Genomic DNA, 61,322 nt, shown 5'->3' with positions numbered 1-61,322 from the left:
ACACGCGGCATTTTGTCATTGATTTTTTTCTGTTTTTTTTTCGATTTTCATCTGATTTTTTTTCTAAATGGTTTTCCCAATTCATTCATAGTCCGTTGTAGTTCTAGTTTTTTTTAGTCAATAAAAATTCTCTGTATTTTTCGCCAGGACTTGTCCTGCTAGGTTGTTTTTCGTTTTACGTAAGTCACGATTTTCACGCTTGACTTCTGACTTACCTCAGTGACTCTTTCAACTGAATGGATTTTGAATTACGTAATGTAGTGAATACGGTCATTGTCAAACGTGGAAAGTAAAAAGAAATGGATAAACCGATAAAGCCCGGTCATTATTTCATAGTGCATAAGGCTTTGCATTAGGTTATCAAAGTTCATCAAAGCATTGATAGCTGACTTAATAGCCTTCAATTTGGAAGCTGAATTATGTGTAATTTTGGAATCTAACCGAATATGCAGAATTTACACACCATATAAGAACACTTTGACACTTATAAAAATTCTGGCAATTTATCTCTTTATTCTTTTTCTGTTTCAATCCCAATGTGCGTCAAGCGGGTCAGCGGCAGCTATTTTCCGGCAATTTGCCGGCTATGTTTAATTATGCTCTTCAAAAACAGGCTGCTAGCTAAATAATTTAGCTAGATAAGCGTTTAATTAACGGGCGTATTAGCTGTGGTTAGTTAATCACTAAAGCAGCAGTGACTCATCCATGTGATAATTTAGCTAGATAAGCGTTTAATTAACGGGCGTATTAGCGATGGTTATTTAATCACTAAAGCAGCAGTGACTCAATGACGGTTTGTGGACGTTTTGGAAGGAACGTGTTTTTTTGTTGTTTGTTGCTTTGTTGTTCGTTGCAACAAAACTGTGGTGAATTGATAAGTACCCAAGTAATCGTCAAAACAATAACGAAAACGGTCCTCGTAAATTGACTTGAGACTTTTATTCAACTTAAATCTTGCACCATGGACCGGCCGAGTAATCGATCTCTTTTTATTGCAGCCCAGGTGATGGTGTTCATAAGTTTTTTCTTTGCTTCGTTTGCCCATGCAAACTACGGGTGGGTAGAAGAATCAGCGCATGGTGGCATCTGGCAAGCGTGCTTTCAATACTTCGGGTGTGTTTCTGTCGGTAAGTTCTTTTCATATTCATCATTATTAATCAGATGAAACTTGGGGAAAGTAAAGCTGCTGGCAAGGAGCAAGTAAGAGAAAGAGTAACTCTTATATAGTACCATTAAATCAGAGATACTGAATCCAAGGGCGGTATTGTACGTGTGTAATTGTCACTTTTTGTTTTATCAATGATGAGCTGTAGCGGAGGTCCAATGGTCGTCGTTTTGGTAACCAAAAACTCGGATGAAAACGTCATTGAAGATTTGTAGTATTGATTAAACTTAACTTAGCACCCCCCCCTGAAATCACTAGCCGAGAAAGAAACCCCCGCCTGTTCTGAACAATTTTAATGTTAGACGCGTCTGTCCATAAAAGCCATAGGGAAATGCAGTTCAGTAGTTTTTCATTACAGTTAGCAACGTAACATAAACGTACAGTTTCTAGGTTCCATTAAATTTTTGTTGGTTATTTGGCAGCTGCTGGTCCATATTTCTACAATCTTTTTTGGTCCATAATTTTTTTTAAAAAAATTGTGTGATTATTAGAAAAGAACATAACAGTGCGCGCCTATGTTCACCTGCTGGCTGCTGAAGCCTCTGAGGAATGCAAGTTTTCCAAAACAAACAAGGATACTTGTCTACTTAAAAAAACATTTTAGAGAGACAAACAAGGAGGTTCAGTATTGTGAGTTCACACAATGTTCCAACCCCGTCCATCCACATTTTGACTTAATTATGTATTAAATGAAGAGATTAGAAATACATAAGCTGTTTGCGTAAAAAAAATTAAACGCAAACTAAATGAATTATATATTATCATGCCGCGTTAGAAAGCTCATGATACCTGCTATTAACATGAGAACGAGACAATGCATTGGTCAAATAAAACAAAAAAAAACACTTTAAAGGCATAAACTCAATATCTAATTTTAAAGCACAATAACGGAATCAAAATACCATCAGATGAAACCTAAAATACACAAATTCACCTGTCCTCAACTACAAAGTATATGTAACGTGTCCATAACAAGACTTGAGAACCAGTGGACATAAAAACGATAAAGGGCAAAAAGTTCTCAAATTCCTTGAGTTTTAAACGAAAAAAAACTTCAAAAACAGCCAACAACCTTAGTTCTTATTTAACTTTTGATAGATTTATATATTAGTCATCAAGGATACGTATGAGACGAAGCCACGAGACACGACTGAGAAAAGGATACCGAAAGACACAGGACACATCTGAGAAAAATTGTTATTACGCAAATGTGTTAAAGGTCAACAAGACGAAACACGATTTTATCAAAACTTTCAAGATGACGCATTATGCCAACGTAAATAAAAACAAAAAGAGTTAAGAGTTTTGAAAGCAAATAAAATCAAAACTGTCGCAACCCTTAGCTATCAACTGACTCTGATAGCTTTCCATGTGTTTAAATTAATCTTCTATAAAGAAAACCGAAAAACTATAAAGAAATTAAAAAGTGCGCCCAAATCGGAATCAAAACTTTTAGATTGTAAACTTCCCAATGAGGCCAAAAATAGCCCTCATCGCTGCTCCCCTGTGAAAAAAAAAATAAAATTGTTCCTTTTTCGGCGTAAAAAATTGAAAACGTGACGCTAAAAGTGAAGAAAACACCCAAATATCAAATGTTCTTAAAATTTTACACCTCTAATTTTCCTCAAAAAGAAATTCAATTCTTTTTTTTTTCAAAATCTACGCTTAAAGAGCTTTCTAATGATACCACCAGCGATTCGCTACGATGAATATATCAGGCTGCCAAATGTTGAAAAGCCATTAGTTACAGTATAATATGACTTTTTTCCTGGATGTCTTAAATGATCTATTAAGATTTTATTTGTTCAATAAGTTACTCCACGATCAGTTTACTTTCTAATGATAAAAGAAACAAGTATGTCCCGTAAATATATTGATTGTCTTAACTTTAATGAAGAAAAAAAGGGCATACAATATCGCCTCAATTCACTGAGTTTGTACGAAAAAAAATGTTTCAATTGTTTTTATATGTATATAATTTCCGATATCTTTTACTGTGTAATATATGTTGGTTTTTTGGATATATTCTGTTTCAGTCCTAGCTTATTGGTCATATAACTTCTACACCCCTTTCGCATGTGCTTTTTACATTGCAATGTGCTTTATAACAACATAGGGATCTTTTCATTTTGTCCCAACCCCCCACTACGTTATGCTCCCTCCAATTAGAGAGCACGTGTCATTACATAGTAGATCATTATGTAGAAATATGACACGTGCGTTTGGGGGTGCAATTAATATGCTACCACTAAGCTGGGGGGGAGCACAAACGGAAAAGATCCCAACATATTTTTTGTAAGGGAGAAGACACTGATTGGGGTGGGGGGGGGGGAATAAAATAGATCCGCTTTTTGATTAAAGATGACAGCAATCTATGTTTGTAATGTTGTTTTGTTGTTAACTACTCTGATTGTAAACAGCGCTCAAACAACCTAGTTTTTTATTGTTTCTGATTTTAAATCTGTTTTATGAAGAAAAAATAATTCAAATGGTACATGTTGTTTTAATTTCAGAGAGCAGCAAATTGAAAGTGGCACGAGCCTTTTTCATCCTGGACCTTTTTGTTGTGATTCTGCTGGGTTCAGTCCTGGGATCCTTGGTGAGAAAAGTGGAAATGCTGTTATTTGTGAAGAAAGAATGGCTTCTACCTGGGGCTGCAATCATCAGCATAGTGCACCGTTAGTTCGAATAGAACTAGGGATCTTTTCCGTTTGTTCCCGGGTCGAGGTTTTGTCAAAAAATAATATAAGATTAGCGGTGAATAGTGGTGAAAAAAACTTTATTCACCGCAAAGTGCCCGCATTTTTTAGCGTTGAATGCGGTGAAAGCGGTGAATTTTTGTAAGAATTGCGTTGAATTTTGCGGTGAAAAATTTTTTCACCGCATTCACCGGATTTACAAAAGAGAATCTGGCGTACACGGGTTTGAACCACTTATCCCCCGCATGACAACAACTTCTTATTCGACTGCGCCATCTGTCACTTACTTACATGACATTTCCTGTGAATTTAAGATAAGCGTTGAATTTAGTGATGAATATTTGTAAGATTTGCAATTTTAGCGGTGAAAAATTTTTTTCACCGCATTCTGCTGGTAGCGGTAAAATTTTTTTCACCGCAATCTACTGGTAGCGGCGAATAATTTTTTTTTTCACCGCATTTTGCTGGTAGCGGTAAAAAATTTTCTTTCACCGCTTAAGCGATAAAAAAAAATTTCAACGCTTAATTAATTTTTTTTCACAGCATTCATCGCATTGAGCGCAAATCTTACACTTTTACTCAAATTCACCGCAAATCTTACATCTTTTAGCGATTTTTAGCGGTGACACCTCGACCCGGGTTACCTACATTAATAACAGTATTAGTAGTACATTAATAACAGTATTTTTAACAGTACTAGAATATCTTAATTCTTGAAAGATTCTTTTAACGCCCGTGTTGAGGACGGGCGTTAAAATAATTAAGAGTTATAAGAATTACCACCTGTCAGTGCCAATTCAGCTTTGAACAGGGGAGATTATTCTGCTTTTACTGAAGGAACAATAAAAAGTGCGTATCAATACCCAGTTTGAGGTGCCAGACCGAAAGTCGATATGTCCAGACCGAAATGAACGCACAAGGTGGCGTCGTGCGTTCAAAATTACAAGGTCTGGGAAAAAAATGAACGCACGATAGTCTGGACATATGCAATTTTGAACGCACGATAGTCTGGACATATGCGATTTTGAACGCACGATAGTCTGGACATAAGCAATTTTGAACGCACGATAGTCTGGACATATGTAACTTTGAACGCACGATAGTCTGGACATATGCAACTTTGAACGCACGATAGTCTGATCATAGGTAACTTTGAACGCACGACAGTCTGGACATAGGCCGTTTTGAACGCACGATAGTCTGATCATGAACGCACGAAAAATTTTCGTGCGGTCAGGATCAGACTATTGTTCGTTCAAAAAGGCCTGTGTCCAGACTTTCGTGCGTTCAAAGTTGCATATGTCCAGACTAAAAAACTAACCTAAGTGCTTGTAGATGCCCATTGAAGATGAAGACGCCAGAGGGTTCCATGAGTCCACAATTCCACATATAGTCTTTTTTTACGTGAGGTACATGAACATCTTTATACTAATAGGAGACAATGCCTTTTTTTTCTATTGTGAGCAAAATTCAAGGTGTCCTCTCTATCAGCATTAAGAATAAAATGAACCTCTAACAAGACTTTTTAATAAGACTTTTTTTGACAATCATTCAAGAAAGCTGAAATCAACATCAACATATATCTTACATCATAAACACACATGATAGACTCAAACCAAAAGACCGAAGCGAGAGACGAGCGAGACAACGCGAGAACGCGAGACGAGCGAGAGAAGGCGAGACACGAGCGAGAGACGAAAACACGGGCGAAAGAACGAGGGGAGGGGGAGAGCACCGAAAAATCTTGACGCCCGAAAGGCGTCCCACCCATTTTTAAGTCTATATTTTTGATTTTTTTTAAAAAAAACCAAGCAACACTTAAAACGCATAACTTCTGCACCAATACCAGCTACGTCAAAAATTCTTCTCGCCTTACACTCTAGGTACACTGGGAATACTCCATACGGGTTTGATTTGACTTGAACAACTCTATGACCTAATCAAAATAACCAATTTTTGAAAATTATTTAAAATTAATTATTCGAATTAATCGGAAATTAACGTACGAAAAACTAACTTTTTCCCTACACAAGCTATAGCAAAAATTGTTTTTGTTGTACACTTTAGACACACATGAGATACTCCATACCAAGTTTGGTTCACTTTGGACATCTCATTGACCCGACGAAAAAGACCTATTTTTAAAATTATTTATTTGAAATAATAGAAAATTTCCGTATGAAAAACTATTTTTTTCCTAGGCAAGCTACAGCAAAAATTCTTTTTGTTTTACACTCTAGATACACATGGGATACTCTATACCGAGTTTCGTTCAATTTCAAGAAGTTTTTGACCATACGAAAAAGACCTAATTTTAAAATTACTTATTTGAAATAATAGCAAAACTCCGAAAGAAAAACTAACTTTTTTCCGAGGCAAGCTATACCAAAAGCTCTTTTTGTCTTGAAATCTACCTGCCATGGGGATACTCCATACCGAGTTTGGATCGATTTGAACAATTCCTTGACCCGATGAAAAATAACTATAGTTAAAATTCGCGAAATTCGCAAATTTCCGTATGAAAACCTAACTTTTTTCCTAGGCAAGCAACAGCAGAAACTCTTTTCGTTATAAACTCTAATTACACTGGTGATACTCCATACCGAGTATGGTTTGATTTGGACAACTCCTTGACCCGATGAAATAGACTTATTTAAAAAATTACTTATTCAAAATTATTCGGAAATAATAGCAAAATTCCGTATGAAAAACTAACTTTTTTCTTAGGCAAGCTCTAGCAAAAATTCTCTTTGCTTTAGACTCTAGATATAATGGAGATACTATATACAGAGGTTGGTCCACTTTGAAGAAGTTTAGGGACCATACGAAAAAGACCTATTTTTAAAATTACTTATTTGAAATAATAGCAAATTTCCGTATGAAAAACTAACTTTCTTCCTAGGCAAGCTATACCAAACATTCTTTCTGTTTTAGACTATAGGCACTCATGGTATATTCCATACCCAGTTTGGTTCACTTTGGACAACTCCTTGACCCGACGAAAAAGACCTATTTTTAAAATTATTTATTTCAATTAAAAGCAAATTTCCGTATGAAAAACTAACTTTTTCCTAGACAAGCTATACCAAAAATTCTTTCTGTTTTAGACTATAGGCACTCATGGTATACTCCATACCCAGTTTGGTTCACTTTGGACAACTCCTTGACCCGACGAAAAAGACCTATTTTTAAAATTTTTTATTTCAAATAAAAGCAAATTTCCGTATGAAAAACTAACTTTTTTTCCTAGGCAAGCTATACCAAACATTCTTTCTGTTTTAGACTATAGGCACTCATGGTATACTCCATACCCAGTTTGGTTCACTTTGGACAACTCCTTGACCCGACGAAACAGACCTATTTTTAAAATTATTTTTTTTCAAATAAAAGCAAATTTCCGTATGAAAAACTAACTTTTTTCCAACGCAAGCTATAGCAAAAATTCTTTTTGTTTTACACTCTAGAGACACATGGGATACTCTATACCGGGTTTCGCTAAATTTCAAGAAGTTTTCGACCATACGAAAAAGACCTATTTTTAAAATTACTTATTTGAAATAATAGCAAATTTCCGTATGAAAAACTAACTTTTTTCCTAGGCAAGCTATACCAGAAATTTTTTTGTTTTAGACTCAAGGTACCCATGGTAGACTCCATATCCAGTTTGGTTTGATTTGAACAACTCCTTGACCGGATCAAAAAGACCTAATTTTAAAATTATTTTGAAATAATCGCAAATTTCCGTATGAAAAACCCAACTTTTTCCAAGGCAAGCTATAGCGAATACTCTTTTTGTTTTTTAATCTAGGTACACAGGGGATACTCCTTGCCGAGTTTGGTTTGATTTGAACGACTCCTTGACCCGATGAAAAAGACCTATTTTTAAAATTCGTTATTTGAAATAAAAGCAAATTTCCGTATGAAAAACTAACTTTTTTCCTAGCCAAGCTATACCAGAAACTCTTTTTGTTTTAAACTCTAATTACACTGGTGATACTACATACCGAGTATGGTTTGATTTGGACAACTCCTTGACCCGATGAAATAGACCTATTTTTAAAATTATATATTTGAAATAATAGCAAATTTCCGTATGAAAAACTATCTTTTTTCCTAGGCAAGCTATACCAAACATTCTTTCTGTTTTAGACTATAGGAACTCATGGTATACTCCATACCCAGTTTGGTTCACTTTGAACAACTCCTTGACTCGACGAAAAAGACCTTTTTTTAAAATTATATATTTGAAATAATAGCAAATTTCCGTATGAAAAGCTAACTTTTTTCCTAGGCCAGCTATACCAAAATTTCTTTTTGTTTTAGACTTTAGCTACACAGGGGATAGTCCATGCCAAGTTTGGTTCGATTTGAACTCCTTGACCCGATGAAAAAGACTTATTTAAAAAATTTTTTATTCAAAATTATTCGGAAATAATAGGAAATTTCCGTATGACAAACTAACTTTTTTCCTGCGCAAGCTATAGCAAAAATTCTTTTTGTTCTACACTCTAGGCACCCATGGTATACTCAATGCCCAGTTTGGTTCACTTTGGACAAATCCTTGACCCGATGAAAAAGGCCAATTTTTAAAATTTTTGATCAGAAATTATAGCAAATTTCCGTATGAAAAGCTTACTTTTTTCCTAGGCAATCTATAGGAAAAAATTCTTTTTGTTTTAGACCCTAGATAGAAATTGGATACTCTGTACCGAGTTTGGTTCAATTTCAAGAAGTTTTGACCATACGAAAAAGACCTATTTTTAAAAAGTATTTAAAGTTAATTTTTCGAATTAATCGGAAATTAACGCACAAAAATCTAACTTTTTTCCTAGGCAAGCTATAGCAAAAATTCTTTTTGCTTTACACTCAAGGCAACCATTGTATACTCCATAACCAGTTTGGTTCACTTTGGACAACTCCTTGACCCAACGAAAAAGACAAAAGACCTATTTTTAAAATTATTTATTTGAAATAATAGCAAATTTCCGTATGATAAACTAACTTTTTTTCTAGGCAAGCTACAGCAAAAATTCTTTTTGTTTTTCACTCTAGGCACCCATGGTATACTCCATACCCAGTTTGGTTTACTTTGGACAACTCCTTGACTCGACGAAAAAGACCTATTTTTAAAATTATTTATTTCAAATAATAGCAAATTTCCGTATGAAACACTAACTTTTTTCCTTCGCAAGCTTTAGCAAAAACTCTTTTTGTTTTCCACTCTAGATACACATGGAATACTCCATGCAAAGTTTAGTTCGATTTGAACAGCTCCTTGACCCGATAAAAAATACTCGCAAATTTCCGCATGAAAAGCTTACTTTTTTTCTAGGCAAGCTATACCAAAAATTGTTTTTGTTTTAGACTCTTGGCACCCATGGTATACTCCATACCCAGTTTGGTTCACTTTGGACAACTCCTTGACACGACGAAAAAGACCTATTTTCAAAATTATATATTTGAAATAATAGAAATTTTCCGTATGAAAAGCTAACTTTTTTCCTAGGCAAGCTATAGCAAAAAACTTTTGTTTTAGACCCTAGATAGAAATGGCATACTCTGTACCGAAATTGGTTCAATTTTATGAAGTTTTTGACCATGCGAAAAAGACCTATTTTTAAAAATTATTTAAAATTAATTATTCGAATTAATCGGATATTAACGTACAAAAAACTAACTTTTTTCCTAAGCATGCTATAGCAAAAATTTTTTTTGTTTTACACACTAGGCAACCATGGTATACTCCTTACCCAGTTTGGTTCACTTTGGAAAACTCCTTGACCCGACGAAAAAGACCTATTTTCAAAATTATATATTTGAAATAATAGCAAATTTCCGTATGAGAAGCTAACTTTTTTCCTAGGCCAGCTATAGCAAAAATTCTTTTTGTTTTACACTCTAGGCACCCATGGTGCACTCAATACCCAGTTTGGTTCGCTTTGGACAAACCCTTGACCCGACGAAAAAGACCTATTTTCAAAATTATATATTTGAAATAATAGCAAATTTCCGTATGAAAAACTAACTTTTTTCCTTCGCAAGCTTTAGCAAAAACTCTTTTTGTTTTCCACTCTAGATACAAATGGAATACTCCTTGCAAAGTTTAGTTCGATTTGAACAGCTCCTTGACCCGATAAAAAATACTCGCAAATTTCCGCATGAAAAGCTTACTTTTTTTCTAGGCAAGCTATACCAAAAATTGTTTTTGTTTTAGACTCTTGGCACCCATGGTATACTCCATACCCAGTTTGGTTCACTTTGGACAACTTGACACGACGAAAAAGACCTATTTTCAAAATTATATATTTGAAATAATAGAAATTTTCCGTATGAAAAGCTAACTTTTTTCCTAGGCAAGCTATAGCAAAAAACTTTTGTTTTAGACCCTAGATAGAAATGGGATACTCTGTACCGAAATTGGTTCAATTTTATGAAGTTTTTGACCATGCGAAAAAGACCTATTTTTAAAAATTATTTAAAATTAATTATTCGAATTAATCGGATATTAACGTACAAAAAACTAACTTTTTTCCTAAGCATGCTATAGCAAAAATTTTTTTTGTTTTACACACTAGGCAACCATGGTATACTCCTTACCCAGTTTGGTTCACTTTGGACAACTCCTTGACCCGACGAAAAAGACCTATTTTCAAAATTATATATTTGAAATAATAGCAAATTTCCGTATGAGAAGCTAACTTTTTTCCTAGGCCAGCTATAGCAAAAATTCTTTTTGTTTTACACTCTAGGCACCCATGGTGCACTCAATACCCAGTTTGGTTCACTTTGGACAAACCCTTGACCCGACGAAAAAGACCTATTTTTAAAATTATATATTTGAAATAATAGCAATTTTCCGTATGAAAAGCTAACTTTTTTCCTAGGCAAGCTATAGCAAAAAACTTTTTGCTTTAGACCCTAGATAGAAATGGGATACTCTGTACCGAAATTGGTTCAATTTTATGAAGTTTTTGACCATACGAAAAAGACCTATTTTTAAAAATCATTTAAAATTAATTATTCGAATTAATCGGATATTAACGTACAAAAAACTAACTTTTTTCCTAGGCATGCTATAGCAAAAATTTTTTTTGTTTTACACACTAGGCAACCATGGTATACTCCATACCCAGTTTGGTTCACTTTGGACAACTCCTTGACCCAACGAAAAAGACCTATTTTTAAAATTATTTATTTGAAATAATAGCAAATTTCCGTATGAAAAACTAACTTTTTTCCTAGGCAAGCTATAGCAAAAATTCTTTTTGTTTTACACTCTAAGCACCCATGGTATACTCCATACCCAGTTTGGTTCACTTTTGACAACTCCTTGACCCGACGAAAAAGACCTATTTTTAAAAGTCGTTATTTGAAATAATAACAAATTTCCGTATGAAAAACTAATTTTTTTCCTAGCCAAGCTATACCAGAAATTCTTTGTTTTAGACTCTAGGCACCCATGGTATACCTCATACCCAATTTGATTCACTTTGGACAACTCCTTGACCCGACGAAAAAGACCTATTTTTAAAATTATTTATTTGAAATAATAGCAAAATTCCGTATGGTAAACTAACTTTTTTCCCAGGCAAACTATAGCAAATTTTTTTTGTTTTTCACTCTAGGCACCCATGGTATACTCCATACCCAGTTTGGTTTACTTTGGACAACTCCTTGACTCGACGAAAAAGACCTATTTTTAAAATTATTTATTTCAAATAATAGCAAATTTCCGTATGCAACACTAACTTTTTTCCTTCGCAAGCTATAGCAAAAACTCTTTTTGTTTTCCACTCTAGATACACATGGAATACTCTATGCAAAGTTTGGTTCGATTTGAACAACTCCTTGACCCGATAAAAAATACTCGCAAATTTCCGTATGAAAAGCTTACTTTTTTCCTAGGCAAGCTATACCAAAATTTCTTTTTGTTTTAGACTTTAGCTACACAGGGGATAGTCCATGCCAAGTTTGGTTCGATTTGAACTCCTTGACCCGATGAAAAAGACTTATTTAAAAAATTTTTTATTCAAAATTATTCGGAAATAATAGGAAATTTCCGTATGACAAACTAACTTTTTTCCTGCGCAAGCTATAGCAAAAATTCTTTTTGTTTTACACTCTAGGCACCCATGGCATACTCCATTCCCAGCTTGGTTCAGTTTGGACAACGCCTTGACCCGACGAAAAAGACCTATTTTTAAAATTATTTATTTGAAATAATAGCAAATTTCCGTACGAAAAACTAACTTTTCTTCTAGGCAAGCTATAGCAAAAATTCCTTTTGTTTTAGACTCTAGGCACAATGGAAATACTATATACCGAGGTTGGTCCACTTTGAAGAAGTTTTTGACCATACGAAAAAGATCTATTTTTAAAATTACTTATTTGAAATAATCGCAAATTGCCGTACGAAAACCTTACTTTTTTCTAGACAAGCTATATCAAAAATTTCTTATGTTTTAGACTATAGGTACTCATGGAACACTCCATACCGAGTTTGGTTTACTTTGGACAACTCTATGGCCGAATCAAAAACAGCTTATGTTTAAAATTCGTTTTTCGATTAAATGGGAAATTTAGGTATGAAAACCAATTCCTTTCGTTTTACATTCCCCACTAAACACTCCGCATGGAATGGACAATTATACTCCATACCGAGATTGCTTTAAATTCAACAACTGTTTCACCTGATAAAACTTCTAATAATTAAGTTCTTTTCGTATAATAAAAATTTTTATGAAGCACGCAAAAATAGTTTTTGCTGGTACGCTCAACTACAAAATTGGTTCTGTTAGAATTTAATTACAGTTTACATTTGATAAATCCAAACAAAAATAAAAATTGTTGAACTATGCTCATAATGACACAGCGTGGCAATCAGATATGACAATTCTTTGAACTGAAAATAGAAGAGTTTATGTTTGATTTGCATTTTCTCTTCTGTATCCTGGACAATAAATCCGAATGTGAAAACATTTTGGGCCTGAGATTTTTTCAATGTCAACTTTCTTACAATTTTGAATTTTCGGAGCACACAATTGTGAGCAATTCCACGAAAAAAGAACAGTATTTCTCCGGCAATCATTTCACCATCAATAAAGGCAGCAACATATCAGCAGTACATCCCCGTCCATATGCAGCCGATGATAGGAAGCAAAAATCAAGATTCCGACAGAACAACTTTAAATTCGGATGCTCTTGGTGAAATTTTCTTGTTTCTGAACTTTCCACGAAACCATAATTTTCATCTAATTTTCTTTTCTCGTGAAAATTTGTCAGCATTTCTGTGAGACAGTGGTCCATAATGCTCATCTTTGCTATCATTTTGCCCTTACAAATCGCCAAACCATTAATTGACACTGATTGACGGTTCCAGTGAGTGGTGCAATAAGCAATCTGTTAGCAGACTCAAACATAGCAGCAGATGTCGTAAACAGTGGTCCAATACTTTTTGCTTGCCAACCTAGACGTCTCAAAAGATGGAAATTCATTGACTCCATTTTATTAGTTTTGTCCGCCATGCTCAGACAGAACTCATTTAGAAGCTGATCACATAAATTTGCGTTGTTGGATGACTCAAAAAGTTCTCGAATCGAAAAAACTAGCTTCTTTGTCAGACTCGTCACTTTTTCTCTCTTCGGCATACAAAAATGGAGGTAAAATTATGGGCCACAAGTACAGTAGCATGGTTTTCAATTCCTTTGATTTGAAGTTTGGCAACGAATCAAGTTTCCGGAGTGAGTTTTTGAACTCTTTTGGTAAATCAAGGAACTCAAAAAAAATTTATTTCAGTTTTATGCTCAGGCCTCATCCTCTCATAATGATGCAATAGAATATCTTTTGCAACACCAAGGAACAACTGATGCATCGGGTCAATTGGAGATGAGATTAGTTGATTTGAAATCAGATCGAAAACTTTGCTTCTCCCTTTAACACCGAGAGTTTTAATTTCACAATCCGCCTTGCGACCGAGTTCAACTCTTAATTCATCCACACTTCCCCTTTCCAGCTCTTGGATATTTTGCATATGGGCATCAAACGAAAGCATCTGGAAGCTTTCATCGTGAGGATATCGATGGGAACCCGCTACATGAATTCCAAAATAGGTTCAAATGTAACAAGCAAATTGTCTCCATTGAAAATGATTTTTCTCTGTAACTGACAATTCTCGTTTTATATGTTCAAAGACAATATCAAAATCAGGGTAGCCCGAACCAACAAACAATGCTCCCAGAACAAGGTTTTTGAAGAGTTGGCGAAGCTTAGGAGATAGATCTGCAACTGCCAAGAAAAGAGGCCAAGCTGAAGTTATGGGTGTCTTGCATACATTAGCACCATCGGTGTTGACAATTAATCTGACATTTATTCGCCGTTGTTCAGTTATGGAAAAAGTTGGCATCAAAATATCGCGTGAAGAATCTTGCTCTTCGGCGTACTTTAGCATCTCAGGGAGTGCGTTTTCAACAATGTCAATCAACAAAGGACGAAAATTTAACAGAATGAGCTTGTCGTTGTTCAGGGATTGTTTACTGGATTGGTAAAAAGTACAAAAGTCTTCAAACTCTTTGCTGACGGCCCACGGCGAAACGGTTTGACCACCGAACAGCAACTGATCACGCTTTAAAAGATCGTTCAATAGCGAATCAGAGCCATTATGAACCGACACAATAGCCAAAAGGGAAGCTTTAAGATTTTCTTTTGAGGCACCCGGTACTTCAGTTAACAGCACAGTTTGATCATTATCATCCTTTTCTTCATTTTCTGAATCGGTCTCGGTGGCTGAAAAAATTCCAAACAAATCAACTCCAACAAGAGTTTCAATTTGGTCGCAAGGATACCTGATCTCGGTACTACTAAAACCATCCGAAAAATCAGAGAAATTATCATCCTCTTCAATTTGTTCTGCAGCACTGATTGAATGATCTGGAAAATCGCTATTTGTGAAAGGAATAGAGCTAACTTCTGAAGCTAAACTGACGTTCGAATCCTCGCTGTAGAATTTGATGATGTCAGTGAGTAAGGAACCACCTACGTCAGTAGCTGTTATTTTTATCCGTGGTTTCACATTTCTTTTTCGTTTCGGTGGTTTAACAGGTTCATCACTCTCCTCTTGCGATTCTTCTTATGAGCCATGTTTTGATCTATGTTCACATAGACAGAACTTATTTTCTCTCCGAAAAAATCTACATTAAAAAAGTTGCCAGCTCTTCACCATCCTTTATTTCTCTTAAAGCTCTTAGTCGTACTCATTCTCTCCCTTGTATCCTACGCACATGTAGTAGTCGCAGTTTGGGACACACGAATGATTTGCCCATCTTGCGACGCCTGCCAACAACTTGTCGCTTTCCATTAAAGACCAGTCATCTATCTCACGATCTTTCGGCTTCTTTGCCAACAAGCCAACAGCAATGTTGATTTCGCCACATTTTATTGTTTTCCCGCTGCGGTTGATCCTTTAATAACCGTCAAAATTGTCAGGTTCAATCCTAAATCCCGCATTAAATGAACATTTATAAACTTCTTCCAAATCTTGATGCAATCTTTTGAAATTTTTGTCTGAGTTCATCAAAGCCATGTAGCTGTCTTTAGAAATCAGTTCTGTGAGCAGGTGAACTTCGTGATCAGCTCTTTCAAAGTAATGATCAGCCACGAAGCCTTCAACTTGAGCGAGCTTCTCGCACAGATCCAATTTATCTTAAAATAATTAACTGATCAAAAATCGAATTTGCTTTTCCACCCATTCAAATCATAAGAACTATGATGGCAAACAAGAATTAAAAAGAACTACGAACACGCGTAACTTTCCATTTTCGAAATGGCAAGAAAAATCAGTAACAAAAGTCGAGACAATTTTAAGACTAAAACTGATTACTGCAAAAAATGCTGAGTAAACAAACCGCAGATTAACTCAATCAAAACACAACAAATTTATCAGTAGAAAACAGCAGCAGCAAAGATCACATTCTAATAAGATAAGAATGCCCTAAGTAATGAAACATAAGCCTCAAATTTAACAAATTCACTATTAATCACTACAATTAGACTGTTTTATCAGTTACGTAAACACGAGCACAATAGAGGCACAGAAACATTTACTCAAGCTGATTAGAAGTAGTAGTAGGTGGGGTATAATTTGTTGCTTCGACGCTATGCTCCAGGTTTGCTTGATTTTTCAGTTAACTTCGCCTTTCTCTCCCGGCCTGCATTGCAGAGTCCTTTGCCTTCTTCAATGGCAGGCGGGGTGTAAGTGGGTACTTCTGCTTTGCAACATCTAAAAAATGATGGATATAAAAACAAAAAACACTAAACCTCACATCTCCCACTTCAGCGTTTTGTTTTTTTTTTGAGTTGAATGTTCTGTTTATATTGGACTTAACTATCAAATTAATTTTTAGTAGTTCATGAAAACAGTTACCCTCAAATAACAGAGTTTTTTCCGTTGACGCCTCAGACCGGGTGTACGAGCCTTCACTGTTCATCATCTCGTCAACCAAACCATCGATCCCAAACAGTGTTCTTCGCAAAGTACGCCCAAGTTGAGATGGATAAGAACTGGCTTGGTGAGTTTTCATTAAATCCTCGCCCTCAAACTGAACTTGATGAATGGGATAGGCTTGTAAAAGACTCTTATCCTCATCCACACTTTGAAACCCAAACCGTTAGAGCAACGATATTTCATTGACTTCATCTAGCTGAAGTCAAAACCAGAGTGTTATAGATCATTTCACAAAACTCGAAAATGATTTATCAATTAAGACGTATGAGAAAATTACACAAGGGCATACCGTATCGTTCAATTCTCCTAATAGCCTCTTTCGCTTTTTGTCGTGTTTCGCTTTGATAGCAACTCCAACTTGAGTAGCTGGACACATTCTTTTCTCGTGGCCTTTCAAAAACTCTTTGAATTCGCTACACATAGAAGAGGCATCCTAAATCAAAAAACTCTAATCAAAAAGCAATAAAACCAACTGCTTTTTCAGACCGATTGAGAGTACCTGTACACTGACATTTGCTGTTGATGTTGTTGCACTCTCTTGGAACAGAAGTGGCTGTGTTGTTGCTTTCATTTGGGAAGATGTTTTAGCAACGTTTTTGCTGTTAACAGTCAATTGTTCGCCTGTATTTCTGCTTGGAGTTTCGTTGACCGGTTCAGGAGAAAAGAGCTTATCCGGTGATTCTGGTACAAATACGTTGGCTGGTTGGGTTGCACTGACTGTTGGCTGACTGGTAACAATGGTGGCGTTTTCAGTCCCTGGTCCTTCCCATATATACGGCGGTCGTTGTCCTCTAACATAAACCTCGGATGTCAGCTTCTTGTGCTCTCTTGCCCTCTCAATTGATGCTCTTCACAAATACATCTATGGGGTGCACTATTGTGAGTGATAAACTCATATTGTCCCGGTCTCAGAGCTAGCTTTGCTTCATCACTGTATCCTCGAGGCCAAGCGCGGTTGTTAAGTGTTATCGTAACACACGCTTTTTCATAGAGAAAAACAAAAGCTGGGTTCCTGTGCTCGTAACGAATACTTCTTTCAACTTGAGTTTCAGGATCGTTCTCGAAGCTGGGAACTTTGGATTACCTTTTAGGGCGTTTGTCTTGTTTGGAGTTCTCCATAAATCTTAAAGACAATCGAGAAATTACTACAAAAATTCTTCAGATCATTAAGGGATACAGCGTTTGTTATTAAATACATAACTTGCTTTGTTGTGGTTTACTGTTTCTCTCCTCAATTGAGTTAGAGAGTACAATTAGCTGTTCAAAGTTAATTACAAACAACAAATTTATATCGAGTAAAATGGTGAAAACTTTCATAATAATAATATACGCTATAACTCAAAACATTTATAAAAGAACTCTGCAATTGGAGACTAGAAAATGGGATAAGTGCCTGATAAAATAACAAACTGCAGTACATGTCTAGTTTAAAACAAGCAAATCAGATCTGATTAAGAGCAATTTAATTTCCAGCATTTTTCTTCACATTTTTGGCTTTCTTCAACTCCTTTGCTTGCTCGCTGTATTTTCCCATGCCCTCTATCCGCTGTTTCGCATTTAGTCCAGCCGTGTTTGCTGCTTTTTTTGCTTGTTCTTTAGGATTGGGGAAGGATGAACTCGGAAATTTCCTCTCAATTGATCCTAAAAGTTTATGTTCAAACAAATTTTTACCCAGAGAACAACCTTGAGCGCAGAAAAAAACATTGAAACGCAAAATTAAACAAGTTTCAAGTGATTGTGAAAAATAGTTCATAAACTCACGGAAGAACTTGAGCATTGAATCTTTTGTGGCACATTTACGTCTATCAGTCAAGCTCTTTGACGGCAAAATCTTTTCATAAGACAAACCGTCAATGCCCCAATTCCACTTTCGTAGCGCTAAACCGTAGTCAGTGGGTTTGTGTCCGCTGTAAATGAGGTCTAAATTTTTTCCATTTAGACCTAATTGCACGGGGGGCTATTTCTCAACAAGTCGAAGTATTAAGGCCTCTTTAAGATGTTTGTCTTCCGCTACATCATGGGCCTCCCTGTCCTCTTCTTCTTGAACTTGTTGTCCATCTCCACTATTTTCGACACTATCAATGCCCGCCAGTGCATGGGTTACCTTTGAAAAAAAAATTACATTGGTTGCCAATAAGTAAAAAAACGAATCCAAATTAGAAATACGAACAAATGAATTGAATTTTCGTTTGAGGCTGCTCAAATCGTCCGCTGACTGACTAGTAGAGCCTTGCAGAAGGGTGACCATGTCGTGCATCCTTTTTTCGTTCAATAGCAGCATCTTCGCAATTCCCTTGTGTTCTTCACAGCACTAAACCATAATAAAAATTAGCAAACAAAAAGTTTCACTAAATGTTTTATTTTTCATTTTTAAAAATTTATTCTATTTTCCGGTTTAAACAGGTTTAAACATACCGAGACAATGGTTCCCTGGACGACTTTTGAAGACGATTGCACAACGGAGGAATTTTTCTTTGATGCAGTTGAGGCCGTCTCGTCAACTTCTCTTAATTGTGGCCTGTGATCTGTTTCAGGAACTTTGATTTGTTTTTTCAGTTCCTCAAGATCTTCAGAGAAATCGTCTGCTCCTTGCTTCAAAATCATATACGACCGCAACCTTCTATCCTTTAGGAGCATAGTTTGGATGCCTTCCGTTCTCTTGACCTTGTCAACATAGCTCAAGCGTCTCCACATTTTAGAGTTGATATCAATAATTTGAGCGTCGTCTTTCTCGAGACTCATAATCAACCACTTGAAGCCGGACATTTTCACAACCTGAAGAAGATAAAGTCTTGAATGTAAGTAAAATTATTGATGAATGGAAATAATCACATAATTGAGAAACATTTTAGGCTAAGGGAGGGAAAAGCCGGTTGGGAAAATAATTAAAAACAGCAACAAACATTATACAAGGTAAGAGTATTTCAGACTTTAAACATTAACAAAAAAGCCTCAATTTTGATCTTTCGATGTCTGAACAACTGTTTCAATCAATCAGCTACAACTAATCTAACTCCATTCTTTCAGATGCCATTCGGAACCTCAATTAAGTCTTCTGAGTGTACCGATACCGTAGTGTCAAAGCTATCAATGGTCAGGTCTACCAATTCAATTTTGGGGTTCTCAAGTTCTTCAACTCTCTTGCTCAACTCCTCAACCTTCTTTTTGAGATGATCAATTTCGTTCCGCAATGTATACTCATTTCCATGATTAGATTTGCTAATAATGGCGGTAGACAATCTTCGCTTTTTTGCAAAAAAACACCTTTTTCATTAGCGTAAATTTCTGTTTGGTGCATTACAACAACTGAAAACATTAAGCTTGAAACCTTTACTAGCTGAACAGTTGCTCTTACATACATGGAGAATACCTCATACGAAATTTGGTCCGAATTGGACAACTCAATGACTTGATTAAAATCAACTATACATAGAATTCGTTATAAAAAACCTAATTTTAAAATTACTTATTTGAAATAATAGTAAATTTCCGTATGAAAAACTAACTTTTTTCCTAGGCAAGCTATACCAGAAATTCTTTTTGTTTTAAACTCTAATTACACTGGTGATTTTACATACCAAGTATGGTTTGATTTGGACAACTTCTTGACTCGATGAAATAGACTTATTTAAAAAATTACTTATTCAAATTTATACGGAAATTATAGGAAATTTCCGTATGATAAACTGACTTTTTTCCTACGCAAGCTATAGCAAAATTTCTTTTTGTTTTACACTCTAGATACACATGGGATACCCTGTACCGAGTGTGGTTCACTTTCAAGAAGTTTCTGAGCATACGAAAAAGACCTATTTTTAAAAAATTTTTAAAATTAATTATTCGAATTAATCGGAAATTAACGTACGAAAAACTAACTTTTTTCCTAGGCAAGCTATAGCAAAAATTATTTTTGTTTTACACTCTAGGCACCCATGGTATACTCCATACCCAGTTGGGTTGGATTTGGACAACTCCTTGACCCGATGAAAAAGACCTATTTTAAAAATTATTTATTTGAAATAATAGCAAATTTCCGTATGAAAAGCTAACTTTTTTCCTAGGCCAGCTATAGCAAAAATTCTTTTTGTTTTACACTTTAGATACACTTGGGATACTCTATACCGAGTGTGGTTCACTTTCATGAAGTTTTTGACCATACGAAAAAGACCTATTTTTAAAATTCGTTATTCGCGAAATTCGCAAATTTCCGTACGAAAAACTAACTTTCTTCCTACGCAAGCTATAGGAAGCTATATTCCTTTTGTTTTAGACTCTAGCTACACATGGGATACGCCATACCGAGTTTGGTTCAGTTTCAAGTTTTTGACGATACGAAAAAGACCTATTTTTAAAAGTTTTTTAATATTAATTATTCGAATTAATCGCAAATTAACGTACGAAAAACTAACTTTTTTCCTAGGCAAGCTATTGCAATAATTCTTTTTGTTTTACAATCTAGGCACCCATAGTATACTCCATACCCAGCTTGGTTCACTTTGGACAACTCCTTGACCCGACGAAAAAGACCTATTTTTAATATTACTTATTGAAATTTATTCGGAAATAATATCACATTACCGTATGAAAAACTAACTTTTTTCCTAGGCCAGCTGCAGCAAAAATTTTTTTTGTTTTACACTCTAGGCTCCCTTGGTATACTCCATACCCAGTTTGGTTCACTTTGGACAACTCCTTGACCCGACGAAAAAGACCTATTTTTAGAATTATTTATTTGAAAAAATAGCAAATTTCCGTATGAAAAACTAACTTTTTCCTATGCAAGCTATAGCAAAAATTCCTTGTTTTACACTCTAGGCACCCATGGTATACTCCATACCCAGTTTGGTTTGATTTGGACAACTCCTTGACCCGATGAAAAAGACCTATTTTTAAAATTATTTATTTGAATTAATAGCAAATTTCCGTATGAAAAACTAACTTTTTTTCCTAGGCAAGCTATACAAAAAAATTCTTTCTGTTTTAGACTCTAGGCACCCATGGTTTACTCCATACCCCGTTGGGTTCATTTTGGACAACTCCTTGACCCGACGAAAAAGACCTTTTTTTAAAATTATTTATTTGAAATAATAGCCAATTTCCGTATGAAAAACTAACTTTTTTCTCGGCAAGCTATACCAAAATTTCTTTCTGTTTTAGACTCTAGCTACACAGTGGATGCTCCATACCAAGATTGGTTCGATTTGAACAACTCCTTGACCCGATAAAAAATACTATATTTGAAAATTAAATGTTGGAAATAATCGCAAATTTCCGTATGAAAAACTAACTTTTTTCCTGGGCAAGCTATAGGAAAAATTCCTTGTTTTACACTCTAGGCACCCATGGTATACTCCATTCCCAGTTTGGTTTGATTTGGACAATTCCTTGACCCGATGAAAAAGACCTATTTTTAAAATTATTTATTTGAAATAATAGCAAACTTCCGTACGAAAAACTAACTTTTCTTCTAGGCAAGCTATATCAAAAATTTCTTATGTTTTAGACTCCAGGTACTCATGGAACACTCCATACCGAGTTTGGTTCACTTTGGACAACTCCTTGACCCGACGAAAAAGACCTATTTTTAAAATTATTTATTTGAAATAATAGCAAATTTCCGTATGAAAAGCTAATTTTTTTCCTAGGCAAGCTACTGCAAAAATTCTTTTTGTTTCAAACTCTAGGCACCCATGGTATACTCCATACCCAGCTTGGTTCACTTTGGACAACTCCTTTACCCGACGAAGAAGACCTATTTTTAAAATTATTTATTTGAATTATTAGCAAATTTCCGTATGAAAAACTAATTTTTTTCCTAGGAAAGCTATACCAAAAATTCTTTCTGTTGTAGACTTTAGGCACCCATGGTATACTCCATACCCAGTTTGGTTCACTTTGGACAACTCCTTAACTCGACGAAAAAGACCTATTTTTAAAATTGTTTATTTGAAATAATAGCAAATTTCCGCATGAAAAGCTAATTTTTTTCCTAGGCAAGCTACTGCAAAAATTCTTTCTGTTGTAGACTTTAGGCACCCATGGTATACTCCATTCCCAGTTTGGTTTGATTTGGACAATTCCTTGACCCGATGAAAAAGACCTATTTTTAAAATTATTTATTTGAAATAATAGCAAACTTCCGTACGAAAAACTAACTTTTCTTCTAGGCAAGCTATAGCAAAAATTCCTTTTGTTTTAGACTCTAGGTACAATGGAGATACTATATACCGAGGTTGGTCCACTTTGAAGAAGTTTTTGACCATACGAAAAAGATCTATTTTTGAAATTGCTTATTTGAAATAATCGCAAATTGCCGTACGAAAACCTTATTTTTTTCTAGACAAGCTATATCAAAAATTTCTTATGTTTTAGACTCCAGGTACTCATGGAACACTCCATACCGAGTTTGGTTCACTTTGGACAACTCCTTGACCCGACGAAAAAGACCTATTTTTAAAATTATTTATTTGAAATAATAGCAAATTTCCGTATGAAAAGCTAATTTTTTTCCTAGGCAAGCTACTGCAAAAATTCTTTTTGTTTCAAACTCTAGGCACCCATGGTATACTCCATACCCAGCTTGGTTCACTTTGGACAACTCCTTTACCCGACGAAGAAGACCTATTTTTAAAATTATTTATTTGAATTATTAGCAAATTTCCGTATGAAAAACTAATTTTTTTCCTAGGAAAGCTATACCAAAAATTCTTTCTGTTGTAGACTTTAGGCACCCATGGTATACTCCATACCCAGTTTGGTTCACTTTGGACAACTCCTTAACTCGACGAAAAAGACCTATTTTTAAAATTGTTTATTTGAAATAATAGCAAATTTCCGCATGAAAAGCTAATTTTTTTCCTAGGCAAGCTACTGCAAAAATTCTTTCTGTTGTAGACTTTAGGCACCCATGGTATACTCCATACCCAGTTTGGTTCACTTTGGACAACTCCTTAACTCGACGAAAAAGACCTATTTTTAAAATTGTTTATTTGAAATAATAGCAAATTTCCGTATGAAAAGCTAATTTTTTTCTTAGGCAAGCTCTGCAAAAATTCTTTTTGTTTCAAACTCTAGGCACCCATGGTATACTCCATACCCAGTTTGGTTCACTTTGGACAACTCCTTGACCCGACGGAGAAGACCTATTTTTAAAATTATTTATTTGAATTATTAGCAAATTTCCGTATGAAAAACTAATTTTTTTCCTAGGCAAGCTATACCAAAAATTCTTTCTGTTGTAGACTTTAGGCACCCATGGTATACTCCATAACCAGTTTGGTTCACTTTGGACAACTCCTTGACCCAACGAAAAAGACAAAAGACCTATTTTTAAAATTATTTATTTGAAATAATAGCAAATTTCCGTATGATAAACTAACTTTTTTTCTAGGCAAGCTACAGCAAAAATTCTTTTTGTTTTTCACTCTAGGCACCCATGGTATACTCCATACCCAGTTTGGTTTACTTTGGACAACTCCTTGACCCGACAAAAAAGACCTATTTTTAAAATTATTTATTTCTGAAATAATAGCTAATTTCCGTATGAAAAACTAACTTTTTTCCTAGGCAAGCTATAGCAAGAATTCTTTTTGTTTTACACTCTAGGCACCCATGTTATACTCCATGCCCAGTTTGGTTCACTTTGGACAACTCCTTAACCCGACGAAAAGACCTATTTTTAAAATTTTTTATTTGAAATAATAGCAAATTTCCGTATGCAAACTAACTTTTTTCCTAGGCAAGCTATACCAAAAATTCTTCTGTTTTAGACTCTAGGCAACAATGGTATACTCCATACCCAGTTTGGTTCACTTTGAAGAACTCCTTGACCCGACGAAAAAGACCTATTTTTAAAGTTATATAATTGAAATACTAGCAAATTTCCGTATGAAAAACTAACTTTTCTCCTAGGCAAGCTATACCAAAAATTCTTTCTGTTTTAGACTGTAGCTACACAGGGGATACTCCATACCAAGTTTGGTTCAATTCGGACAACTCTATGACCTAATCAAAACGAGCTTTATTTAAAATTGGTTATCCGGAAAAATTGAAAATTTCAAGAAAAAATGGAATGTTTTCTACGATTCTGTTGGTAATCTAGGGTTTCCCCTGCAGAATCCTCGAAAACAAACCAAATGTATATTAAAGTAAGTAATACAAATAGAACAACTAAAAAAAAGCTGACAAATTGCACATTCTTGAATTCAGGTTATGCTATTACAGACATCAATTTAAAAAAATTCTCAATCTATCGACTAAAACTACAAGACAAAACAATGAAGAACACAAGATCAGTCAACAAGCACCACACCATTAGATAACAAGCCATCAAAAAAATCTTCAGCAAAACGACTTTCGTTTTTTGGGGACCAACGGTGACCCCAGCTGTAAAACTCTCTTGGAACTTCTTTTTTCGCTTTAAATCGTATCAATTGTGAAAATATGAACTTCTTATAATCAAAGCCAATACACTTTACATTCCCGACTTTTTCTATCTTCATATTGCCAAATTCTTGCTTCTTTCTTTCTTTCGATAAGACGCTTCGCACGATTAAAATCACCACTGCAAAAAAAGTTTACCCATCCATCATATCGCCATTGTTTTTTTCTCCTCTCTTCTGGTTCGGTCTTAATTTTCCTATTTTGACTGATTTGGCATTCTTGAAGAGCTTCCACACTTTGGACAAAACTTTACCGGGTTCGCAATTCGCTTGGAAATTAACAAATTTTATTGATGTAGCAAGATCTAAATCAAGTTTCCGGCGTCTTGTAAATAAGTCCGTTTCTTTAGCTAAACCACTCAAGCACTTCACTCTAATCTCTTTTCGACGGACTCATGGACTGATAAACTCATCGACGTTAACGCCCTGTCCGGGTACATCATCGTGAAAGTATCGTGATTGCATATCAGTAGATCTAAAAGTGCTCGAAACCCGTTAAAAATGGACTACTACAACCCTATAACACTTATAACGCTCTACTGCAGCTATCTGCACTGTCCTCTGAACTCAAGCAGCGGTCTGCAGCGGCTACGCTGTTCTGCACGCTACGCTGTTCTGTGGCAGCTACCATTCTGCCATTCGGTGGGTGGGGTCCTGTCCGTTCCATTTCATTTCATTCAAAACCGTAACTTACTACTAAAATTGAATTCCCATACATTTCTTTTCGCTGTATCTATATGCACCTCCTTGCAGGTTAGTTATAATGGTCCAGCCGGACAGCGCTTCATAGCACTCCTCCTGCTGTCAGATGACATGCTCAGAATGTATATAGCTGTCATTTGACAATGGGGCAGTCAATTCGAATATTTCACATTGCCAACACATAACTTACCTGTAGACAGGCGAAATACAACTTGCATTCAAATTACATATTTTGGATGCCCTCGAGCTGCCGAATATATATATATATATATATATATATATATATATATATATATATATATATATATATATAGCTTTATATGGTTGTTGTTAGTTAAAAAAAGAATACAGATCGGAATAATGGGAACTATGGGAATCCCAACCCCCCCCAACCTGGTTTCAAAGCTTAATATCTCGAAGATGACTGAACAGATTCTTCAAAATGAAGGTGTTTTGGAATCAGGAAGAAAAGGGCTATCATCTGGAACATAAAAAAGTTCGGAAAAACAGTTTTTAAATTTTGATGATTCTGACCCCTTGGCCAAAAACAGCTCATTTTCGACATTCTTCAGTGAAAGCAAACAAACAACACCTTTCGTCACAGATAACATTGCAACAACATACTTGATCGTAACGCATATTAGCCAAGCTTTATTTTAAGCCATAAAACGCTTTCTAACACTATCTATGCTCGAAGTTATTAACAAAAACAACTTTGAAAATTCGAATTTTTTTCGAAATTTTGACCTCAGGTACGTATTTTTAGGTTAAAATTGGTTTAGTTACAAAGCTGCGATATTAAGCTGCACGATGCGTACTTAAAATTATAGTTTTAAAGTACAAACACAACTATAAAACAGGACTGATTGTGAAAAAAGGCGTTTTTTTCACTTTTCTTCCAATTCCTTGTAATTTTTTTAACCCTTACGTTCGAAAACGATAGTGTTTGTATACATATCTAGAAAGATGAGTTTCTAAGCAGTATAACAAGCATACATATGCCAGATAAATATTCTGTAATGGTAAAAAAACGTTTATAAACTTGAAATTTCACCTAAAAAATATTGAAAAGTTTCAAAAACTTCCTCCAATTTTCATGCGTAAAACATACTTTAAAGACCCTTTCTTTTCGCGCAACCTTTCTTTTACGCCTGATTTATTGCAAAACATAACAGATTTTAAGCGTGGAGTCCCTTAAAAACAAGAAATTTAATGTTTTTTCTGTTAGTACAGTGAAAAAATTATAACGTTTTGAGACCCAATGCAAATTTTTTCACCGAAGAATCTTTTTCAAAGCAGGCAGACTAATTTTTCCTTTTGATTTGCCCTAAACACACAATTGGAACTCTTCGTATCATATTTGCAATAATTTGAACAACACATTGACCCGGTCACAAAAACAGACCGCACTCGATGAGGCTTAACTTTTTCGATCACCGAACTTTGTTTTGGACACCAAATCGTCATTTTTAGTCCAATTGTGCTCATTTTGGCTGGGTATGCTCCATTTTAGCCATAATTGGTGATGAATTTAAAAAAATTCAACTGACCGAACCATTTTGGACAAGTTTTTACCTATTTCCAAAAAAAGTATCTGAACTTTTTATATCACCGAACATTGTTTTGGTGACCAAATCGTCAATTTTAGTCCAATTGTGCTCATTTTTGGTGGTCAGGCTCCAATTTAGCCGTAATTGGGGATGAAAAAAAAATGGATTGAGCGAACCATTTTGAACAAGTTTTCAATTATTTCCAAAAAAGTATCCGCGCTCGATGAGGCTTAACTTTTTCGATCACCGAAAATTGTTTTAGACACGAAATCGTCAATTTTAGACCAATTTTGCTCATTTTTGGTGGGTATGCTCCACTTCAGCCACAATTGGTGATAAATATAAAAAATTGGACTGACCGAACCACTTTGGACTAGTTTTTATCTATTTCCAAAAAAGTATCTGATCTTTTTCTATCACCGAACATTGTTTTGGTGACCAAATCGTCAATTTTAGTCCAATTGTGCTCATTTTCGGTGAGCAGGCTCCAATTTAGCCATAATTGGGGATGAAATAAAAAAATGGACTGAGATAACCATTTTGGACAAGTTTTTAATTATTTCCAAAAAAGTATCCGCGCTTGATGAGGCTTAACTTTTTCGATCACCGAACATTGTTTTGGACACCAAATCGTCAATTTTAGTCCAATTGTGCTCATTTTTGGTGGGTATGCTGCACTTGAACCATAATTGGTGATAAATATAAAAAATTGGACTGACCGAACCACTTTGGACTAGTTTTTATCTATTTCCAAAAAAGTATCTGATCTTTTTCTATCACGGAATATTGTTTTGTTGACCAAATCGTCAATTTTAGTCCAATTGTGCTCATTTTTGGTGGGCAGGCTCCAATTTCGCCATAATTGGGGATGAAGTAAAAAATGGACTGAGCAAACCATTTTGGACAAGTTTTCAATTATTTCCAAAAAAGTATCCGCGCTCGATGAGGCTTAACTTTTTCGATCACCGAACATTGTTTTGGACACCAAATCGTCAATTTTAGTCCCATTGTGCTCATTTTTGGTGGGTATGCTGCGCTTGAACCATAATTGGTGATAAAAATAAAAAATTGGACTGACCGAACCACTTTGGACTAGTTTTTATCTATTTCCAAAAAAGTATCTGATCTTTTTCTATCACCGAACATTGTTTTGGTGACCAAATCGTCAATTTTATTCCAATTGTGCTCATTTTTGGTGGGCAGGCTCCAATTTAGCCATAATTGGGGATGAAATAAAAAAAATGGACTGAGAGAACCATTTTGGACAAGTTTTCAATTATTTCCAAAAAAGTATCCGCGCTTGATGAGGCTTAACTTTTTCGATCACCAAACATTCTTTTGGACACCAAATCGTCAATTTTAGTCCACTTGTGCTGATTTTTGGTGGGTATGCTGCACTTGGGCCATAATTGGTGATGTTTATAAAAAATGGGACTGACCGAACCATTTTGGACAAGTTTTTACCTATTTCCAAAAAAAGTATCTGAACTTTTTATATCACCGAACATTATTTTGGTGACCAAATCGGCAATTTTAGTCCACTTGTGCTCATTTTTGGTGGGCAGGCTCCAATTTAGCCATAATTGGGGATGAAATAAAAAAATGGACTGAGATAACCATTTTGGACAAGTTTTTAATTATTTCCAAAAAAGTATCCGCGCTTGATGAGGCTTAACTTTTTCGATCACCGAACATTGTTTTGGACACCAAATCGTCAATTTTAGTCCAATTGTGCTCATTTTTGGTGGGTATGCTGCACTTGAACCATAATTGGTGATAAATATAAAAAATTGGACTGACCGAACCACTTTGGACTAGTTTTTATCTATTTCCAAAAAAGTATCTGATCTTTTTATATCACCGAACATTGTTTTGGTGACCAAATCGGCAATTTTAGTCCAATTGTGCTCATTTTTGGTGGGCAGGCTCCAATTTAGCCATAATTGGGGATGAAATAAAAAAATGGACTGAGATAACCATTTTGGACAAGTTTTTAATTATTTCCAAAAAAGTATCCGCGCTCGATGAGGCTTAACTTTTTCGATCACCGAAAATTGTTTTAGACACCAAATCGTCAATTTTAGTCCAATTGTGCTCATTTTTGGTGGGTATGCTGCACTTGAACCATAATTGGTGATAAATATAAAAAATTGGACTGACCGAACCACTTTGGACTAGTTTTTATCTATTTCCAAAAAAGTATCTGATCTTTTTATATCACCGAACATTGTTTTGGTGACCAAATCGGCAATTTTAGTCCAAATGTGCTCATTTTTGGTGGGCAGGCTCCAATTTAGCCATAATTGGGGATGAGAAAAAATGGATTGAGCGAACCATTTTGAACAAGTTTTCTATTATTTCCAAAAAAAAGTATCCGCGCTCGATGAGGCTTAACTTTTTCGATCACCGAACATTTTTTTGGACACCAAATCGTCAATTTTAGTCCAATTGTGCTCATTTTTGGTGGGTATGCTGCACTTGAGCTTCAATTGGTGATCAAATTAAAACATCGGACTGACCGAACCATTTTGAACTAGTTTTTACCTATTTCCAAAAAAAAATCCGAAATTTTTCCATCACCGAACATTGTTTTGGTGACCAAATCGTCAATTTTAGTCCAATTGTGCTCATTTTTGATGGGCAGGCTCTACTTTAGCTATAGTTGGGGATGAAATAAAAAAATTGGACTGAGGTAACCAATTCAAACAAGTTTTCAATTATTTCCAAAAAAGTATCCGCGCTCGATGAGGCTTAACTTTTTCGATCACCGAACATTGTTTTGGACACCAAATCGTCAATTTTAGTCCAATTGTGCTCATTTTTGGTGGGTATGCTGCACTTGAACCATGATTGGTGATAAATATAAAAAATTGGACTGACCGAACCACTTTGGACTAGTTTTTATCTATTTCCAAAAAAATATCTGATCTTTTTCTATCACCGAACATTGTTTTGGTGACCAAATCGTCAATTTTAGTCCAATTGTGCTCATTTTTGGTGGGCAGGCTGCAATTTAGCCATAATTGGGGATGAAATAAAAAAAATGGACTGAGAGAACCATTTTGGACAAGTTTTCAATTATTTCCAAAAAAGTATCCGCGCTTGATGAGGCTTAACTTTTTGATCACCAAACATTTTTTTGGACACCAAATCGTCAATTTTAGTCCAATTGTGCTCATTTTTGGTGGGTATGCTGCGCTTGAACCATAATTGGTGATAAATATAAAAAATTGGACTGACCGAACCACTTTGGACTAGTTTTTATCTATTTCCAAAAAAGTATCTGATCTTTTTCTATCACCGAACATTGTTTTGGTGACCAAATCGTCAATTTTAGTCCAATTGTGCTCATTTTTGGTGGGCAGGCTCCAATTTAGCCATAATTGGGGATGAAATAAAAAAAATGGACTGAGAGAACCATTTTGGACAAGTTTTCAATTATTTCCAAAAAAGTATCCGCGCTTGATGAGGCTTAACTTTTTGATCACCAAACATTTTTTTGGACACCAAATCGTCAATTTTAGTCCAATTGTGCTGATTTTTGGTGGGTATGCTGCACTTGGGCCATAATTGGTGATGTTTATAAAAAATGGGACTGACCGAACCATTTTGGACAAGTTTTTACCTATTTCCAAAAAAAGTATCTGAACTTTTTATATCACCGAACATTGTTTTGGTGACCAAATCAGCAATTTTAGTCCAATTGTGCTCATTTTTGGTGGGCAGGCTCCAATTTAGCCATAATTGGGGATGAAATAAAAAAAATGGACTGAGAGAACCATTTTGGACAAGTTTTCAATTATTTCCAAAAAAGTATCCGCGCTTGATGAGGCTTAACTTTTTGACCACCAAACATTTTTTTGGACACCAAATCGTCAATTTTAGTCCAATTGTGCTGATTATTGGTGGGTATGCTGCACTTGGGCCATAATTGGTGATGTTTATAAAAAATGGGACTGACCGAACCATTTTGGACAAGTTTTTACCTATTTCCAAAAAAAGTATCTGAACTTTTTATATCACCGAACATTGTTTTGGTGACCAAATCGGCAATTTTAGTCCAATTGTGCTCATTTTTGGAGGGCAGGCTCCAATTTAGCCATAATTGGGGATGAGAAAAAATGGATTGAGCGAACCATTTTGAACAAGTTTTCAATTATTTCCAAAAAAGTATCCGCGCTCGATGAGGCTTAACTTTTTCGATCACCGAACATTGTTTTAGACACGAAATCGTCAATTTTAGTCCAATTGTGCTCATTTTTGGTGGGTATGCTCCACATCAGCCACAATTGGTGATAAAAGTAAAAATTTGGACTGACCGAACCATTTTGGACAAAATTTCACCTATTTCCAAAAAAAGTATCTGAACTTTTTATATCACCGAACATTGTTTTGGTGACCAAATCGTCAATTTTAGTCCAAATGTGCTCATTTTTGGTGGGCAGGCTCCAATTTAGCCATAATTGGGGATGAAAAAAAATGGATTGAGCGAACCATTTTGAACAAGTTTCCTATTATTTCCAGAAAAGTATCCGCGCTCGATGAGGCTTAACTTTTTCGATCACTGAACATTGTTTTGGACACCAAATCGTCAATTTTAGTCCAATTGTGCTCATTTTTGGTGGGTATGCTGCACTTGAGCCACAATTGGTGATCAAATTAAAAAATCGGACTGACCGAACCATTTTGAACTAGTTTTTACCTATTTCCAAAAAAAAATCCGAAATTTTTTCATCACCGAACATTGTTTTGGTGACCAAATCGTCAATTTTAGTCCAATTGTGCTCATTTTTGATGGGCAGGCTCTACTTTAGCTATAATTGGGGATGAAATAAAAAAATTGGACTCAGGTAACCAATTCAAACAAGTTTTTAATTATTTGCAAAAAAGTATCCGCGCTCGATGAGGCTTAACTTTTTCGATCACCGAACATTTTTTTGGACACCAAATCGTCAATTTTAGTCCAATTGCGCTCATTTGTGGTGGCTATGCTCCAATTTAGCCATAATTGGTGATGAAATTAAAAAATTGGACTGACCGAACCTTTTTGGACTAGTTTTTACCTATTTCCAAAAAAAGTTTCCGAACTTTTTCCATCACCGAACATTGTTTTGGTGACCAAATCGTCAATTTTAGTCCAATTGAGCTCATTTTTGGTGGACAGTCTCCACTTTAGCCATAATTGGGGATGAGATCAAAAAAAATTGGACTGAGCGAATCATTTTGGACAAATTTTTAATTATTTGCAAAAAAAGTATCCGCGCTCGATGAGGCTTAACTTTTTCGATCACCGAACATTGTTTTGGACACCAAATCGTCAATTTTAGTCCAATTGTGCTCATTTTTGGTGGGTATGCTCCACATCAGCCACAATTGGTGATAAAAGTAAAAATTTGGACTGACCGAACCATTTTGGACAAAATTTCACCTATTTCCAAAAAAAGTATCTGAACTTTTTATATCACCGAACATTGTTTTGGTGACCAAATCGTCAATTTTAGTCCAAATGTGCTCATTTTTGGTGGGCAGGCTCCAATTTAGCCATAATTGGGGATGAAAAAAAATGGATTGAGCGAACCATTTTGAACAAGTTTCCTATTATTTCCAGAAAAGTATCCGCGCTCGATGAGGCTTAACTTTTTCGATCACTGAACATTGTTTTGGACACCAAATCGTCAATTTTAGTCCAATTGTGCTGATTTTTGGTGGGTATGCTCTACTTTAGCTATAATTGGGGATGAAATAAAAAAATTGGACTCAGGTAACCAATTCAAACAAGTTTTTAATTATTTGCAAAAAAGTATCCGCGCTCGATGAGGCTTAACTTTTTCGATCACTGAACATTGTTTTGGACACCAAATCGTCAATTTTAGTCCAATTGTGCTCATTTTTGGTGGGTATGCTGCACTTGAGCCACAATTGTTGATCAAATTAAAAAATTGGACTGACCGAACCTTTTTGGACTAGTTTTTACCTATTTCCAAAAAAAGTTTCCGAACTTTTTCCATCACCGAACATTGTTTTGGTGACCAAATCGTCAATTTTAGTCCAATTGAGCTCATTTTTGGTGGACAGTCTCCACTTTAGCCATAATTGGGGATGAGGTCAAAAAAAATTGGACTGAGCGAATCATTTTGGACAAATTTTTAATTATTTGCAAAAAAAGTATCCGCGCTCGATGAGGCTTAACTTTTTCGATCACCGAACATTGTTTTGGACACCAAATCGTCAATTTTAGTCCAATTGTGCTCGTTTTTGTTGGGCTTGCTCCATTCTAGCCATAATTGATGATGAAATGAAAAAATTGGACTTACCGAACCGTTTTGGACTAGTTTTTAGCTATTTCCAAAAAAAAGTATCCGAACTTTTTCCATCACCGAACATTGTTTTGGACACCTAATCGTCAATTTTAGTCCAATTGTGCTCGTTTTTGTTGGGTGTGCTCCACCCTAGTCATAATTGCTGATGAAATGAAAAAATTGGACTGACCGAACCCTTTTGAACTAGTTTTCACCTATTTCCAAAAAAGTATCCGAAATTTTTCGATCACCGAACATTGTTTTAGACACGAAATCGTCAATTTTAGTCCAATTGGGCTCATTTTTGGTGGGTATGCTCCGCATCAGCCACAATTGGTGATAAAACTAAAAATTCGGACTGACCGAACCACAGTGGACAAGTTTTTACCTATTTCCAAAAAAGTATCTGAACTTTTTCTATCACCGAACATTGTTTTGTGACCAAATTGTCAATTATAGTCCATTTGTGCTCATTTTTGGTGGGCAGGCTCAAATTGCCATAATTAAGGATGAAATAAAAAAATTGGAATAAGCGAACCGCTATGAACTAGTTTTCAATTATTTCCAAAAAAGTATCCGCGCTCGATGAGGCTTAACTTTTTCGATCACCGAACATTGTTTTGGACACCAAATCGTCAATTTTAGTCCAATTGTGCTCATTTACAGTGGGTATGCTGCACTTGAGCCACAATTGGTGATGAATTTAAAAAACTGGACTGACCGAACCATTTTGAATTAGTTTTCACCTATTTCCAAAAAAAATCCGAAATTTTTCCATCACCGAACATTGTTTTGGACACCAAATCGTCAATTTTAGTCCAATTGTGCTCATGTTTGGTGGCTATGCTCCAATTTAGCCATAATTGGTAATAAATATAAAAAAATGGACTGACCGAACCATTTTGGACTAATTTTTACCTATTTCCATAAAAAAGTTTCCGAACTTTTTCCATCACCGAACATTGTTTTGGTGACCAAATCGTCAATTTTAGTCCAATTGTGCTCGTTTTTGTTGGGTTTGCTCCACCCTAGCCATAATTGCTGATGAAATGAAAAAATTGGACTGACCGAATCTTTTTGAACTAGTTTTCACCTATTTCCAAAAAAGTATCCGAAATTTTTCGATCACCGAACATTGTTTTGGACACCAAATCGTCAATTTTAGTCCAATTGTGCTCATTTTTGGTGGGTATGCTCCACTTTAGCCGTAATTGGTGATGAATTTAAAAAATTGGACTGAGCGAACCATTTTGGACTAGTTTTTTTTTGGACAGATCAAATCGTCAATTTTAGTACACATCGTCAATTTTTGAACACACAAAAAGTCTGGACATAGGCTTTTTTGAACGCACGAAAGTCTGGACATAAGGCCCTTTGAACGCACGATAGTCTGGACTTGAATGCACGAATTATCAATTTTGGAGCGCATGAATTTTCCTTTGGAACTCACAAAAAGTCTGGACCTAGGCCTTTTTGAACGCACGAAAGTCTGGACATAAGGCCCTTTGAACGCACGATAGTCTGGACATGAATGCACAAATTATCAATTTTGGAGCGCACGAATTTTCCATTGGAACCCACAAAAGGTCTGGATATAGGCATTTTTGAACGCACGAAAGTCTGGACATAAGGCCTTTTGAACGCACGATAGTCTGGACATGAACGCACAAGTTATGAATTTTGGAGCGCACGAATTTTCTTTTGGAACGCACGAAAGTCTGGACATAGGCATTTTTGAAGGCACGAAAGTCTGGACATAAGGCCTTTTGAACGCACGATAGTCTGGACATGAACGCACAAATTATCAATTTTTGAGCGCACAAATTTTCCTTTGGAACGCACGAAAGTCTGGACATAGGCAATTTTGAACGCACGAAACTCTGGACATGAGGACTTTTGAACGCACGAAACTCTGGACATGAGGACTTTTGAACGCACGATGAACGCACGAAAAATTTTGAACGCACGAAAGTCTGGACATAGGCACTTTCCGTCTGGGAGGGTCTGGACATAGACACTTTCCGTCTGGGACGGTCTGGACATCGACTTTCGGTCTGGCACCTCAACCTGGGTACAGTCCCAATTTCCTTAAGATGACAGGGATAACAGCATTGCTAATCAACATTCGGTGAATTGGTACTCCTTGTGTTGTTTACGGCGTGAAATGATTTTTTCCGCCGTCAAATGGTGTACTTTTTTATTATCGCTGATTTCGAAATAATTTGATTTTTTACACTGACAATAAAATTCTTAAAGCAACAGTCAATAGCGTCAAATTACTTAAACCAACAGCCCTAATTTATAATAAAACTTGCACTTAAGTTTAATCCCTGAGACAACTGGGTTGGTGACTAGATTAACCTTTACGCCACAGAGGGTGCATTTACTTTCTTTACTTTGCTCGAGTGTATTTACTCGATAAAGTCAGCAATTTCCACGACACAGTTTGAGACAGTTGATGTGGATGCGGATAGCACTGACAGTAATAAAATTTTGTTAATAATCTCTAAAAGGCGTTAAAAATCTTCACCTTTGCTGTCTCAAAATATTAGTGACTTTAATCCACGTAAATTTTGGCTTCATTTTATCACGGGTTTTCATAGCAATTGTCACCATTGCCCAGACCAGCTTCTTATTATCCATGATTGCTCTATCTAGTTTATAAGTTTGCGCTGTTTTGTAATATAACTCAAATGCTCGTGAGGGACTTTGAAATATATTATTAATAGCCGCACAGCGATAGCTGGGGCTATTATTGGCCTTCTTTGGTTTTTTCTTGGTTTTTTACAACTCGAAGAGGAGTATTGGTTTTCTCTCGGTTTTTTTTACAGCAAGTAGATTTGTTCACGCGGCATTTTGACCTAAAAGCGAAAGTGAGAAAAGCTGTCTGGGTGAACAGATTTTCGCTAAGCGAGAGAAGTTTTTTGATCATGCGCTGCGTTTAGTGAATGACTTTTTGACTTTGAAAAGTAGTTTTTGACTGAATTGCACATATAGATAACCGTTTTTAGCCGTTTTTTCGTCTAAGTGGCCCAATTTTTATTGCTTTTAATTTGCTTTCTTGTAGAAATAGAATTTGTTCGATACTATATTGAAATGTGAACCTCGGAATTTGATGCCATAGTGTTTTACAGAGCCTGAAAATGCGTTTCAAGTTGAAAATTGGCACATAATTCTTGATTTTTTGTTAATTTTTGGCTTTTTTCTTTTAATTTTTTCATTTTTGGATCTTTTAACCGTCTTTTTGTCAAAAATCAGTTAATATGGCAACTTCTCTTTGATAATTCGTATACTCAACGCCTCTTTCTACCTCGATGTAATTTAGTTTCATGAAAATGTACATATTCTAATCCGATTTTGGTAGTTTTTTTTCCGATTTTCGTCAGTCTTTTGCTTGTACTTTGGTGGTAATTGCTAGAAATAGTTTTTTTGTGCAACATGAGGGACTTTCATTTCGTTTCAATAAAAATGCAATCATGTTTTGGCGTTAAGTTTTTAAAAAAAAGTTAAAACTTTTTCATTAATGTGGTCTTAACTTAAAAGTTCTTTGACCATTTTTTGCAAAATGTTTCAATGTTTCGTATTTAGGAATTCTGCTTTTTCTTATTTTTTTGTTCTCTCTAGGAGGATAGATCTTTGTGTCTGATGACTAGTTATCTTTTCTATGACTTGAATGTTGAACAATGAAATGTATTCGTTTTTCTTGGATTTTTTAAATTGATTTTTAACTTTCAAAAATCAAGAATGTCTTTTTGTTACAGTGTTCCTTACATTGTGCCCATATTCTACACATTTTAGTTAGTATCGTATAGTTTTCTCCTGGCACCTACATTTATTTTCGGTATATTGATTTCGGTTGTAAAAAATGAATGATTTCTGCTTTTTCTTAGGTTTTCGTCATGTTTTTGGTTTGCAATTCATTTTATTCAACATAAGGCATTACTGAGAGTTAGATAGCCAGCTTTTCTTAAAATTTCTACTTATGACTATTTACTTTAGCTTTCTTCCGGCTTCGGTAATAATTTAAGCAATTTTTTGCCTTTGAATATTCTGCTGCTTATGTCCTTTCTATGATCAATTTTATTTTTGATTTAGTTTGACATCATGTTGTCTAGCATATGTACAACTAAGAACAGGTGTGTGTTGTTTTTTGTCTTAATCACAGTGATTAGAAGTGTAATTATAGGTGTTTTCTGATTCTTAAATTTGAGCTTTCTTTTTTGAAAAGATTTAACTTAGTTTCTAAGATTATTATCTGCCGTTTGCTTTCGCGATCTTTTTCAGGTTAGAATCATGAAGAATTTGAGGGCTATTGATAACATTGTCAGCTTTTTCAGTTCATCAGATTGTTGATCACCCTTTTTGTTTTGGATTTTTTAATGTTACCAAACGTTTTCAATATTATAAAATTTTGCTGCATTTTGTTTCTCTTGTTGACAGTGGTTTAAGTTTCACCGATTTTTAGAGCAGACCTGGGGAAGTAGTGAGTTGATAGTTTAATAAAACAGGTAGTGGCTTCCGCTGCAATTACGGTTTTGTTCGTTAAGTTTTGACGCTTCGAGTCGCTTCCGGAATTCTTCCGGCTATGTTTTTTTTATTTCGTCGTCACGACTTTTGTTACGACCATATGACGTCACAACCACTTCAAACCTGCTTTTTGTTCATGCAATTTCAACTGATGTGCGTGTTTGACGTCATTTTTCGTTCTTAGTGGAGCGAGTTTTTTGTTCATTTGCGTGATTAACTTTTTGGTCACACTTGACTCACCTCACTCACAAAAATGACTTTGAAATTGACTTTTATTTGCTTTAGTTCAAAGAGATAAGGTCAAATGGGTATGTGTCACTCTAAATGAAGGATATTAGAGAGCAGCTAATAGAGGCAGCAAAAATTTATAAAAATTTTTTATCAAATTATTATCAGCCTTCAATGAAAAGACGAATTTTTTTGGTCTGTCTTTGTTACGGTTTTTTTTTGAGACTGCAGATCTACGAAGCTATTGCGACTTTTTTCTGGCAATCTGCCAGCTATGTTGCCAACCATTTTTATACAATTTAACCGCGATTTGATGTCAGAGCCAATAATTAAGCTTAGAATCTTGTGACTAAATATCATAACTTTGATCTATTTGATTATAGGTTCTCAGCTTAGTGGTAATCGCCCTCTCCGTTTTACCGTAAATATGCCATAATGGGGTCTATAAAATCGTTTAGGGGCTGCAATGGGAAATGATGTCCCGATTTTTCACCCCTATTCATTTAACCCCGATTTATTCACCCCTCTATCATTTAACCCCTCTATTATTTCACCCCGACTTTAATCTTTCTATAAAATAAGGATTATTAAATTTCGCGGGCCATAGCCATGCCTCAGTGGTCCGTGGGACTTGATATAAAACTATCACAACCGAACGTGGGATTAATTTATCCATTTAATTATGACAAAACATGCCTTTAATGTCGACTGCGAATTGGTGGGATGAAATGATAGAGACGTGAAATGATAGAGGGGTTAAATGATACAGGGGTGAATAAATCGGGGTTAACTGATAGGGAATTAAATGAATAGGGGTGAAAAGAAGTAGAACCATGGGAAATTCCCTCATAATTAATAACGCATTATCAAAGTAAAATAACTCACAGGTCATTCTCGAAATTATTGACATTAATAACAGTATCCGTAAAATGACAGGTAAACCTTTCTTTCTTCCACTGCTGATCAAGTTCAGGTTGCGCTTTTTCGCTGTGAAAAAGGCTGGCGTTGATTAGAAAAATTTTATGAGATTATGTCCATTTTGTTCAGGTTTTACAGTGTATAATGACTACAGAATAAATTAAAGTTTGCAGTGTTTCAGTTTTTAAAAAAATCACTCTCCGCGCACTTAACAAGTGTTGATGAAAAACTTACTTTTTCCAGAACTGCTGATAATTTGTTATTTTAGTTCTCTTCATAATGATAGCCTGCGCAGCCATGACACATGAGTTCAATTCTGCGAATGTCACCCTCAGCTGGGGAACTTTTGTACCCTGGCTTGGATTTGTCCTCTCGTTTTTCACAATGATTGGACTGGTTGTAGTGGCTGCCATAGAAAGGAGATTAATCCCAGGCGTGGAACCGAAGGGGGAAAACAGTTAAAAAGTACCTGAAAGAAGTGTTTGTAAATTTACGGTGCTCGACCTGAAAATCCAGAAAAACGGCAGAATGTAACCAAAACGGTTTAATAGCTATAAGTCAACAGTAGTCGTTTGCAGTGTTTTCATTTTTTTTAGTTTCGCTTAAGTCAGTTTCCCGGGACGAATAGTCAGCGCTAAAATTTGCAAAAAATGATTCGATTTGCGTTGAAAACAAAAATTCAACTCTTTTTTATCGTCTTTCTTATATTAATAAGCCTTTTTAGAGTTATTTTTCCATGAATTTACGATACAATTTTTCACTTAACGTTTATCTTTAAAAATTTAACTTTGATCATCACAATATTTCGTTGAATATGACGCTGATCTTACATAAATTAGAGTTTAATATAAAGTTTATCTTAGATAAACTGGCGGCTCAGTGTTTTCATTTAATTCAGTAATGATCTTACTCATTTAAGATACGCAGACTTAAGGTTTATTTTTCTGTTTACTATATCGCTGATCTTAATTAAATAAGCGTTTAATTAAACATTGAGCTTCACAAATCAGCACATAAACCAGCATCAGAGAACAATCATGTTTAATATCAAGAAAAATGAGCGCAGGTGGGGGGGGGGGGGGGTGACTCAGTAAAAATTGTTTAAAATGACACATTCTCTTCCACAATTTTGTTGTTAAAGCGTTAAAAAATTCTTCTTGAAATAAAATCAGCGCTGAGTTTTGGCGTTTATGTGAGATATCTTTGACCTAATCAACTCAATCACAAATGAAATTCTAGTTTTGATGAACTTATAAAATTGAATCTTTAATTTCCAGTTCTATCAATTAACGTATCTACCACTTATCATACAAAATTATGCAAAAATGTTCTCGGCCCGGAATGTTTTGCTCTATTGGCGATTCTGGTCAAGCACCAATCGTTCCCAAAATGTTCAACAATTCAAAACTCAACAAATTTTGTACTGAAAAACTGTATCAATTATGCTGAATGTATTGTGTAAATTTGTCCTACTCTTCTATTTCTGTAAATAAATTCTGCAAATTTCATATTTCTGAGCGCATTCTATATACAACTGATTTTTGTTGACTGTTTTGCAGTTGATGTCTATTATGAACATTTTTATTTTTTCTTTCAAGAAAATTTAATGGGAAATAGAGCGCACTCGTAAAGATTTTTCATAAAGAAACAATAGTTTTTACACGAACATCCAGTTTTGTATCGAAGTACATTGGAACATTTGGCATATTTATAATACGTCTTCTAGTTCTGTAAGAGTAGTATACTGAAACGTCTAACCAGCTCGTCAAACGTGAGTTGAGTGAAGCAACACTCAGCGACTGGGTCTGAAAGCTACTCTTCGGTCGTGATAATGTCTGATCATGGCCCTGTACGGCCTGACGAGAGCGTTACCTACTTTTGGAATACTCTGTCCAGACCCCAGTCCAGAGTTTAGGCATTCTAATCATAGCGCAGTGTAGTTTTTGGTCAACCTGTTTGCATGGTCTTAGTAGTCTGAACAGTGCCCATTCAAGAGCACAAATCAGCTGATAAGAATTCTTTCCAGAATGTAAACAAGGAGGTTCAGTTGCAGATGAAAGCTACTCGTCTGGAAAATAAGAATAGAATGACCGACGAAAGAACTTGTATTCGGAAAAAAGCTTGTCCAATGGAAGCGAACAAAATTCGGAAAGTAAAAAAGCAAATATGGCTAAGCCAAATTAAATTGGAAACCGAAAAAATGCGTTAGGAAAAAATTGAATAGCTTCCAGCGTTTACAATTAAGAAATGACAATCTTCCTTGATCAATTTCTTTTAATAGTAATTGAAATTTTTGTGCTGAACCCTGGAATATTTCACGCTTTTTTCGAAATATGATACGTCCAGGATTTTTTGCTTAGCGTTAAGATACCGCTGATTATCATTCACACAAGAACTAAAAATAATTTCAGGGACTAAAAATTGTAAATTTAATTTTCAAAAACATAAGAACAAAAATGTTTTTGTTTTTAATTGTTTCACAGAAAAAGATTCATTTTGATGCTTTTTTTGAACAGTGTGCTTGCTAAATTGCGTCTAAAAAGGTTATGAATAATTTGAAGTGTTTTGATACGTCATTAAACCGGTTTTCCGTTTGTGTCACTCAGTTTAGTGGGTGCATATTATTTGTACCCCCAGACGCAGGTGCTATCTATTTACATAATGAATTAGTATGTAATGGCACGTGCTCTATGAATGGGGTGTGCATAACGTGCAGGGGGGGGGGGGGGGCACGGAAAAAGGACCAATTGTCAAATCAGTTGATTATAATGTATATAATTAGTTTTAATCAACTAATATGATATATAATAGAAAACATTTGAATGACATGAGTATGTATATAGATTCGCAATGTTATGCCCAAAAACAGTGTCAAAGAAGGACATCAGCAGCATTGTCTCAAATTATATATAATTGGAAGCCACGATATTGCTGCTCGTTATAACTTTTACAATGTGTGATTAAAAAAACAAATTAATTTTTAGGAATACTATCTCCAGCTTAGTAAATATTTCTGAAAGCAGTGTGTCCTTAAGTAAGTCTATAGATTTTTGTTTTTGGTTATTTCTTCAATAGCGACATTTGTTTTGCAATCTAATTAAAATATGAAAACAAGAACGTGTGAAAGCATTCAATCATTTTCACAATATGAGCTTTATTAAGAGTGAAGCTCGCTGTGCCGAAAATGATTCTCGCTTAATTCATCCTTTTTTTGCTATTTTCGTGATTTAAAAAGTCACCAGAAAGTAGATAGAATTCTCAAAAATCTGAAAACTTGTTCTTAAAAATGTGCACCTACAAAGATGTATTTATAGTTTTAGTGCAGAAAAGAGAGGAAATGAGGTGACAACGAGGAAACATCGGGATTTTATTTTGTATTTCTGAAATTATTGAGTTTAACTTTGATTTTGAAGAAAAAACATTTTCAAAGCACAAAAATAAAAGAACATTTATTTTATAATTCTGCATATAATTCTGATCTTTTCCGTCTAATCTCTCCTATTTTCGTTCCTACTTGTCTTTAAATGTCTTATTTATCTTAGTTGTTTTTTAAGATAGGGAAATCGTTAATTTATTTGATATCCTGTAGTGATAATATTTTTGGAAAAGAAACAGTGGAGAATAAAATTCTTTTGTGTAGATATATTTCTGTGTTAAAATGAAATCTTGGCAAATTTTATGATGGGGCGCCTTTCCAATTATAGCAGCCCAATTTTAGTAAAATTACCATGATTGGGGGGGGGGGGGGGCTAAACGTTTTATAACCACCCGGGTGGAACCGACTTACTTACCATAAAACGAACCATATATGGCCCATAAAAGTCAAATTGTTTTCATTCTATGATCTTGCTATGATTCGTAATTAAGTGCCATTTTTGGCTCGTTTTATGATAAGAAAATTTCCGTTTATTTTTATGAAGAAGCTGATAATTTATGGGTAACATTTATGGTCTGTTTTATGGTTTGTAATATACCATAGCAAGTTTTCATAAAATCCATATATGGCGTTTTATGGTTGCTAAATTTCTTTTATGGTGGTCAACCCGGGCATTAAGCTTGGGGGCTATAATGAGAAAGACCCTTTTCATTTTTTATCTTTTACTGAATTTTGTCTTTTATGTCTGCTTTGTTACAGCACTTAACAGTGCATTTGCAAATAAAAATTACAAACACAGTTGCTATAGAAATAACCGTGAAAAGAAACATATACCACCCAAAATAATGCCAGTTGCTAATAATCTGAAAGGGAAGTTTGTACTGAACAGTTGTCTTCTTGCGGTTCGCTATTTTTTCCAGGAAGCCATTTATCAGTTCGGCGTTTTCATAACTTGCAAACTCTTTTTCCACCTTTATCAAATTGCGCTTGTAGAAGTCATAATTATCTTGCACAGTCTTGACAGACTCGTCAAGATTTTCGAAATCAAACTTTTCAGTATAAACGCCCAAGTTTGCTTTGTTCATTTGTTTGCCATTTTGAAACTGGTCGAAGAATTGGGGCGCAAACACACCTGGTTTTTTGCTCTTGATCAAGTCGACCATCGAGCCCAGACCCGCATGGGTGACAAATATCTTGATCTGGTTATGTCTCAGAAGTGTATATTGTGGCATAAACCCTCCGATGTAGAATTTTTCCTCAAACTTTTCAAATTTCCCAAACTCTTTCACGAATTCCTGCATACCGGTCGACATCGCCCAGATTACCCTATAGTCTTTGATAGTGTGGAGTTTTTCCACGAACGCCTTAAGCGCGTCCTTGTCTAAGATAGAATGGGTTCCAAGCGAAATGTAAACAATGTCCAGGTCGTCCTTAAAAATCCATCGTTCCAATTCTGGATTCAGTTTGGGATGTTGACTCTCATCTCGAATTCCACCTATGTAGATATGTTCCACAGACGAATGGGGTTCAGGGTAAATTGACGGGGAAGTGGGCACAATTAGTGGGAAATGACTAGAATAGTCTGCACACACGAACCCACCCTGGTAGTCCATCTCGGGTAAACCCAACCCTCTTCGTTTCTCGATTATCCAATCAGTGCACGGCTTGTAAATTACCTTCACAATTACACTGTCAAGTACTCCACTGAACCACTTTTCCTGAACATGTTCAACTCCAGCTGGTACTCCTGGAATCTGAACCAGCACGGGGATGTTAAACTGCTCAGCGGCTATAATTGCACCCTGGAAAAGGAAGTCTGTTATGATGACGTCATACAGTCCCTCATTTTCAGCTAAATGTTCACTCGTCATGTCGTACGTAAACGTCATCAACTCCATCATTCGGGTGCAAAGATTTAAGAGGAAATCTAGTTGACCATTGACATGGATCTCGTTCAACAGTCCATATTTCTCAATAACGGTTAAATTGAGTCTTTGTTGAAAAGGTTGCACTTTTTTATGGCAGAATTCGGCAGTTTCGATGAAAGTGCAATTATGTTTACTACAAATTGGGTCGAAAAGGGAACTCATGGTCCCAAAATGGCCACCGTAGCATATTAATGGAAAAAGAACATTCAAAGCGTTAGTCCCGGCCAATAAAGTACCCAAAAACAAACTAAGTACCAACATTTTGAAGTATTGGTTTTCCGATAAATTGACAACGTTATAACTTGAGAACGTTCGCTTTTTATTTGATTTCTCAACTTGACAAAATCAGATTTCAGCTTTAACTTTATTTCTGAACTTGACCAGTTTTCTTGGCCATTTAGAGGGCTGCAAAATCAATAATCTTGATCGAAATTACAGCGTCTGACAGCAAACTTGCGTATTAAATATTTGGTGTCACAAAGTTGTCTTTCAAGAGCAAATATCTTTGAGCTCAGCAAATCTATCTATTCTCTGTTTGATTGTGTATATGATACAAGAAATTGTACATGGTAATAAAAGTTCAGCAAAGGTTTTTGTATGAAACCCGACTTTTCGAGGGTCAACTATGCATACTGTCACAAATGAAATTTGAGGAGATTTAGGCTGCATATGATTCTTTAACTTTCGAGAAAAAAAGAGCTCCCAATAATTGGTACGGAATACAAAAATTCTTAAGGTAATCAGACGACAGAATGCATAAAATTGGGCCAATACTATCATGCCAGTTTACTATATCTCAATTATCTTTTATCTTCAATTTAAGGAGGACTTTGTCGTGTTTTTAACACATGAAAAGGTTGTAATGCTACACGATGAAGGTTTATTGTGTCTCAAATTGTTAACCATGAATTTACATTTCTGTCACTCTGTTCAAATGAGGCTCAGCGAGGTCCCGAATCACAGTTTTCTTTATGAGAACACTTATGGGCAGACTATTAAAAAAACGCTATGTGGTAGAGGTGCGTTCAAAATTACATGCACGAACACGCGTTTTGAAAGCGAACTACTGTGTGATGATGAATGATTATCAATTAGCCAAAGCCTGATATAGCTGGCTCTCATAGACCCAAAGAATGATCGGAACTAGTTTCAAACAACTCGCAAAGTTTGATCATAAAGAAAAGGAAAGCTTCACACCGCCCCAGTTCGTTTTCTGTGGTTTGGGATCTGTCCGAACATCAAGTTTTTGTAGTTCACTTTTGTGAACTGTATTATCCGCTATACTGTAGGTTACCGGTGCATTACTCGATACTCAATTAGTCCCTTAGTCCCAATAACTAATTGTTCAGCTTTGCTATTGAACAACTTGTGTCGTACAGATTACCAAACTAATTTTAATAAAAAGAAACAAAGTTCGGGTGAGTTTTAGTTAATAAATCAAGATATGATTTAAAATTGCAAAATCCCAGAGAAACTGTTCAAAACAGCTGTCCCTTCTATGTTTGGGGCAAAGAATTTTCATCTCCAATGCCTTGACTTTTGGAGGTCGTTTTCCCGGTAATCAAAGATAATTAAGGTGCTATGCTCTGCTCGTGTGTTATGTTTCTGAGACCTTTTGACTACCTAGTGCAAAGACTGTTTATAAAAATTGACTTTGAAGAAAAATAATTAGCCCCAGATTCAAGTCTTTCAATGTAATTGAAAATTTTACTGTTTTTCTGTTTTCTTGAAACTATTTGAAACCAAATTACAATAACTTTGACAGCTTTGTACCTCTTACATTCCATTTTCAGTTCTGCTGATGCCTGTTATGTCTTTTCCTCCCCTGTTCCGAACACGTAGAAACGTTTTGCTAAAATTGATCCTCCTATGCGAACCCTCAATTCAATTTTTGTTGACCAGTAATTTACCCCCAAGGTTTGCCACTTTACTCCGAAAATTTGCAGGTCAAGCACTTTGTTTAAATTTGCTCTTAGATTGTTCTTAAAGATTGTTCTTGAATTAAAGTGTTGCCGGTTATTTTGCTAACTTAACTGGATAGTTGTCTAAAAAACATAATTTTTTGTGATATATTGACTTTCTTGTCAAATTGTCCATCTGCATAATGTTTGGAACAATCGTTTGTTCCTAACGGAGAAGCAACAAAAGCAAGGCTAGATTTGGTCTAAACATTGTTTTGATAAATCTAAAATAATTTGGATTAGAATCAGTCGCTGTCTTTTAAATAAAAATTTGCATTTTTTGCTTCTATTAGTTATAGAGCTGAACAATTCAGATGAAGGCATACTAAAGACAGGTCCAATTGACTTCCAAAAAACTTCAAGGAAAGTTGTCTAGTTCTTTAGTCAAAAGTTTACGGTCGTTTTCACAATTAAAAGTACTTGTTATCAAAATAAACAATAGTTTTATTGAGTTTTGCCAAATTTTTGTTTCCTTGGGTCAAAATCAGCCTAAAATCACTGAAATATGTCGTCGTGTTCTCTCCTTTAATGTATTTAAATTTAATGTTGCTGTTTTGTGTTTTAAGTGAGGATATTTTGGGCTCTGAGATTTTGAGTTTTCGCAAAATTTCTGCAATTAAAGGACATTTTCTAACTTGAGGTTCTATTTTTGGGCTTGTCCTACAATTATCAGGTCAATATCACATTATTGGCAGTTGATTAGAAGGCACAAGTGAACAAATCTTTTCCCCAGTGATTAGATTATTATTATTTTAACGGCTTCGACACCGCCTTCTATCAGAATGTGCTCTAATTACAATGAATGCAGACTAGTTTTAGTAAAAAGCGATTTTTAACATACGGTGGATGGGTTGTATTTTTTTCATACAAGTTTTAAACGTCTTGCCTTGAAATTCCTTTCGGCAACGTTTTACCCCGTACTCAATGCCACCACCGATAGTGAAAATAGGCGAGTCAGAATAATAGTATCACTTCCTCACCACAAGGTCCAATTGAAGTGTCAACAATATTGCGCCGCTTATGTGACCTAGAGCCTTGAATGCAGAGGATGGATCTCCTTCAGAGAAGCAATCGTATTTTTTGTCCTGAGATATAACCTGATGTCAGATCAGTTGTCCTCATTTGGCGCAGAGTGCTTCATTGCCAGCTTCTTCAGCGCTTTTGAAACTGATGAGCTATCTCCGTCAGCGCACGAAAACGAAAACGGTCAAGACGTTGCTTTCAATGTCATTTATTCACTGTTCATATTTGCTCTTTCTTATCGATTCTTGATACTTGTAGGCATCGCTACTGCTTTTGAATCATCAACTAGCTAATGGGTCCAAATTTTTAAAGTCAAAGTACGTTTTCATGATTCCCAAAATCCGTGGGCCTTGATGTCTGATCTTGCAACATGTTCAGTTTTTGTTGACTTAAGAGAAAAAGCTTCCCCTTTCAACGTCCGTAGATTCCCAAAGTCCGTGGGCTTTGATGTTTGATCTTGCATCATTTTCAGTTGTTGTTGACTTGAGAGCAAAATCTTCCCCTTTCAACGCCTGATGACGAGGTTTGGTCTCAAAATCTTTACAGATATCCCTTAACAGATTCACACAGGATTGGGAAATTCACTATTTCTCCTGTGGGTGTATACTACTCTCCGAAAAATTAAAGCTTAGACGACAGTTAACGTTTTAATGGAAGAGCATTACGTTAGCATCTTTGCTGTCTCCAAACCTTAGCGAAGGCCAATGCCATCACAAAACTCGGTTTTTTATTTCGAAAGGATATCGCTTCAATAGCAGAGCATTCGAACACCTTGATGCTCTTGTTGACCGGTAATTGACTTGTTACACTACCTAATACATAAAATAACCGTCACTTGTTTACATTTCGTTGTGGACAAAAAAATCTCCCCTGCTTTTCACAAACACAATGTCTGCTAATAGGTTGGTACTTGGTAAGATGGTAAAGGAAAGCAGAAAAATTTTTAGGTTATCAAGAGAACAGAAAGCAATACCATCGTCCGAATCCCACATTTGATCTGTGAAACACTCGTCAGGAAGCATCTCCATAAAACGACATTTCATGGGAGTCAGATTGGGTAGAACCTTCCTAAGACAGTTCTGCTGGTTTGTTAAAAAAAATTTTGATGGTTCACGATATGAATTAACTAAACTATGATAAAGGGAAGGGGTATAGATTCTCGAAGTTTTTTGAGACAAGATCAAGGTTGAAACCATTAAAAACGGTTGTGCGTCAGCTCAGCAATTTCGCTTCTGAGTCAGCACTATTAAAGCTAACTCCAAAGAAATGATTGACATAAAAATGTCTTCTCTTTAAACTCATACATAGTAAAATGTTTCTGGTTTAACAAATTTTGCCACCAAAGCAACCACAAAACTTTGTAAACAAGTATTCTTTAAAAAAACTAAAATGAAACGAAATTATTGCTCACACACACTAGCTGACCAAAAAGTAATACAAAAGCTTGAAAAATATTGAAAGCAAGTCAGTGATGGTGAAAATAGGCGATTCAAATTAACAGCTTCACTTCTAACCATAAGATCCTACTGAGTCGTTAACAATTTTGCGCCGCCTATGTGACCGAGAGCCTCGAATGCAGAGCATGAATCTCCTTATGAGAATGAATCGGTTTTGTCCACACATATAAACTGATGTCAGCACTGTTGTTCTTGTTTTGGGCAGCCAATTTCCAAGCCAATTGCTTCCACGTTTTTGAAGCCGATGGGCCACCTCTACCAGAGCACAAAAACAAAAGCGGTTAAAACGTTGCTTTCAATATCAATTATTCTCCGTTCTTTTCTGTTCTTTTTTATTGATTCTTGATAATTGTAGGCTTCGCTACTGCTTTCGAATAAACTATTAGCTAATGGGTCGAAATTTCTAAAATCAAAGTATGTTTTCTTGAAGCTGAACTCCCAAAGCCCATTGGACTTGATGTCTGATCTTGCAACATATTCAGTTGTTAATGATCTAAGATCAAAGGCTTCCCCTTGCAGCACCTGATGATGTTTGGCCATGAAATCATTACAGACATAACTTAACAATGTCATGAAGGAATGGCAAATTCTAGTATTTCTCATGTGGTTGTATCCTTTTTTGGAAAACTAAGAACAAAGGCAACGGTGAAACTTTTACTGGATGAGCATAACTGTGGCATCTTTACTGTCTCCAAACCTTTACGATGGTAAATGTCTTGAAACTCGTTTTTCTTTAGGTCAAATTGATATCGCCTCAAAGGTATCGCAATCAAACAGCTGGATGGCTTTTTTCACTAGCTAAATCAGGTAAGCGAATCTGATTCTTTTTCCTTTCGCTCCTATTTGTTGTTTTTTTTTCAGATTTTGAATCAACCTCTGTTCTTTTTGTTTCATATACGATATTTCGTTGTTTTAGATCGGTTTTGTGCAGGGATAGGGATAAAAGATGTGAAACTTGAAATGACAGATCGTGTTCTTTGAAACCTTCCTCAGAAATAAGAATGTTTAGGCAACCCTCAATTTTTGGGAATGAAAAGATTTTCCAAATTTTTTTATTGCACCTGTATTCTTTACTATTTTTGGTATAAGCTCATCGTTGAACGTTTTCTCATATGTTTTGAACAGGTGTTCAATTTTAGGTGTTTTACTAGCGCAGAAGATCAAGCTATGAAAATCAGAAACTTTGACCTGTTACAGTATCTAATACTCTACAACCGTCACCGATTTACACTTCGCCCTGGACAAAAATCTGCTGTGTTCTTTCAAAAAGATGTTCTCTGCTAATAATTTGATTGCTCTCTACTAATAAATTGGTAGGATGAAAAAGGAAAGCTTGACCTTGTTTTTTTGAGGCGTCAAAAACATTTTCAAGGTACCAATAGAACCAAAAGCGTTACCATCGTCCGAATACTACATCTGAACTTTGAAACAATCTTCAAAAAGCAATCCCACACATAGACATTTCAAGGAGGTCAGCTTGTGCTTTACCTTCCCGAGACAGTTTTGCTGCTTTATTAGTGATCAATTTTAGTTTTGAAAAATCCTCTTTTTGAACTCATACATTGTTGTTGATCAGCACCCAATAGGTTCTGGTTTAAAACTTCTTACAATAGTTATTCCAATTTTGCGCCTTAAAGTTCCCATCGGTCATACAATGGGGCATTTATTGAGAGCTATCATCCAACATGGATTATGCGGCAGGAAGAACGTCAAATGAGAAATGGCTGTACGTATTGCTAGTTTAGTTATGTCTTTACTTAAATTCGAGGACGCTTTGAAGGATGTCAAAAGCCTCGTTGGCATCAAGATGGGAAGAAACTTGACTTCCATGAGTTTTCATGGCAGATTTTTCAACCATTCGTTTTCATCATTATTGGAAGGGACATCACAGTGAAGTATTGCTCACTAAAACTAGCTGATAAAAATTTAAAACAAATGATAAAGGAGTATTGAAAACAAACAACTGATAGTGAAAATAGTTGAGTCAAAATAACAGCGTTACCTTCTCATCATAAGGTCCCAATGACGGGTCAACAATATTGCGCCGCCTATTTGACCTAGAGCCTCGAATGCAGAGGATAGATCTCTTTAGTACAAAATTCCTCATTTTTTTGGCCCGAGATAAAACCTGATTTTAGCGCAGTTGTCCTCATTTTTCGCAGAAAGCTTCAATGCCAGCTTTTTCAGCGCTTTTCAAGCTGATGGGACAACTCCATCACCGCACGAAAACAAAAACGGTCAAGACGTTGCTTTCAACGTCAATTATTCTCTCTTTTTTCTGCTCTTGTTAATCGATTCTTGAAACTTGTAGGCTTAGCTACTGCTTTTTCCTGCAGCTGGATTCCCAAGTCCGTGGGCCTTGATGTCTGATCTTGCATCAATTTCAGTTGTTGTTGATTTAAGAGCAATAGCTTTCCCGTTCAACGCCTGATGATGAGGTTTGGTCTCAAAATCCTTACAGACCTCAATTAAAAGATTTACACAGTAATGGCGAAGTTCATTATGTCTCCTGTGGGTGTATACTCCTTTCAGAAATCTAAGAGATTAGGCGACAGTGAACTTTATAATGGACGAGCATTACGGTAGCATCTTTGCTGGCTCCAAACCTAAGCGAAGGGCAATGCCAACACTAAACTAGCTTTTTAGTTCGGACTGGTATCGCTTCTATAGCGTAGCATTTCAGCACCTTGATGCTCTTGTTGACCTGTAATTGACTTTTAGACTATCTAATACCTAATACAACCGTTTAGAACTTATTTAGTTTTCATCATGGTCAAATATCTCCTCTGCGTTTTAAAAAAGACAGTCTCTGCTAAAGGCTGCTACTTGATAAGAAGATAACGGAACGCAGTGTAAATTTCAGGTTATGAAGAGAACCGAAAGCATTACCATCGTCCAAATACAACATTTGAACTGGAGCAATCATCAGGTAGCAACCCCATTTATCGAAATTTCAAAGTGGTCAGCTTGGCTTTTACCTTCCTGAGACAGTTTTGCTGGTTTGTTAAGAAAAAATTTTGATGGTTCACGATATCAGAAAACTATACTATGATAAAGGGAAGGGGTACAGATTCTCAATGTTTCTTAAGGCAACATCACGAATGAAATCATTGAAAAGAGTTGTGCGTCAGCTCAGCAAGATCGCTTTTGAGTCAGCACTATTAAAGCTAACTCCAAACGAATAAATGGCATGTTAAATGCTTCTCTTTTAACTCATACATAGTTGTTGATCACCACCTAATAGGTTCTGGTTTAACCACATTTTACAATGGTTACTCAAATAATACGCTATAAGACTTCCTATTGGTCAGAAAATGGGGCATTTATTGATAGCTTTCAGCCAACAAGATTTAGGCGGAAGAAGGAACGTCAAATGAGAAGCGGCTGTACGTTTTCCTAGGTTAGTTGTATCTTTGCTTAAAGTCGTGTTCGCTCTGAGGGATAACAAAGGCCTCTTTGGCATCACAACGGGAAGAAACTTGAGTTCCATGCGTCTTCATGGCAGATTTATTAGCAATTTGTACCTATCAAAATTGGAAGGGACGTCACAAGGAAGTATTGCTCACTAGCACTAGCTGATAAAAATGTAAAACAAATGATATACGATTAAGGAAAACAAACAACTGATATTGAAAACAGTTGAGTCAAATTAACAGCGTCACTTTCTCACGATAAGGTCCCATTGTGATGTCAACGATTTTGCACCGCCTATTTGACCTAAAGCCTCGACTGCAGAGGATGGATCTCTTTAGGAAAAGCAATCTTACTTTATGGCCTGAGATATAATCTGATTTCAGTGCAGTTGTCCTCACTTTGTGCAGAGAATTTCGAGGACAGCTTTTTCAACGCTTTTCAATCTGATGGGCCACCTCCATTAGCGCTCAAAAACAAATGTCATACTGCTTACGAGTCAACTATTGGCCAAAATGGGTCAAAATTTTAGGACTCAAAGTACGCTTTCTTGAAGCTGGATTCCCAAAGTCCGCGAGTCATGGACAAAAATCTATTGTGCTTTTCAAAAAGATGTTCTCTGCTAATAATTTGGCAATTGGTAAGATGATAAAGGAAAGCAGGACCTTGTTTTTTTGAGGTGTCGAAAAGACTTTCATGATACCAATAGAACCCAAAGCGTTATCATCGTCCGAATACCCCATTTGAACTATGAAACAATTTTTAAAAAGCAATCTCATACATAGACATTTCAAGGAGGTCAGCTTGTGCTGTAACTTCACGAGACAATTTTGTTGCTTTGTTATTGAACAAGTTCAATGTTTCGCGATACGAATCACTTATACTATGATAGAGGGAAGGGTATAGTTTCTCAAAGTTTCTTGAGGCGAAGTCACGGTTGATCCCATTGAAAACTTTTGTGCGTCATCTCTGCAAGATTGCTTCTGAGTCAGCATTATTAACTTCTTCACAAAAATGAAGAGCATGTTAAAGTCCTCTTTTGTAACTCACTCATAGTTGTTGATCAGCACCTAATAGGTTCTGGTTTAACAGTTTTTACATTAGTTATTCCAATTTTTCGTCTTAAAAGTTCCTATCAGTCATACAATGGGGCATTTATTGATAACTATCAGCCAACATGAATTATGCGGCAGAAGGAAATTCAAATGAGAAGTGGTTGTACGTTTTGCTAAATTAGCTACGTCTTTGCTTAAAGTCCAGGACGATTTGAAGGATGTCGAAGGCCTCGTTGGCATCAAGATGGGAAGATACTTGACTTCCATGAATCTTCATGGCAGATTTTTTAACCTTTCGTTGTCATCAATATTGGAAGGGACATCACAGAGAAGTATTGCTCACTAAAATTAGCTGATAAAAAATTAAAACAAGTAATAAAGGACTATTGAAAACAAACAACTGATAGTGAAAATAGTTGAGTCAAAATAACAGCGTTACCTTTTCACCATAAGGTCCCATTGGGTCGACAACGGAATTACTCCGCCTATGTGACCTAGAGCCTCAATTGCTGAGGATAGATATCTTTAGGAGAAGCAATCTTTTTTGTCCTGAGATATAATCTGATTTCTGCGCAGTTGTCTTCAGTTTGCGCAGAAAATTTCAATTTCAGCGTCTTCAGCGCTTTTGAAGTGATGAGCCACCCCAATCAGCGCACGAAAACAAAAGCAGTCAAGAGGTTGCTTTCAACTTCAATTAGTCTCTTTCTTTTTGCTTTCTTAAATCGATTCCTGATACTTGTAGGCTTGGGTACAGCTTTCGAATCAACAATTAGCAAAGGGGTCAAAAGTTTCAAACTCTAAGTACGTTTTCTTAAAGCTAGATTCACAAATCCGTGGGCCTTGATGTCAGATCTTGATTTTTTTTCAGTTGTTGATTTAAGAGCAAAAGTTTCCCCTTTCAACGCCTGATGATGAAGTTTGGTCTCAAAATTATTACAGACACCACTTGACAGATTCACACAGGAATGGCAGAGTTCACTGTGTCTCCTTTTGGTGTATATTCTGTTCAGAAAACTAAGAGATTATGCGAAAGTGAATTCTACAATGGATGAGCATAGCGATGGTATCTTCATTGGCCCGAAACCTTACCGAAGGGCAATTTAGTCAGGAAACTCGCTTCTTTAAGTTCAAAATGCTATCGCTTCAATAGCGTAACATTCGAACACATTGATGCTCCTGTTGATCTTTAATTGACATGTTACACTACCTAAAAACTAATACAACCGTCATCTGTTTATACTTCGTCATGGAACAAAATCTCCCCTGCTTTTTTGATAAGACATTCCCTGCTTAAAAGCTGGTACTTGGTAAGATGGTAATGGAACGCAGGACCGTTTTCAACTTTTCAGGAGAAGTGAAAGCGTTACCATCGTCCGAATACCACATTTTGAACTGTGAAGCAATGAACAGGAGGCAATCCCATAAATCGACTTTCCAAGAGGGTCAGCTTGGGTTGTACCTTGCTGAGACTGTTTCGCTGGTTTGTTAATAAAAAACTTTGATGGTTCACGATATGAATTACTTATATTATGATAAAGGGAATGGTGTAGTTTCTCGATGTTTCTTGAGGCAAAGTCACGGTTGGACCCTTGAAAACTTTTCTGCATCAGCTCAGCAAGATCGCATTTGATTCAGCATTATTAAAACTAACTTCAAGCAAATGAATGGCATGTTAAAATCCTCTTTTTGAACTCATACATTGTTGTTGATCAGCACCCAATAGGTTCTGGTTTAACACTTTTTACAATAGTTATTCGAATTTTGCGCCATAGAAATACTATCAGTCATACAATGGGGCATTTTTTGATAGCTATTAGCCAATATGAATTATGCGGCAGAAGGAACGTCAAATGAGAAGTGATTGTACGTATTGCTAGATCAGCTACGTCTTTGCTTAAAGTCGAGGACGCTTTGAAGGATGTCAAAGGCCTCTTTGGCATCAAGATGGTAAGATACTTGACTTCCGTGAATCTTCATTGCAGATTGTTAACCATTCGTTGTCATCAATATTGGAAGGGACATCACAGAGAAGTATTGCTCACTATAACTAGCTGATAAAAATTTAAAACAAATGATAAAGGAGTATTGAAAACAAACACCTAGTATTGAAAATAGTTGAGTTGAAATAACAGCGTTACCTTTACACCATAAAGTCCCATTGAGTCGTCAACGATATTACTCCGCCTATGTAACCTAGAGCCTCGATTGCTCGATAGATCTCTTTAGGAGAAGCAATCTTTTTTGTCCTGAGACATAACTTGATTTCAGCGCAGTTGTCCTCATTTTGCGCAGAAAGTTTCAATGTCAGCTTCTTCAGCGCTTCTGAAGCTGATGGGCCACCTCCATCAACGCTCAGCGCACGAAAACAAAACAGTCAAGAAGTTCATTTCAACGTCAATTATTCTCTTTTTTGTCTGCTTTTTTTAATCGATTCTTGATACTTTTAGGCTGAGCTACTGCTTTCAAATCAACAATTATCAAATCGGTCATAATTTTCAAACTCAAAGTACGTTTTCTTGAAGCTAGATTCCCAATGTCCATGGGCCTTGATGTCTGATCTTGCATCTTTTTCATTTGTGGTTGATATAAGACCAAAAATTTCCCCTTTCAACGCCTGATGATGAGGTTTGGTCTCAAAAATTTTACAAACACCTTTTGACAGATCCACACAGGAATGGCAGAGTTCCATGTGTCTCCCTTCGGTGTATATTCTTTTCAGAGAACTGAAAGATTATGCGAAAGTGAATTTTCTAATGGATGACGATATCGGTGGCATTTTCACTGGCTCGAAACTTTAGCGAAGGATGTCATTACGAAACTCGCTTCTTAACGTTCAAAATGTTATCGCTTCAATAGCGTAACATTCGAACACATTGATGCTCCTGTTGATCTTTAATTGACGTGTTACAATACCTAAAACCTAATACAACCGTCATCTGTTTACACTTCTTCATGGACAAAAATCTCCCCAGTTTTTTTGAAAAGACATTCTCTGCTAAAAAGCTGGTACTTGGTGAATGGTAAAGGAATGCAGGACTTTTTTCAGCTTTTCAGGAGAAGTGAAAGTGTTACCATCGTCCGAATACCACATTTTGAACAGTGAAGCAATGACCAGGAGGCAATCCCACACATCGACTTTCCAAGGGGGTCAACTTGGGTTGTACCTAGCTGAGACAGTTTTGCTGGTTTGTAAATAAAAAATTTTGATGGTTCACGATCTGAATTACTTATATTATGATAAAGGGAATGGTATAGTTTCTCGATGTTTCTTGAGGCAAGGTCACGGTTGAACCCATTGAAAACTTTGCATCAACTCAGCAAAATTGCATTTGAGTCAGCATTATTAAAACTAACTTCAAACAAATGAATGGCATGTTAAAATCCTCTTTCTTAACTCATACATTGTTGTTGATCAGCACCTAATAGGTTCTGGTTTAACACTTTTTACATTAGTTATTCCAATTTTGCGCCATAAAAGTTCCTATCAGTCATACAATGGGGCATTTATTGATAGCTATGCTGATTGATTGAATGATTGATATGATGATTGATATGATTGATATGATTGAATTATGCGGCAGAAGGAACGTCAAATGAGAATTGGTTGTACGTTTTGCTAAATTAGCTACGTCTTGCTTAAGTCGAGGACGCTTTCAAGGATGTCAAAGGCCTCGTTGGCATCAAGATGGGAAGATACTTGACTTCCATGAATCTTCATGGCAGATTTTTTAACCTTTCGTTGTCATCAATAATGGAAGGGACATCACAGAGAAGTATTGCTCACTAAAATTAGCTGATAAAAAATTAAAACAAATGATAAAGGAGTATTGAAAACAAACAACTGATAGTGAAAAAAGTTGAGTCAAAATAACAGCGTTACCTCTTAACCATAAGGTCCCATTGAGTCGTCAACGAAATTACTCCGCCTATGTGTCCTAGAGCCTCAATTGCTGAGGATAGATCTCTTTAGGAGAAGCAATCCTTTTTGTCCTGAGATATAACTTGATTTCAGCGCAGTTGTCCTCATTTTGCGCATAAAGATTCAATGTCAGCTTCTTCAGCGCTTTTGAAGCTGATGGGCCACCTCCCTGAGCGCACGAAAACAAAAGTAGTCATGACGTTGCTTTCAGCGTCAATTATTCTCTTTTTGTCGGCTATTTTAAATGGATTCTTGATACTTGTAGGCTTAGCTACTGCTTTTAAATCAACAATTAGCAAATCCGTCAATATTTTTAAACTCAAAGTAGGTTTTCTTGAAGCTAGATTTCCAAAATCCGTGGGCCTTGATGTCTGATCTTGAATCTTTTTCAATTGCGGTTGATGTAAGAGCAAAAATTTCCACTTTCAACGCCTGATGATGAGGTCTGGTCTTAAAATCATTACAGACATCACTTGACAGATTCAAACAGGAATGGCAGAGTTCATTATGTTTCCTTTCGGTGTCTACTCTTTTCAGAAAACTAAGAGGTGATGCAAAAATGATTTTTCTAATGGATGAGCATAGCAGTGGCATTTTTAATGGCCCGAAACTTTAGCGAAGGACAATTTCGTCACGAAACTCGCTTCTTTACGTTCAAAATGCTATCGCATCAGTAGCGTAACCTTGATGCTCCTGTTGATCTTTTATTGACATGTTACACTACTTAAAACCTAATACAAGCGTCACCTCTTTACACTTCGTCATGCATATAAACCTCCCCTGCTTTTTTAAAAAGACCTTCTCTGCTAATAAGCTGGTACTTGTTAAGATGGTAAAGGAATGCAGGACTTTTATCAGGTTTTCGGGAGAAGTGAAAGCGTTACCATTGTCCGAATACCACATTTGAACTGTGAAGCAAGGACCAGGAGGCAAACACTTACATTGACAGTCCAAGGGGACCTGCTTGGGTTGTACCTGGCTAAGACAGTTTCGCTGGTTTGTTAATAAAAAATTTTGAAGGATTACGATATGAGTTGCTTAAACTATGATAAAAAGGAGGGTATGGTATCTCGATGTTTCTTGAGGCAAAGTCACGGCTGAACCCATTGAAAACTTTTCTGCGTCAGCTCAGCAAGATTGCTTTTGAGTCAGCGTTATTAAAGCTAACTTCACAAAAATGAATGGCATGTTAAAGTCCTCTTTTGTAACTCACTCATAGTTCTTGACCAGCACCTAATAGGTTCTGGTTTAACACTTTTTACAATAGTTATTCCAATTTTGCGTCTGAAAAGTTCCTATCAGTCATACAATGGGGCATTTATTGATAGCTATCAGCCAACATGAATTATGCGGCAGAAGGAACGTCAAATGAGAAGTGGTTGTACGTTTTGCTAAATTAGCTACGTCTTTGCTTAAAGTCGAGGACGCTTTGAAGGATGTCAAAGGCCTCGTTGGCATCAAGATGGGAAGATACTTGACTTCCATGAATCTTCATGGCAGATTTTTAACCTTTCGTTGTCATCAATATTGGAAGGGACATCACAGAGAAGTATTGCTCACTAAAATTAGCTGATAAAAAATTAAAACAAGTAATAAAGGACTATTGAAAACAAACAACTGATAGTAAAAATAGTTGAGTCAAAATAACAGCGTTACTTTTACACCATAAGGTCCCATTGAGTCGTCAACGATATTACTCCGCCTATGTGACCTAGAGCCTCGATTGCTGAGGGTAGACCTCTTTAGGAGAAGCAATCTTTTTTGTCCTGAGACATAACTTGATTTCAGCGCAGTTGTCCTCATTTTGCGCAGAAAGTTTCAATGTCAGCTTCTTCAGCGCTTCTGAAGCTGATGGGCCACCTCCATCAGCGCACGAAAACAAAACAGTCAAGAAGTTGATTTCAACGTCAATTATTCTCTTTTTGTCTGCTTTTTTAATCGGTTCTTGATACTTGTAGGCTGAGCTACTGCTTTCAAATCAACAATTAGCAAATCGGTCATAATTTTCAAACTCAAAGTACGTTTTCTTGAAGCTAGATTCCCAATGTCCATGGGCCTTGATGTCTGATCTTGCATCTTTTTCATTTGTGGTTGATATAAGACCAAAAATTTCCCCTTTCAACGCCTGATGATGAGGTTTGGTCTCAAAAATTTTACAGACACCTTTTGACAGATCCACACAGGAATGGCAGAGTTCCATGTGTCTCCCTTCGGTGTATATTCTTTTCAGAGAACTGAGAGATTATGCGAAAGTGAATTTTCTAATGGATGACGATAGCGGTGGCATTTTTACTGGCTCGAAACTTTAGCGAAGGATGTCGTCACGAAACTCGCTTCTTTACGTTCAAAATGTTATCGCTTCAATAGCGTAACAATCGAACACATTGATGCTCCTGTTGATCTTTAATTGACATGTTACAATACCTAAAACCTAATACAACCGCCACCTGTTTACACTTCGTCATGGACAAAAATCTCCCCTGTTTTTTTGAAAAGACATTCTCTGCTAAAAAGCTGGTACTTGGTGAATGGTAAAGGAATGCAGGACTTTTTTCAGCTTTTCAGGAGAAGTGAAAGTGTTACCATCGTCCGAATACCACATTTTGAACTGTGAAGCAAGGACCAGGAGGCAAACACATACATCGACAATCCAAGGGGACCTGCTTGTTTTTGAAGTTTTACGATATGAGTTACTTATACTATGATAAAAGGAAGGGTATGGCATCTCGATGTTTCTTGAGGCAAAGTCACGGCTGAAACCATTGAAAAGTTTTGTGCGTCAAATCAGCAAGATCGCTTTTGAGTCAACATAGTCAAAGCTAACTCCAAACGATTGAATGATATGTTAAAATTCTCTCTTTTAACTCATTCATAGTTGTTGATCACCACTTAATAGGTTCTGGTTTAACATTTTTTGTAACAGTTTTTCCAATCATGAGCCTTAAAGTTTCCTATCAGTCATGCAATGGGGCATTCGTTGATAGCTATCAGCCAACATGAATTATGCGGAAGAAGGAACGTCAAATGAGAAAAGGCTGTACGTATTGCTAGTTTAGCTATGTCTCTGTTTAAACTCGGTGAGTTTTTGAATGATGTTTGAAGCTTCTTTGATATCAAGAAAGGAAGGGACTTGACTTCAATGAGTCTTCATGGCACATTTTCTAAGCCTTGGTCGGGATCAAGATCGTAGGGCACATGACTTCATTGAAACTTCATGGTGAATTTTGTAACCATTGAGTCCTTGAGTTCTTCAAACGTGGACTGGTGGAATGGCACAATTGCCAAACAGTTTAATCAATTTTGATTAGCCTTCTATAAGATGTTTCCCTTGTGAGACAAAAGCACTGAAAGCACTGTTTTTTTGTCAACTTTATGGGTTACAGAGAGGACACCACCTTTCTCTTCTTTGGTTAGACCTTGAATTGCATTGATAAGTTTTTCTGATGACAAGTAGATGGCAAAACTTTTTTATTCTTCAAGAGATTTTTTTGCTTTTGTTGTATTCAAGAATTCCCGGTGAGCTGATGTTTCGAGTAGGAGGGAGTCGATGTCCCACTTTATCAATTGATCTAACCGTCCTGCAATGTTTTTTTTGTTTCAGGCGTTGTACTCTGTTTTTGTTCTTCAAGAATGAGATGAGGTGTCAGCAATGCGCAGTACAATGTTCTTTGAAGTTCGAATCTTTTTAAGGGGCAGACAGAATTTAATTAAGATATTGATGATATTGAAGTCTGTCTTGTTTTTATTGCAGCATTGATTTCCAACTAATAACTTGTTGGTAGATTCTTTCTTCATGAGCTGTTCTTTACTTCCATCCGTATTAAAGCAATAGCTGCTGGGTTCAACACAGACTTCGCTAGGGACCTGCGACGCCTGGCTCTCATCAGCTGCAAGACTTAGAATGTTTACCTCTGAGGAGTTTAGATTTGCTTTCGTTTCGCAGCTTACGCAGCGAAAGATCTCACGATGTTCCCAATTAGTGCTGCGTCCTTTCTACCGCACCAGTGTTTAGAATTAGATAATGGAGGTTTTTTATTAATCAGACAAAAGGATTCTTTTACGATAGAGGATATCAAACATGCGAGCTAAAAATTAAGTAAACAAATGTTTACCATAGAACAATAAATGTAAACCACCTCTACTGAAATGATTAAAACAAACATT

General features: G+C 36.0%; 2 protein-coding genes across 2 annotated transcripts; one reads left to right on the top strand and one right to left on the bottom strand.

The window, feature by feature from the left end:
- The first annotated feature begins 769 nt into the window (after window positions 1-769).
- Window positions 770-39,658, top strand: LOC142344235 (uncharacterized). Its single transcript, XM_075395786.1, has 3 exons — window positions 770-1,127; window positions 3,679-3,843; window positions 39,297-39,658. The coding sequence occupies exons 1-3, from the start codon at window positions 962-964 to the stop codon at window positions 39,488-39,490; spliced, it is 525 nt and encodes a 174-aa protein (XP_075251901.1). The 5' UTR covers window positions 770-961; the 3' UTR covers window positions 39,491-39,658.
- A 3,327-nt stretch (window positions 39,659-42,985) lies between these two features.
- Window positions 42,986-44,758, bottom strand: LOC142344233 (uncharacterized). Its single transcript, XM_075395785.1, has one exon. The coding sequence runs from the start codon at window positions 44,591-44,593 to the stop codon at window positions 43,127-43,129; it is 1,467 nt and encodes a 488-aa protein (XP_075251900.1). The 5' UTR covers window positions 44,594-44,758; the 3' UTR covers window positions 42,986-43,126.
- Window positions 44,759-61,322: the final 16,564 nt, after the last annotated feature.

Source organism: Convolutriloba macropyga, chromosome 8, assembly GCF_964194025.1.
Source record: "Convolutriloba macropyga chromosome 8, txConMacr16.3, whole genome shotgun sequence".
NCBI classification, from domain to species: domain Eukaryota; kingdom Metazoa; phylum Xenacoelomorpha; order Acoela; family Convolutidae; genus Convolutriloba; species Convolutriloba macropyga.
Note: the sequence above shows the minus strand (reverse complement) of the source record. Positions and strands in the feature narration are given on the sequence as shown.

Coding starts and splice junctions, on each gene's coding strand:
- LOC142344233 (XM_075395785.1), bottom strand. CDS start 44,593: ATGTTGGTACTTAGTTTGTTTTTGGGTACTTTATTGGCCGGGACTAAC.
- LOC142344235 (XM_075395786.1), top strand. CDS start 962: ATGGACCGGCCGAGTAATCGATCTCTTTTTATTGCAGCCCAGGTGATG. Junction 1,128..3,678: donor CTTCGGGTGTGTTTCTGTCG/GTAAGTTCTTTT, acceptor TTTTAATTTCAG/AGAGCAGCAAATTGAAAGTG. Junction 3,844..39,296: donor AATCATCAGCATAGTGCACC/GTTAGTTCGAAT, acceptor TTGTTATTTTAG/TTCTCTTCATAATGATAGCC.